The following is a 71,337-nucleotide window of genomic DNA, read 5'->3' as shown; positions in this document are numbered from 1 at the left end:
CGGTGACAATAAAACTATAACGTAAGTGACGTGTTTATAGTTCGCAAATTCATATATTGTTCTGGGAACATTTTAGCCCCGGTGAAAGCGTTACTAGTTTGACGTGCGAGGACACGTGAACCGTATAGCGCGTAGGTCGTACATTCTTGGCTTATCGATTAATAATTGCGACCGTAATATAACTTACAATGTATGCTGTAAAATGTTGGAGCTCCAACGATCAGGTAGCAAGTGAACGTGTGGTACGGGCGCTTTTATTTGCAGCTGATAACTTTGATATTAATCGAGGCGTGATCTATTTCATTTTAGGAGCGTTAATTCTTTGCGTTTTTTTCATGTATAGAAGCCCAGCTTTGTTGGCGTTCTGGCCGTCGTTCTACATATATGACATTGATTGGTCCATGCCACACCCCTCGGTTGTCCGTAATTTTAGATTAAAACGTCTCACTGCTTACATGACCTCCATCATGCGCTACATATTACCGCAGCAGCGCTCCAGACAACAGGGTCCGTCCATCCATCACCGAACCGACCCTCGATGACGTGAAGTTTGACATATGTGTAAACACGGTCCCCGGTGGCCGCAGCACCCATTAGGGCGAGTCCAGAGCCTCCACCACCAGCGGCGACATAATGGCCAGCGGACCGTCCGCACAGCGCGCCCTCGGCAAACAGCGCGCCCTGTGCCGGCGGAATGTAGACCGCGGCCGTGTCAGTGTGGGCGGTCCGGTCCGGGACGGGTCCGGGACCAGACCGGGTCGGTCCGGAGCGCGCCGGCGCCGGTGCCGCGGCCCCCCGCCGGCCGCCCGGCCACGATCAGCCGCCCCCTGACGAGGTGTGGCCGCCAGCTCTTTGTACTGGGCGTTAATTTGTGGCCGCGCCGCTCCGCCGGAGACCGGCGCAGGAATGTGCCGTGGTTTAAGGTGTAATTAAGCAGGGGCGTCTCGCGGCGGCCGGCGGCGGCGGATGTAGGCCGACCCGTGGGGCCGTGTCTGCGGGGCGGGGGCGGGGCGGGGCGGTTCGGCTCCCGTGGCGCTCGCCACGGGCGGCTGTTGACATGTGGCCACCATTAGAGGCGGCTTACCTGCCAGCGATGACGGCCGCTGTCCGCCGTCAACACACGACTCAATCGGCGCGACCCCGCCCCTAATGAGCCGACCGGGACAGCCGCACGGCTGGGGGGCGCCCGCCGGCCGCCGGCGCCCAGCCAGTCCGCCAGGTAACCAAAGCCGCGATTGGCATCGGCTAATAATCACCCGGGTCTTGTCCACGAGCCGCCGCCGCCGCCGCTGCCGTCTCTGTCTCTGTGTCCGCCGGGGTCGGAGTGGCGCCTGCCGCGGCGCGACGCGCTGCCGTTCCCATGCGGCGTCGGCGCCGTCGGGCCATATGACCGCCGCCGATCCCCAGCAGGCGCGGCGGCGCGTGGCGGCGCTTCGCTCGCGGCGCTTTGATCACGGCCGTGCGCCGCGCGCCGTCCTTAGTCGGCCGTGGCGCCCGTGCCAGCGTTACCGCTGCTAGGGAAATTTCCCTTTTCTATGGAAATCAGCGAAGGTCTAGGGATATATGGATTTCACACGAAATCTAGGGAAATGCCAAAAACCCGAAAATTTGTTGTTTTTCAACAATCGAAATCATTGTTGTCATGAATTTAGTCTTCCGCATGTGATATCAAATAAATATGAGAACATTTTTTCACAAAATTCAGGTTTGATAGGTACTCTCGTTTTAAAGATATAAAGGGCATTACATATGCATGTATGTAGGTATATATATATTTCTTGCTATTATTTCAAAAGAAACTGCTTCCATGCTTTGTACCATTTCGGGTGCGGCTAATTTATTACATCAAAGTTTTTGTTTTGGCGCGATTTTTACAATTTCTAGCGCATTTCACTTCTTTACGGTCAAACTGACGGCATGCAAAATAATGCATCGACTCGTCTCTTATCGCCAGCACTACCGCTACCCATGGCCCTGTTTGACGGCGGAGCGCTGCAGTGCGCTGCGCGCGCCGGCGCGTTGGGTTTCCATGGCAATATCAACAAACTTCCCTCTGACGCTACGCTATGACGTCATCGCAAAACGCTAGCACCCAAGCGCCAGCACCATCAGCACGCTAGCAGCATTCGCACTTAAACCTCTGTTCTCTTTGTACTCGGTTCTTTAGGACCTCTGTTCCAAACGCGATTCATCATAAGCTAACGGATTGCACGCAACGTCATTCGAGTGACGTCAGGGGTACGCCTCAGCTCCCAGCGCGCTGCATACGATAGCTATTTCCCGCGTCCAGCAGGCCGCAACACACCACAATTTGCGATATACCACGCACTTATTTTATACTACATACAGTAATTTGCTATATGCCAGCAATTTCATTAGAATCTCTTACGTTAACGTTACAGAATGTAGTTAATTGCTGATTTAGGACGCAGCGACTATAACATGAATGGAGGGAAGTACGTCAAATTCCATGAAAATAACCGCATCTAGGGAAATCAATTTTAAGATAGGGAAATTTTCGTGAGATTCTGGGGAAACCAGCGAGACGCCAGCGGTAACGCTGGCCCGTGCAGGCTCCGCCGTCCCCGGGTACACGCAGTGTGTCGACCCGGACCGGCCGCGTGACCGGACCGCTGCCGGTCGGCGCTCCTCGCTACATCCCCGCGGCCAAATACTCAACGACAGCAGTTTGTAAACGTGCCGGAGTGCAGTCAAACACGGACACGGCCGGTGGCCTGCCGAGCGGCCGACCGCAGCGACCGCCGCCGACAGTCGCTGTTCGGAGATTGCAGGCGGCGTGCCGGCCATAGGACAGGACCGTCTGCACGAGAGGTTTCTCGGTATCAACCGAGAGATATGTCATTGGCGAATCTCATATAGCAGCTGATCGTGCGGACATCCTTAGTTTTGGCTCACCAAGCCGTCTTTGCTAACGAGAGGCTTTTTTTGCAAGGTTTTTTCCCATAAACATCGTGCATTGCAATTGTTACAGCATATTTAAAGTTTTGGGAATGCTTAACACGAAAATCTGCATGGTTAGCTTCTACAAAAATAAACGAACATCGCCGCATTTTGTTTACGTTTGGGTAACAGGAAAAGGACATCGTTTACAAACTTGTGCCACAAGCATCATCGAGCCCAATTAAAGCTATCGCATCCCCTTCTGAAATAATACTGTTTCCCATTTCTAATGAATCCTACACCAATAAGAAGACCATAGACCAGTATCGTCCAGAGTTTCCAAACACAAAGCTGAGAACAAGTGTCCTCGCGTGTTTGGCCTCGGCCGGTCTGCTGCCCCTTAGTGAGAGACTCGCGTCATCCGCTCTGGGTCACTGGTCACGGGTGCAGAATGGCTGCAAGTCAGCCCTATAGGGCTAACTGTACCTATAGGTACATGGTGTGGTGTGGCTTCCTTCTGAAAACACAATATCATAACTGGTCATTAGGAATGGCGAAATATAGCATTAAAACAATGTGTAGTATATCATATGTTTTCCAACAAAATGGGTAAAAAAGATAATAGGTAATGATGAGTTTCGAGGTAAGCAGCCTAAACGTGGGAATGAATTGGCCAAATAAGACTGTTTGAAAATCCTTGAAATTAAATGGAATGTTGTGCAACTGCTCAGGCCACATGTTTACAGTACGATATAAAAATAGCGGCATACCACGCGGGCTGCCTAATATTTTCTCAGAAACTGCTAAAATAGTATTTGGCACCAGTGGCTCGCGGGGGCGCGTGTGTACCGCATGTGACCCGACACTTCTCAGAAATCCACCTGGTTCAAAGCGGCAATCGCTTTCATGTTACGCTGTCGGTCGTGCCAGCCGGCCGACGGGGCACCGCCGGCGGGGCCCAGTCACCACTCGTGACTGCACAGCGCGGCAAGAAAGCTTATCCATGTTCCACCCTCCCCTTCTACCTGGTGGGGCTGGGATAATCAGCAGATCTGTCCGTCGTCCCCTCCCATCCCTCCTCTGCTGTCGGTGCGTGACCAGGATGTGCGTGGCGCCGCCGCCGCCGCCGCGCCGCCGCCGACGGCGCCAGAGTCTCCACCGAGCCGCCCGCGTCGACGGCGGCCCTTCAGAAGATGCGCCAATTTGCAGCGTAGCGATGCACAGCGCCCGGGGCAATTAGCGCTTCGACCGGCGCGCCGTTCACGTCCGGCGGTGACGGCGGCGACGCGGCCGGCGCGGCCGCCGCGCGCCGCGCCGCGACCAGACCGATGTTTGATGTCGACGCCGACGGTCTTCAAAGCGGGGGGGCCTTTGAAGTGGCGGCCGGCGGGCCGGGTCAGAGGTCGCGCGGCCGCGTCGCGCTGCCGCGGGCCGGACACGGCCGGCGGCGCGGCTATGGCCCGTGCCGGCGGCGGCGCCTCTCATCGCGTCACAGTCGGCGCCCGCTGCAGAGCGCCCCCCGTGTGTGGCGCCCGGGGGGGGGGGGCTCTGCACAGTCGGCTCGGGGGAGGTGGTAGCCAAGAGGGTGTCGTCTGCATGCTGCAGTGCCTGGTAGCTGGATGCAGATTGCAGACGGAGGCGCTGAATCGACACGATTGTCGAGAAAGCAATGCGTGGGGTGAGCTTCAAGGAATGCGAAGACAAAGCGAACTCTACAAATGCCGATGTCCTTTCATGAGAGCAACGGGGGTCGGGGATATGATGAGATAGTGATGTTTGCCCTGCGTCACAATAAATGATTCTAGCAAAAACCTTCAAGCTTTTGTCGGCTATGCTAAGCCCTGACTTCCTGAACATAGCCTACTTACCCACTACTGCCGTCCGAATTGCGTATAACTTGGCCGCATTTCGTGTTTGCGACCTCAGACATCCTCAGAATTATGTAATAAGGTTTCGGACTCCGATTGAGTCCATGTTGCACTTGTCGAACTGAGGATTACGTCGTTTCTAGAACATCTCTCGGCTCGTTAGGAAGTTGATCAAGTTTGTACAGATTGAACATAGTTTGTACTTTGTAGATTGTTGGTGTTAGTGTTACGATATCGTGATACATTTGTTAAGTTGAACTTTGTTTCATTCCTCAGCATTTCGTTATCGTTTCTAAAGTCCACTAGTAAGTGTCAGCTGTTCTGGGAACAACACTTTGCCTGCTTGCACTATTCACAAGTTATGTTCCGCATTGTATTATACACCTTCCGCATTGTATCGCCATTTAAAACCTATCATTGGTTCCAAGCGCGGCAAACCAACCAATCCTCAAAATCTCATACCAGAGGAGCTCAATCAGTATTTCACGGCCATCGGGACGGCCACGCGAGACGAGGCGGCGGCTGAGTTCCGGCAGTCCGGCCGGGAGCCGCTGAATGTGCGACTGCCGCGCGTCCACACCGGCGCACTGACTATTACTCCAGTGACACTGGATCAGCTGAAGCGAGTCCTCTTCTCTCTCCCCAATAAGACCTCTCAAATTGAAGGTGACATTCCAGTCAAAATTTTAAAAATAGGGTTCCCTCTTATTGGCCGATATTTGCTTCGAATTATTAACGCTAGTTTTGTTTCCGAGTGTGTCCCCCGATGCTGGAAACAGGCAATAGTTATACCACTCTATAAGAAGGATGATCCTTCTGTAGCATCTAACTTTCGTCCCATTACTTTAGTTCCGGTCATTAGCAAAATTGTTGAGAGACTCGTTCACGAACAGCTCACGACGTACCTGAGAGATTATCACATTTTTAGCGAAGACCAGCACGGATTTTTAGCAAAGCACTCAACATCAACAGCCCTCTTAACTGTTACTGACGAAATTTTAAACAGCATGGATCGTTCGGAAGTCTCACTTTTAACTCTAATCGATTTGAGTCGCTGTTTTGACGTGATTAGTCACGACATGCTACTGACTAAACTGGAACTACTCCGTATATCAACTGGCTGGTTTCGTAACTATTTAAGCGAACATGAGCAAAGAGTTCGAATTGGTAATACGTTATCTGAGTCTCTTCCGATACAAATAGGCACTTTCCAGGGCACATGTTTGGGACCCCTTCTCTATTCTATCGCATCGAACGATTTATCATGCTACATTCCCCGCGAAATTAACGGATTCCGAATCATGACAGTTAGATACGCGGATGACACTCAGCTGGCGATATCAGGGCCTAGGAATAGACTTGCCGAGATGGAACAGTGTTTAGAACAAGTATTAGATAGCATGTGTACGTGGTTTATGCAAAACAACATGAAAATCAATGTGTCGAAAACCGAGCTGATAATGTGTGGTGACCGTAGACAGCTAGCTCGAATCGATCGTCCAGTGTATGTTACGTTTTTAGGGAAGCGCTTGGAATGTACAGATGAGGTAAAAAACCTAGGCGTTGTGATGGATAAACATTTAACTTGGGACAGTCATGTCAAAAGGCTTACTGATCGATGTTTCGGTACTCTCATAGGCTTAGCCAACGCAAAACATGTGCTCCCACGCGAAGTGCTACCGATGTTAATTGACTCATTAGTTATGTCCCATGTAAGATACTGTGTCCAGGTGTACGGTAGCGCAGGTTCTACGACTATTGCGAAACTTCAAAAGGTGTTCAACTTCTCGGCTAGGATTCTGTTTAATCGACGCAAATATGATCACATATCAGACGCGCTGGCCGAGCTGGACTGGTTAAACGCACGGCAATTTGTTGAGTACTCCGATCTGTGTATGCTTCACAAAGTCATATCATCAGGATGTCCCGAAGTATTGGCATCGCGATTCCGTTTCAACCATGAAGTGGTCAGCCGAGTGACGCGCCAGTCGAACCATTTAACCTTAGACAAACCACGTACAAATCATGGGAAACGGACATTCACCTACAGGTCTAGTCAGTTGTATAATGGTGCGCGAGAACACACTGATTTTGATGTGAGAGAGTTTACAGTTAGGGCTTTCAAACGGGTCGCAAGAGAAGTAGTGAAAACTGGCTAGTCTATAGCTTTTCTATGTGGCTCGCTTTTACTTTTAATCCTAACTTTTCTCGATTGTCTGATAGTGAGATTATTCGCTTTGATGGTTACCGATCCGCTTTTACTGTCTATATGTACGTGTCCACTTTTGGATCTTTTGATCACGTTTTACACGTCTTATTTGTTTATCAATGCTTGTATGACGAAGACCTAGAATAGCCTCAACTTGAGGATTGGTCAGATATTGTGACAATAAACAATAAATGTCCAGCCTCATAACTTAGCAAAGTGCTCTGAACCCTGCGGCTCCACGAAGGACGTTATTTCTTCATGCATGGCGACATTAGCTTGCTTGAGCTGATGTGCAGCGGGCATAATGTATCACATTTTCTCAGCATTTCTCCGCGAGATACGCCAAACCGGCGCCCGACAAACTTCCCACACTCGACGTTTTTCTCAGATATGATGAACTTTAGTGGCACCGCCGAGTGAGTGGGTGGGTTGGGCCGCGGAGGGGACGGGTGGCTGGGAGGCTCCTCTGTGCAGGCCCGTCCGCACCGTCCCCGGCCGGAGCTCGTTAGGGCCTCACTGGGCCGCGGCGCGCACCCCGCCGCCGCCGCCGCGGGCGCCGCTCGTTACCGACGCTTCCGTGCGTCGCATCGCCACGACGTCGGCCGCGACGAGCGCCGCCGCCGCCGCCGACCCTCCCCGGCGGCGGCTGCTCTCATGTGGCGGCGGCCCGCCCGCTACACAAACGTTATGTTTAGAAGACTAATTGCAGCGAAATGAGCGAGGCACGCCGCCGGGAGCCGGGCCAGGGGGGGGGGGGAGAGCGGGGAGGGGTACGGCAGAGGCGTCACAAGGAAACCGAAATGTCGTCGGCGCTTTTGGCGGCTGCACGGTAGTGCGCTAATGACCGGCACTGTTTACGCCCCGAGAGCAGCATGCTACCGAGTTTCGTTTCGATAAAGCTGGTTTATCAGATAGTTGGAGGTTGTGTTTGCCACGGAAATATGAGAGGAGAGCGGTAAAACGATTCATCTAGTGATGAAACCATTAATCATTTCGAAAAGTGACAAATGTATCTTCTGGAAATTGTAAATTGAAAATATTGCATAGAAACTTATGCAACATTTGAACTTTTTTCGAAATAAAGTGAACGTTGTCGATGTGAATAAAACAATCATGATAGATAATGCCTTTCATGATCTGCTCAAATAATTCTTTAGAAGGAAGATCGTACTTTTTGTTGCAAAATAGCAAACCAACAACCGTGTAAGTACCTACGCACTGAATGGTAGGTACGATCCGTGCTACTTGAGTTATATACATATCATATTAATGTATAATATAACATGCATTTATAAACTTGAAAAAAGAATAAGTCCTTTTGCTTCAAATTTCACTTATTTTCAGGCGGCTGACTATCGGCAGACCAATAGATAAGGCAAGCTACCCCACCAACCATTCGTGAGGCACGCTTGGTTTGTAATGTGTGATTCGTGTGGTTTTTAATGAATGAGTTGCCTGCAAAATCTCCAATATCGTCCAAGCCTATGATTGCATGCCTAGCTGTGTAACTTGCTTTGCCACAAATTCATGAGCACGGTATGATTTGTTCAGCTGTTTCATGGACTATTTTACACTTTAATGGACATGAGCGAGCAATACTTAATGCCTTCTTTAAAAGGTGCCCCGATTGAAGTCAAATAGTTTTCCCTTGAAACCTATCATTAATATGTTGTTAATTCCTTGCAGTTTTCATCATCTGTCTTCATCTAAAGCTCAGAAATAATTAGCAGCAAGACGCAAATTATGAAATAATATGTTTTGCTAGTCAAACCGAGCCGTTATTTTGTTTGTATTACACGAAAAAGTTATGTTCAGCTTAGTAAAAAGTCATTACAGGACAGTTACATTTAATATTTATCAACAATCATAATGACAAACGGCCGTTTAGAAAACCTGTGTTCTTTTGCCGTGTAATTGCATTCTAGGCAAACTATAAATCACGCATGACGAGGGAAATTACTGCGTTGCAATTATTTGGTCATTACCTTGAAAATCAAAACCTAGCCTAAGCAAACCAATATGATTTGGAAAGCACTTCTTCGCCAATTTTTTTTTTCTCGAATTGAAGAATGAATGTTTTCCGAAGGAATACGATTATGATTCGTCTTTGGTCCTAAAGCCATGGCCCATGTGGCTGTCTTGGTGGCAGGTTAGCTCGTCTTTCAAGGTGTGTGCCATGAAACCATGTAATTGGTCGTTGGCTATCTCCGTAAGCTTCCATCATCAACACTTTGTAATGAAACCGGTGCAGTGAAGTGAAAGGATCATCCCATAAAGCAATATCGGAAGAAAATGGAAGACTCTGGTCATAACTGATTCTTCCATACTTTGGAAGACTGTTCCTAAAGTCTCCTTTTTTGTGTCAGCGTTGGTATTTCTTCAACTAACGAAGGTTAACATTGGTTTTATTGGAAGTCATGTATGCATTCCTCTATTTATTCTAAACTTTTTAACTGATGTGTACTCATATACATAGTACCTCAAAAGACGTAAACTATTATGTCGACACGATGCATTTCTCGCATCTTGGAGGGACAAGTTACCTCAACAGTTAAACACATTTTTATTCCCTGGCAAATGAAAGTGTCAGTAGGTACCTATATTCTGCATGTTTTTGTATTTTAACAATTACTTGAAAATCCGTTAATCTGAATCTTTAATCGTCCACGCTGACGTCATGAAAGCCCTGCAATTCTAAAAAAACTCAATTGAACGCCTGCAAGTAGTTGAAGCAAAGCGGCAACAAATTCTTTTCGCCGTGTGAGAGCGACATAGAACAATAGCGTGGCCGCGACTGAATGGATTCCTAACAAGACCTGAACACGATACGGGTGAGCTGTTCACTCGGCTCGCCAATCGCGCCTGCCTACTGATCGTGTTCGTCAGAGTAAACGGCTCCCCAAAGCCGCTAAATACGAGCGATAAGATCTCGCAGCGCTGGGTGGGCTTTCTCACGTATATGTGCTCCAGTGGTACGGATTGATAATTCTGCAGGGCCGTGATTGCCCAGTTGGGGCTGCGGAGCTCCTTTGGGGGAAGTGGGACAAGGTCGAACTGCAGCCACACGGGTTACACCAAGGCTGCTCAGTGGTCTCACATTGGTGTCACAAGCTGAATCAGTAGCTGTGTCCCGGGATTGTGGTGATAATGGATAAAACGGATTCAATTAGTGTCGATGATAGCGATTACGGCAGTATTCAACATTTCACGTCACTATACTGACACAGATACAAGACCCATGCTCAGGACTGCAGGAAACATTTACGGTACCTCAAGCTGGCACTGTTGAGGTTTAGTTTGGGATACTAAATCAGCGCAGGAAACTTAAAATAATAATGACGGGGAAAACAATCATTTCTTGGGTGAGTAACGCCAGTCACCATTACTGCAAGCTGTCCAACACACACAAATGTTTATAGACCGCCTTAGACTAGGTACTGTATTACATAGATCCAGAGTAGTCTATGTTACTGTATCGTGTTATGTAGTTGCGAGCATGCATGATAGAGGAACAATGAAACAATGTATGTAGTGAGTCTTGTGCCTGGGATTGGCTCCTAATTAAAAAATATTTTTTCACTTGCCATTGCTAATAATTGACAGCTGCAAATAATTTACGGATTGTGACATTTAATTAAAGCCTCATTACAGGCGCATAACTAAGCTACTGGGCTAAAATTTCTATCCTTGCCCCAGATTACTATCCACTTATGCTGACTTCCCTCCAATTTGTTCCCAGTAACTGAAGCGTGAAACTCGCGCTTAGAAACAAAGAAACCCAGCGGAACCACGAAGGGCGCTGCTACAAAACACTTTGTCGTATGCGTGAGACATGGTCGTGGTCACGAAGCGTGCACTCTGCCCCCAGACCGGGCTCGCCGTATCTCGTGGCACAAAGGAGTGACCTTTGAACACGCTGTGACAGGGGCGGTGACTATGCACGCTCCGTGAAGGGCAGCGTCAGCCAGGGCTCGAAGAATGTCACCAACCGCATCAGCTGGGCGAGGGACGGGATGACCGGGGACCCTATAACATGGTTGACCTAGCCTAGGACGAATCAAGATATAAATAGACAAGCAGGCGAGGTTGGGCAATAGGACTGGAAGCCAGTGGCAGCGATATTAGTAGCAATTTTAAGTTTCCAATGCAGGAAAAAAATGAAAATTGTTTTTACAGCTAACAGTGTTGCTAAACAAGCCATTGTTGCTCGTTTCCTACGCCATGGTAACCGTCTGAATTTCACTTTTATTATATTGTCTAGGAAGCTCACTAGGCATCTCTGAACGAATGCGGTTTAGATGAACTTTCCTGCTATTTGAAAATCCTGTTGCATGGCCCAGGCTTTATGCCCCACAAAAATAGTATCATTTAGATGTGCATTTTAAGAACAGACATCCAACTCTAAAACTCTACCAACTTGAACTCGATTCGCCAATCAATTACCGAGGAACGATTAAAAACGAACTGCAGCAACGCTGTACGAAGGAAAGGTTGATACCTCATTTAAAGAAACATAGCTGGACTTAGCTTGCTGTTGCTCCATATATTTGTGTGATTTCTGAGTAGGAATATTGCTTATTGTTTAATATGAACCAGACTATAATGGCTTCATATGGATTACCGTAATCACAGCAATCCAAATATGTGCATGGATCCGGGAAAATGGATCTGGGATCTGATCCCACAGATCCTGATCTCGGATCCGTCGGAATCATAGATCCAACTATTCAATTTATCGAGAGATCCGTAGGGATCATAGATCCGAGTCTAGTATTTTTACTTGAGATCCAGTGGGATCATAGATCCTCATTTATTTTCGGTCAACACAGAAATCCCAAAATATCACTCGCTGCAATTCACAAACGTTTTTATTCAGTGATTTTATGTGATAACACGTCATAATCCATAGTTTTATGGCACTTATTGACATAGAAACACTTGGAAACCTGGTTACAAATGTTGTGCATGGTGGGATCCACTCAGATCATAGATCCATGTTCTTGTTTTATCGTCAGATCCTGTCAGATCATAGATCCAGGAAAAATTTTTCATACCGGATTCGGTGAGATCATAGATCCGAGCCTGCAATGTCCCTCGAGATCCACTGAGATCATAGATCCATCACTCGGATCCATGCACATGTTTGGCACCAACAGTTTTTTTTACGACGGGCTGAGCTGAGTATCTACCCACGACGTTGAATTACTTCCCTGTGAAATTACTGGTCTTTCCGTCACCAGCAGCTTCGGCCACTGGGGGCATCGTTTGCCGTTCGCTTGAACGATGTTCTGAATAGACGACCGTGTGACCGACGGCGGCGTCGGCTCCCCGGTGCGGACCCCCGCCCACCCGCCGCCCAGAAAGGGCTCCCAGCTCCAGACACCGCCGACCATCCGCTTATATGGACGTCATCCATTTCTGTAAATTACAATTATCAACATGGCCTGGATAGCCGGTCAGTTCAGAGCGAATTAACGAGTGACGGGAGCGGACGGCTGAGCGGCACGTGATGGACGGCCGGCCGGCGCTGCCGCCTGCAAGGTGGCGCCCTGCTGCGCCGCAGTGTCGCGGTGACTGCGTCGGCGGCACACGCGCCTATCTCGGACGGCCGTGACGGCGCACTCGGCCGCCGCGGAGACAAAGCCACCGGCGGCGGCGGAGCTCCTGATCAATAGCACCGTCCGACAGACAGAGCGCCGCTAATGGAGAGCAGACGCCGCCGACGCCGACGGAGACGACACCAAAGCCGAGCGCGGTGGCGGTGGTGCGTGGGCACGGGAGGAGGCTCAGCGGCGGCGGCGAACCTAAATCACCGGCTGAGCTGCCGACCCGGACAGCTCAGAAGCCCGCCGGGCAGCCCAGGCAGCCGCCGCTCCGAGCGTAGCCGGCTTATCCGCGCCGCATCGGCCGCGACGCGGCAAATCCGCCGCTTCCGTTGTCGGCGGCAGAATCGGCGCGGCGCCCGTGTGGCCCGGCGCGCGGCAATCAATGCGTGTCGGCGGCGGCGCGGCTCCCACCGAGAGGTGGCGCTGCCAGCGCGAGAATGGCCGCGCTAGGCCCCGCCCCCCGGCGCCGACGCGCCACTGAGCGGCGCCGGCGCCGCCCCTCCCCGCGCCGCCCCGCGCCCGGCGCCACCACGGTCACCGCCAGGTCAACACCCAGCCAACAATGCACCCACCACCGTCACACACTCGGATTTCGGCCAGGTCGCGAATTTCAGCGCCCCGGGCGGTGACCGGTATTTCGAGCGCGCCCGCGGGCGGTGTCCGGGTAGCCTGCGGCGGCGGTGGCAGTGCCTGGGGCGGGAGGGGGGAGTGGGGCGGGGTGGGTCGGCGGCCGGCCGCCACCTGCCGGCTCCCGAGGCGGTGACACTGACACGGCCGTGTCACGTCCCGGACAGCGACGGCAGCGCGGCGCGGCGCGGCGCGGCGCGGCGCGCTCCCTGCCGGCAGTCGGCGGGCAGCGCGCGGCAGCCGCATGGCGCAGCGGCCGGCCGCCAGTCGGACACCTCCAGCGCGGCGCGGCCCACGCCTCGGCGCGCTCCCATTGGTCGACGGGTGTTACCTCGACCAATCGCGGCGAGTGTCAGCTGATTAGCGCTGCGGCGAGGCCGGCGCACGGCTTTTGACACTCGCTAGTGACTGGAGTGCTGCCTCTGAGGAGGGACGTGTCCGCGCGCTCCGCTGTCGGCGCCGCTCAGTGCTGTGACCGCGCCCCGGACTGGGACTCTGCCGCCGGAGGAGGACTCTACTGGACTCTGCCGCCGCACCACGACCCTGGCCGACCAGCGCACGGCGCCCGGCGCTCACCAGCGGCTCACTGCTCTAGCTGATGGTTCCCGCTTGCGGGCGGCCGAGGCTTCCATGAGATTCGATCAGTCGGACATCCGCGCTCCCGAGATGGCCTACCCGCCGTTCATGCGCCACCCGGACTTTTCAGCCGGCTCGTTCCTGACGCCGGGCCAGTACTTCCCGGCGCTGCCGCCGCACGTGCCGTACCCGCAGTCGCTGCTGCCCAAGATGCCGCCCGGTCTGGGCGGTCACCCGTTCGGCGCGGACGACGTGCTGGGTCACCAGGGCAGCCTGCGGCCGCCGCGCTGCCTCCAGCCCGAGGACGACGGTGTGGTGGACGACCCCAAGGTGACGCTGGAGTCCAAGGAGCTGTGGGCGCAGTTCCACAAGCTCGGCACCGAGATGGTCATCACTAAAAGCGGCAGGTGAGTGCCTACCGGGGTGTCAGCGCGCAGCGATACTAGAGTGGAAAGACAACTAGGATTTTTAAGATAGCTCACACTTGTAGATTGATGCCGTTCTAGCCTAGGTATATGTAAAAAATCTTAAACAAAAATAAAAAAGAAATGTCTCATTGAGTGAAGTTAAGAAGTGAGAACGCAAAATTGTATTGCGGGTATATAATATTTTCTAGGTAACTTATAATATAGGATACCTAATATTATTATCAGACTAGATCCCATATTTTACCTTGCTTAGTGAGGGTTACCACGGTATATCGGAATTAATTTGTACTTTATTTGAAAAGGAATTTCAACCCTTCAGTAATAAACACCTAACGTCCAAATTTCGTGAAAATTAAAATGCCGTTTTAATGGCAAAATATAATCTGATTGCGCGGGCCACAGACACCACACGAGGAGGCGAACTCTGAATAATTTTCGAATTTTTATCAACTTTTGCTCGTAGAATTAGCCGCAGCGTTCGAAGCTGCTAGCTTTGTGGGCCCGTTAATGATTTTGATAGGCATCAGAATTTAAAAACGCATGGCTCACGATGTGAACCGATAAACCACCAAAGCTTCAACCTATAAATGGCAGACCGGTAATGCCTACTAAGGAGGTAACTGGTACGCTGAAATGTTTCAGAACTCTTGGTCAGGGAAATAATGTTGCAAAACTTCAATGCAAAAGAATATAAACGTTTATCCACAGCGGTGGCATCTTACACTGTTATTTATAGTTCGCATTTTTATAAATGCAACTTATTACTGGGGTAAAATATTAATTTAACAATTTCATTTTGTTGCTGGTAAACTTGAAATGCTAAGAGGTTAGATATAAATAATTGTATACAGCTTTTCACAAAGTGTTACGTCTATTATTATTGTTTTCCAAGGAGCATAACATTTCCAAGCCTCCTTGTTTCTTCCCTGCATTTAAAATCGATAAAATTTGGAACGGTCAGAAATTTCAAATATTGTGCCAGCCGTCTGCGTGATGGTCCGCTCAGGAAATGTGGACACGGTCAAGGAACATAACAACAATGAACTGCAACATCAGTCAGTTTATCATCCGCTTTCTTGCAACTTCTTTTAGGCTTAGTACATTTTATACTTGTGCGCAGTGTGCACATAATTTGTTTTATGGCTTTGGCCTTTGGCATGCTGTCAAAATCACACATCAAGCAGAACACTTTTAAGATCACACCATTGTACTTTTAAGGAAACGACACAGCCCGGCGAGACTCGTGTGCCTGATATTGGAAAGATAGCCGATATCTTGTTTGGACCAAATTGACCGGGTATTACGGCATGCATCACTCTATCAATATTGAATCTGCATGCAAGCCATGTCAACCGCAATGATAGCCAATAGCCATCGCGCAATAGCCGAGACATAAAGAAACACCGGAGCGCTGTGGAGGCGTCGCTGTCGTGTCGTGGACCGATCCAGCGCCCTGTCTCGCTCCGTGAATGGGGCGGCCGGCCCGTGTCCGTGAGTCCCGTGAGGCGCCGGGCCGGGATCCCCGCTCGGCCGCCGTGACCTGTGTCGGCCGGCGGCGGCGGCGGCGGCGGCGGCCCACGAGCCGCGATTGCCGACGGTCACCGCCGTCCGCCAATTACGGGGGCGATCTTATCGCCGGTCTCAGTGTCGCCGCTGTGGGCTGACCCGGCGCCGGGTGTCGGGACGTCGGCGGGGGGCGCCCCCACCCGGCCAGGGGCCAGTGCGCCCCTCACAGGGGCCGCCGGACCCGCAGACAGGCGCCAGGTAGTCGCCGCCCGGCCCGGCCGGCCCCGATCGGCCCGACCCTCTCACTCCCCGACCGCTGCGCTGGGACAGTGGGACAGTCTTCCTGTGGCCGTTGGGACAGCTATCATATCGCAGCTGGGACAGACACCCTTGGTCACTGAGGCAGTCTGATGTCTCCTTAGCCCACTGGGACAGTTCCCCTATGGTCACTAAGTCTCCGTACGAGTACAGTGGATGCTGGGACAAAGTGCCAAGGCCTTACTGCCGTGTTGGCGCCGCCGCCTCACTACTGCCGCGCTACTGTCCCTTTTTACACGGCTGTCCCTTTTTGTCCCCGACTGTCTCCTCCCGGGAAGCTGTCCAGAGCTCGCCCTGTCCCCGCGGAATCGACTCTGGTTGTCACCGGGTGGCGGCGGCCGTCCCGTGGACCGTATTTATGTACCCCTGGAAATGAGCCAGTGGCTAGCCCACCATGGGCGCATAATTTTACGAGCCTAGAAGTCGTTTGGGTTTAGTTCGGACTGGTTTAACAGCGCCGTCAAGTGAACTTGTTTGCTGGCGATTTTGTGGAGTCGAGTCGACCCTGCCAAGTGCTGGGCCGCGGAGGGTCCTCTGATGGTTTTCGCAGACGTGGAACGAATATTATATTATGCCTAATGCACGTTGTCGTATGGCGTTTTATGGGTTAATTCTGCAGCCCTGTCTTCGGTTAGCTTAGCTGGTGTATTGCTGCAGTGCACATCCACCTTTGGAGGTTTCATTTTCATTGTGATTTATTAATTTTGTATGGAGCCGTTTCATGTTTTAGTGTTGACTTTATCGGTCCTGTCATGCTTACACTCGCTGTGTGCTAATGGCATTAAATGGCAAAAACATGACCTAAAGCATTAGACGCAACGAGGCGGCGAATGCAATAAACACAGCACGGCCCGTAACCTTTCCTCGTAGCTCGGTAGCCGGTTGGTATAATTCAGGTAGCCGAATGTCACTCTCGGCCTGGGAAAATGCCTCTTGGAGCGGCGGGAAATGTTGTCTGTACCAGCCGCAGCTGTGCCGGACAGTCGTTCCGTGCCGGGCCCGGCCGTGACAATGATGTCACCCTGTCTGCCGCGGCGCAGTGCTACACGACACACTACGGGCACCGGTAATTGAGAATAATCCACCACTTAGCGACCAGCTCAGTCGATATATGTACAGAGAAACCGGTCTCATAGAGCTGAACGTTGTCGAATTTCCTGCTGATGGCCACCTCCTCGACAGCCACAGGGAACAAGCTGCGGTCTTAGTCAGACTCGTATAATCCGCAGTCGCAGTATAATGGCAATCACTGACTGTCCCAGACAGTGACAGTAGCAGTCGCAGTGGCAGCTACATTCTCAGGCAACGACAGTGACAATGTGTCACAAATGCAGCCGCAGGTATTGTCTCAGACAGTGACTGTCCTGCTTCAACAATAACAGGTGACCACCAGCCGTGTTCAGCGATTCGCTCCTTCTTTAATTCGGGCACAGTTTCGCTGGCGTGCGGCTCGCGGCCGCAGTCCCATAGCGCTCCAATTGTTTTGCAGCGAACATGAGGTGCCAGTCACGAGCGGTCGGTTGGCCAGCCGGACCTGCGGCTGGCCCGGCCGGGACCCGGCGCGGCGACACGCCAGCAGACAAACATGCACCGGCGCCCGCGCCGCGCACCGGCCGATTGACTCACATTTAATTAGCACGTGCCCGCCGCGTCTGCGGTGCGCTGGAAAATTATTTACACGGCCTGCAGCTTCAATTACTTTGTGCTCGCTTTGTGTCACGTTGAATACTTTGTGGTGGAGTTGCCTTGTTTCAGTCTAATTTGTACGTCTGTGGTAGTCAACATGTTTTCGTTATGTGCATTATGTGAACATATCTGTCTGGGGTCGACTCCACAATGGGCCTAAATGGCTTATTTGTTGTGAAGCATGTTGTTGATATCAGAATCTGATGTAGGACAATGGAGGAGCTGAATCATGACAAATGATGTACTATGTAACGACTGACGTCACTTGCTCATAAAGTGGAGCCATTAAAACATTTAGGCCACTCGTCTGTGTCTGTAAGAATAGGAAAAGAAGTGTTAATGTTTATGCATCAGTAAACCAGTATCAATTTGATTGTTCTCCTTCATTGTTTTCCCCATTTGACATAGAATTAATACCACATGGAGTGACGGAACTCTGAAGCATTATGCGTAATGCAGTTGCTATTGCTTCCGCCAACGGAAAGCAAAGCTCATAATTGATACAAATTCAAATCCACACTTTCTTCACTAGGTCCCAGGTCTCTGAGGGCGTCACGCCGCCGCTCGCGGACCGTTTGTGGGCGGTCGTCGCCGGCGACACGGCACCGGCCGCCACCGTTTGTTCTGGGGTTTCGCGACGCCTCCGCCGCGCCGTCGGAAGCCGTAAAATCGACCGAGCACCGCCGGCCGCGTCGGCTGCGACGGCTCGTAAAGTCGAGCCCGACGCCCGCCAGACGGTCGGCCGTCGGCACAGGGGCGCTGTCCTGCGGCCGCGGACGTGTATCGGACGCCATCAATTGTGGAAAGAAACACCGCGGGGCACCGGCATGTCTTGGGTCAACCGGTGCGTCGGCAATAGCTCTTTGTGCATACGTCATTGACACTGATCAATAGGCTCACTGTAATTTGTTAAAGATCACCATTGTATAGAAATTGCATCACTAGATGTCTCCTACCAGCTAACATACATATCATTACCTTGTCCTGTAGCCTTGCTGTATTACAAGGGACCCTGTCCGTCCGTCTAGACTGGCGTCAGACCCAGACGGTGGCACAGTCCCGTCTGTCTGTCTGTCTGTCTGTCTGTCTGTCTGTCTGTCTGGGTGGCGGATAGGGGTGGCAGGCCGGCACCTGACCGCGCCCCGGGCCCGGCCACGCGCTCTAAACCCACCAGAAAGCCTCGAAAACACTCATTTACATTTGCTGTGGTGGCCGGGCGGTGGCCGGGCGGTGGCCGGGCGGTGGTCGGACGGTGGACGGGCGGTGGACGGGTGGTGGTCGGACGGTGGGCGGATGGTGGGCGGATGGTGGCCGGGCGGTGGCCGGGCGGTGGCCGGGCGGTGGCCGGGCGGTGGCCGGGCGGTGGCCGGGCGGTGGACGGGCGGTGGACGGGTGGTGGTCGGACGGTGGGCGGATGGTGGCCGGGCGGTGGGAGGTCGGTGGCTGGGCGGTGGCCGGGCGGTGGGAGGTCGGTGGTGTGGTTTCAGGGGCGGTGGGGTGGTGATAGGGCTGCGATCGGGCAGCTATTGGGCGGTGGTCGGGCGGTGGTCGGGTGCTGGATAGGGCGATGGTCATTAGGTGGTATCGGGTCAGTGTAAAACCGCGATAGGCTGTGATCGGACGCTGCTCGGGCGGTGGTCGGGATATGATAAGGTGGTGCTCGGACGGTGACACGGCGGTGATCCGGCGGTGGTCGGTGTCCACGCCGCCCGGGCAGTCCCTCTGGGTACCGGACAGACGGAGGCGCCGGCTCGCCGACGGACACCTCTCATTACGGCCGATCCATCATCGACTAATCACGACATTGTCACAACGGCGGCGTCGTGTCGCGGTCGCGTCCAAACACCGCTCTCGAGCTGATCGGCATTTAGTGGGGCCGCCGGCCGGCCGCTCGGCTGCCGCGGCCGCGCGCGCTCCGACGCTCAGCCTTGTTAGCATACCGCGCCTCCTCGCCCGCGTCCCCACCGCATTTGTAGGCCCGGCCCGGCCGGTAATGTGTATTTTAGCCGCAGCTAATGCGCACTTCGAGCCCGTGTAACCACCTAAAACACGCGGCCGGTGCGGTTACCGCAATTGCTCGTCGGCCAGCCGTATTATTTCCACGCCAAGCCGTCAATTGACAACACCTTTAGGCCGGCGGCCGCCGCGGGGCCGGGACGAGGTGGCGGCCGCGCTGATAATTCATTGAGCCGTATAATCTGGTCACCTCGCGCCTACTGCGCCGGCGGTCGGCCGGACGGCGCGCCGGCCGACATGGTTTAGGTGTGCCGCAGCGCTGGCTCGTCTGACTTATGGCCACCCGGCACAGCTCAGGCGCGCTATTTACAGCCGGCGAGGTGTTCACGCGGTCAGCCGGCGCGCTGGGCCGGCCGGCAGACCGACCACCGGCGATGAATCATAATTGATGCAACACCGGCCATGGCAATATCGCCGAGAACGATTTGTTCTCTCATTTGGGGATGGCCGCCGGAGGGGAGCGCTCGGGCCGGCCGGCGGACCACCCGAGTCGCTGCAGCGGCCGACACGCGAAAACGTCGGCCGCAGCGGCCAGCCTTCCCACCATTCCCTCAGCTAATGGGCTCGCCAAGGCCTGGTGTTGCCAGCTTGTTAACACTCGAGCAGGGTGCACGCTGGGAGGTGCAGTCAGCGCAATTCATTACCGCTCGTTGGGAGAGTTAGACCTTGTGATTATAAATCTGGCGATTTTGACGAGCTCGGCGCCGCGGCTGTCCGTCAGGCCCGGGGCGCCGCGGCCTTATCGATAGCCGTGTTGGTGTTTGGCTGGACGCTGACGGTGCGCCTCTGCCAGGTGGGCGCTCATGTCGCCGCACTGACAGCAGCGCGCTGCCGGCGGCGTAAACAGAGCCACAATCGGCCGGCAGCCGGAGCAGCCCGATAAAAAGATGACAGTCACATATACAGACGAGCGCGTCATGTGTGGCCGCCGCCGGCCAGTTGGTCTGCTGCCGGCTTCCCGGTACCGCCTGGCTCTCCAGACGACCGGCGCACTGTTATGACACGGCCGTGGCTACTCGCCGTCCAATAATGACCTCCGGCGGGCCGCGGTAGCGCCGCGAGCCATCGGCCGCCGCGCGAGCCGCGCACTGCTCGATCAGGGACCAAGCCAGAGAGGCAAACATTTGTGCAGCGGGCGACGTGGCGCGCGGCGGCGCCAGCAGCGGTGTCGCTACACGTCCCCCCAGATTAGCGCCGGCGGCTCAAAGGTCTGATGGCCGGCCAGAGCCAGGCCAGCGGCCGGATATGTGGCATCGTGTGCCGGCGACCAGCCTTTGACGCTCGCCGCTTGCATCGGCCGTGTCATGTTCGTAATCTCAGCCAGACAGCTGCTTGACCAGATGTTACAAATATACACGATTTGCGAGATTATTTAACGGTGGTTTGGTATGTATCGGCGACTCGCAGCAGCGCTCCGCTGAGCACCCGACGCCTATGCGGAACGGGAATGCTCACGAGCCTGCACGAGAACATGATGGTGTCACATCGTTTGCCCCGTCGTGGTTTCCTGCGAAAGGTTTTTTTAGCTTCGAGTCTTTTTCAACATGGCAGCCTTTGCAGTTTGCAGCTCCTGAAGTGGTAAACTATTTCGCTTGTATATCAGAAGGACTGGGAGGGACCTTGGAACACTGAAAATCGGTCCCGATCTGCATGTTTGTTCCACATGGCTACTGAGTAGCGGATGTTTGGGTCAGTGTGAGTTGTAAACGCCGGGTGCCGCGGCGCCGACCGGCTCCCCGCCGCCGCCTCCGCGCCTCCCTGTTTACCCAGCTAGCCGGCGTGTTAATGCTAATGCTGCCGGGCGCCGTTTAATGATAGCTTGTCCGCCTCTGAATCTCAGCGCGCGTCAGATATGAGAATGAGCCGTCGTCGCGTCTACGGGTGGCGGTGGCGGTGGCGACGGCGGGGCGGCGGCGGGGTGGGCGCCGCGGACAAACATGGCTCGCAGTCGGGCCGCCTTTTTGCCCTGTCTGGCGAGGGTCGCCGAGTTTGTCCTGGCCCTGTGGCGGTGGCGGCCCGCACGCGCCGCCCGCCAGTGGCGCCGACAGAGTTTGTGCGTGGATTATCAGCTCAAATAAACAGCTCTCCGTGTTATTGCCTGCTCGCGTGTCGCGTATCCGAGTTCTCTTTTTATTTTCCAAGCTGGATAAACAAGAGAAATGTTGTCCAAGACTGCTGAAACTTGTAAGATTAGACGCCGGCTGGTGGGTCTGCACTCGGTTCGGGCCGCGCTCACTCGAGTGTGGTCGGCTCGCGCTGCAGCTGAGCGACAGCTCGCCGTGTAAATGCCGGCCACAGTCGGCGTCACTGGAAGCACCGTGAGTCCAGAGCTCTGATCGTGGGCTTTATCTAACCGGTAGCATGCATCCATGAAGCACCAAGTCGAGTATAAAGTCAGTTTTAGTGACATCAAAGGAAGCATGCTGCCCAAATCGCCCACCCGGATTCTAGCAGGCGCCATCGCCAGGACAGCTTTAAAGCAGTGTAAGCCGTTTAGTCGGCTGATACTGCAGCTCACGGCAGCTCAGCGCTGGGAGCGAGAACATGTTCCATCCAATCGGTTAATCGTTCATACTCTAACGGTGACGAAGCCCCTTTGTCCACAAACGAAGCTCTTTGTATAACCATCTGCTGCATTTCCAATTATTCCTCTGTGAGTCAGCGAGCATTCGTTGTGTTTCACTGAACGCTGTCGCTATGTTTTATCATGCTCACATTTGTGTGCACAGACGGCAGCTGAACGGTTGCGTAAAAAACGCGCCACTATTCGTCCGTTTAGCGCAGCTCCTGTTGGAGCGACCTCACTTTCCTCACGCCGCCGGAAAACACGTCGGCGAACAGTAGTCAGTCGAGAGGAGAACAAGCTACCGAAAAGCGTCGGCCCCATCACCGTGTTGACAGTGTGTAGGTAAAATGTTAATTTTGCAACGCTTCCCGGCGCCCGGTGCTAATGAGGCGGCGGTCGCCGGTGCGTGGCGCGTTTCCATTGTTTGGCTGGGAGCTGATAGCGCCCCATTCAGCGGCGCTGTCCGACGCCCGAACCACTCTGCTGCTGGACATTTTACCTGCCACCGTCGCCGTGTCCGCCGGCCGGCGACACGCCGATACAGCGCTGATGCGCTGATGTGCCGATGTGCCGACTCGCCCCCGCCGCCCGGCCTCTCCCCGTGTTCAGAGACCGGTGTGGGGCGCGGCGAGGGCTGGTATCAGCGCACGACCAAGCGCACTCCAACAATGGGTGGTTCACTCAGATTTCCAATATGCCTAATGGGTGGTGCTGAACGGCTGCTTTCGTGTCGACTTGATAGGTTTTGCGGCATTTGACTGGCGTTAGCACCAGCGAAAGCGATTGATTTTATGCAAGGAGTCTTGAGTTTTTTGGCTTATGGTAGGTAATTCCTTTGCATCTTTGGTCCCTGTATGTTAATTCGACATTTTGGAAAGGCTAACTGAATAAATTGAATGTTTTGCTAAATTATGAGTCAAATATTCTACTTTTTCATCGCACCCTCTGACGGCATCGGTAGGATCGGTCGGGGCCTGCCGCTCTCCACCCCTGAAGCTGGCCAGTAACTCTCTCTTCTCCTCCCCTTCCGCCGGCGCCGACACCGTTCGGAAGCCATGTTGTGATTTCTCAGCTGTCAGGCACCGGTTTATTTGTCGATCCGGGCGATATTCCTATTCAAATGGATGCGTGTCGGTGCTCTCTCGCCGCCATCCATTAGGTGGTGGCTGCCCGGCCGCCCGGCCGCACTGTATTATGCATGCCCGACTGGCCACCGGCGACTAGTCGCACACACGTTCGCTATGAAGATATTTCGGCGTGTGCTCAGAGTATGAAGATATTTCCGGGCTGATGGAGTCTCTGGTGATGGCCCATCCGTTCTGGGGTGAGAGGAAGTCATCAGTACGTCGCCCAATCACTCACCGGGTCAACCGACGGCTCACTCGCCGGTCCTTCTCACCGTCCGCTCCGGTCCGTCCGTCCCACAGTCCGTCCAGGATTTGGTCCGTTTGGTCCGCTCCGAATCGGACCAAGCCCTGGATAAAAGCGCGCCGGCCATAAAAATAGATGGATCGTTTTAACAGAGCGAGCCTCGAACAAAACAACAGCCGAGGCGCTGCTTACACGTCCAACAAAGCGCCGGAGGCTCTCGGGCCATGATTTACTTTGGTTCAAAAGGACACAACGGAATTAACTGTTTGCGCCGGGCGCATTCACGTCCGGTTTTATGAAATTACGACTGGAATATGGCACGGGCTTGCATTGAGCGCACTCTATGAAAGGCACACAGTCTTAGCCATTAGGGCGCAATATCAGAGCGGCTATTGTAACCAATTGGGCCAGGCTGATCGCCCCGAATGCAACGAGCGAGCGGCTGAAGACTGTACTGCGGTCTACATTCAACATTCCCCTCCAAATAAGCCGATCGCCACACCTTGGGCTTCATTTGGCGTTTTGAGTCGCCGGCGGCGGCGGCGGCGGCAGGGCGCCCACCGGCCGGGCGGGGGCGGAGGCGGGGGCGGCGATGGCGGCCGTCGCGGCTGACTGCGCCGACAGCTGCGAGCGCCGGTCAGCGCCGCCGACAAATGACGTGTTTTCCGGCGCGTCGCGCGGCCATGCCTCCGCGATTAGAATCGTGCGGGCGGCGCAGCTCATTAACGCGTGACCGCCACCGCCGCTTCCGACCGCAGTGCGGCGCGTTCTCACGTCAGCCGCGCCGCGTTTGACGCCGCCGCGCCACCGCCGCCGCCGCCGCGCCGCACTCACCGCCGCCGCGCTGTCCGGCAGCCATTACACAAACAAACAACACATAACACACTAATCAATACGGCGGGCACAGGGAGCCGCGGCCGACCAGCTTCATCAATCCACCGCGCGAGCTCCCCCGGCCGCGGAAGCCCCGGCCGCCGGTCCCTGGCCGCACCCGCCCTCCCTCGCGGCCGCCGCCATCACCGCCGCCCGTTCCCCTGCGGACCTGGGAGCACGCAGTGCGCACCTTTGATGCCCCACGCTGCCACCAGTCAGCTCCATCGGCTTATGGCCGGGGCTCCATCGCGACGCGCCTCCGCTCGCCGCAATCACGCCGCTTCCGTCTCTGTACCGAGGTGCGCCCTGACTGCCTGCCCTCCCCTCTATGTAGACATACCGCTCCGCCGTTCCAACCACGTCATCGCGTTAGCCCGCCCGCGGTTGGACGCTTCCTGGCGCCCCTGGGTGCTTCTGACACCAGCAGAAACGCTTCCCGTAGTTAGGCCGTCATTAAATTCAATTAGGCTAAGTATCGGAGGCGATGTCCAGTGAGCCGCGTGGCGACCGCGGCCGCGCGAAACGAACCCTCCCGCCGCCACTGACGCCATCGGCGGCGCCGGGCGCGGGGACAATGGATGACGTCGCGGTGACTGCGCCGGCTGATGGCCGCTGATGGCCGCTGGTCAGCCGCTGTGACCCGGCCGGCGGCCGCTGGGCACATCAGCGCCGGCTGCGGCTGATGGTCTGACCGGAGCATCCCCTGACCACCGGGACGTTCTGTTAGAACGATAGGGAAACTCAGGAAAACTGCAGAGATATCGTACCTCTGCTCGCATTACATGCGGTGGAGCGCTCAGTCAGCTTCACAGAAATAGGAGGCAGTTCCGCAGTCCGTCGGAAGTCGCGCGTACTCAGTTCGTCGAAAGTGCCCGTGAACGGGCCCTATTTAGCGCCTCGACCGGAAGCCGGTCGTCGGGCCGGGCGGCCCGGGTCGGCGCGCCCGCCTCGTTTGCAGGCCGCAGTTTTACACGGCGCGGCCAGTATCGCCCGCCGGCCGATTGGAGTGTGACATGCGAGTGGTGAGCGCGGCGAGCTGACCGTCCGTCTGCCCTGAGGCCGCCGGAGGACGGGCCCAGCAGCGAGCCGCCGCCGCCGCCGCCGCCGCTGCCGCCCGCCGAGCGACGCCATGCTGGCGTTTTTGTTCGCGCTCAACGGCGATTTTTCGGTGATATTGAAAGAACGCCCGTCCAATCGTGCCCGCCTCCCCAAACATAAACACAAAGGCGCCCGGACTGGGCTGTCAGGCCGAATCGCTCCTCGCCACTCGCCGCTTTTGTCGAGGAATAAAACAAGACCGCCTAATTCTATTAATTTGAGTGCGCCGCATAAAAAGGGCCTGGGCGGCGCAGGTGGCGGCGCGGCGCCGCAGATGCCGCCAAAATGGACTCCAATGGCGGCGGCGGCGGTGGCGGTGCGTGTGCAAATCCCCAGGAGGGGCGCGTCACGCGTCACGCGATCTTGGTGCAGGCTCTGGAGACCGTGACGGCGCGGAGGCCGTGGCCGCGCGGTGTCTCCGGGCGGACCGGCGCGGCTGCTGCGGCGGTCTCCGTCCCATCTGTCTCTGAGGAGGAGCGGGATTTCACGGACAGCCGCGGGAGGTCCTGCGGCAGCTGCCCCGTCGGCCACCTCTCCGCGCGCGGCGCCGCGCTCACAGAGACCATTGTTTCTGGGGCCGCGGCGCTGGCACTGGCCCCTGTGCCGACCCAGCCGTGTGCCGGCCCCGATTGGTGGCCGGCGCCGGCGTGTCCCTCATTATCTCCATTCTGGGTGGATTAATCTGGGAAGAGTTGCGCACAATGGGGTCCGCCTGAGCCCTTTGTGCGCCGGCCACCGACAAAGTGGGCCGCGGAGGTGTGCGCATTAGCGCCGCCAGTGATACCCGAAATACGGCGGCCGGCGGCGGCCAGCCGTGTGATGCGCGCACACAGGGATGACACCGGGCCGGCCGGATCGCAGCCGGCCCGGCTGATTCTGTTTGTCACCGATCTCAGGCGCCGCCGCCGCCCCGCGGTGGGAGGACGAGGGCGGGAGCCGCCGGGAGCAGCCGGGAGCCGCCTGATCCCGCGCGGAGGATGGGAGCGCGGCGCGCGCCCCACCGCCGGCAAAGGGGTGCAAATAGGTCCGTCCGAGTGGACAAACAGGCGCCGAGTGCTCTCCAGTGCCGGTAGCTCCATCACGTGTGCAGGCCATTGTTCGCACTGTTTTATGGCTGGCTCGAGCAGATCAACCGCCGCCCCGGCCCAAGGACCCTGTTCCAGTGAAAGCGAAATGTCACTTCAATTTTTGCACTTGGTTTGCGTGGGGCCGAAGAGGTCTATCATTGTTTGACGCTGATTTCGTATGGGTGAACGGACCGATATCGCCGCGAACATACGGCGCTGAGTGGGAGTGAAACAACGACTAATCCCCCCGTCCACCTCGAGCATTGATAGCGTTTGTGCCGAGACAATGCCCACTTTAAGTAGGTACACGCTCAGGTACTTCAAAGTATAGGCTATCAATATTTCTTTAAAAATATCTATGCAATAATAACCGGGAGTAATTAAATTACAACAGTGGTGCACAATTATTCAAATGCACAAAAGCATTAAGTACTTGCTATTAGGTATTTCATTCGTTAACTCATATGCCAAATGGGCTCAAAATGGTGTTTGCTGTTCACATTTACCGCGACATTTACCCACTATTGAACGTTTGGCGATGCCCCTGCCTCCCAGGTCACCACTTGCGACCTCTCCCGGGGACACCCATTATCGACAGCCAGCATGGCGCACAGGATGCGTGAAACGTTTACTCTAATGGACCGTCGAGTGGGCACTTTTTGCCGGCGTTTTTCCGCGCCGCGTAACTGCCGCACGGCGGCGTTTTCGGCGCATTCCGGCCTGGCGCGCGGCAATGGCGGCGCGGCGATTTACTGCGCCACTGCGGCGCGCGGCGCACCCCGATTTACGGTGGCGTTTGTGGTGCAGCGTCACAGAAGCTGGCGCAGCCTGACGCGCTACGATGGTCGTAGCTCCGCCGCCGCCGCCGCCGAAAAACGCCCCCGCAATGCGTTGACCGCGGTGAAGCGACACGCAGGTCCAGAGCAGTGGGTGTATCGGGGAGAGATATGACGCGTGGGGAGCCGCCACGCTGCACGAGAGACTGGAGGCACGCCATGAGTCATGCAGCGTCGACAGGTCTTGTGCATCGGCCCGGGTCCATCTTGTGGTCATGGTGCGGTGTGTCTCCTCTTTGTTCTTAGCAGATCTTTGACCACGTTGATGCTTGTCAAACTTTCATAAGACTTTCAAGAAACTTTCATTCTTCGCAAGTGCCCTCAGCCCTGAACTATATCTGAGGTGCCCTGATCATGTCACATTTACGTTTTGCCCCCTCACCCTGCATCTTTATTAGTTCATTGTCCTTCCCCTCGCCCTCCATGTCCTTGCCCATCCATCGAGCTCTGCGGTGCTCTCCGCCCTCTCCCATCCAATCTCCGGCGCGTCCCGGCTCTTCCATCGGTCCCAGCTGTCCCTCCCGGTGGCGTGCCGGCCGCGCGTCCATCGGCCGCGCCTCGGGACGCGCACGGTAGCATGGTCGTCCGCGCGGCACGCCATCTAAACGGCATCCGAACGCCGCCGACCGAGTGACGGCGCCGCTATCCGGCCATCGAGTCCTCGCTCTCCCCTGCCACCTCCAGCGTCACCGATGCCGTCACCGCGCCGCCGCCGCGGCTGCTACCATCAGCCGCTGTCGCCGCTCCGAGCGGGCAGCTTTACGAGCGCCGATTAGATGATACGAGCGGGCAGCGGCCGAGCGGACCGGCACTGACCAGCGCCCCTGCGCTCCGTTCCAGGCAAATGTTCCCGCAGATGAAGTTCCGCATGTCGGGCCTGGACCCCAAGTCCAAGTACATCCTGCTGCTGGACATTGTGGCCGCCGACGACTGCCGCTACAAGTTCCACAACAGGTGAGTTGGCCGCTGGGCGGTCGGCTGGCGCAGCGTGCCGGCTGCTGCAGCTCCGTGGGCTGCTGCAGCTCGCGCCGAGGTGACGCCGCGGCCGCTATCGAGCCGCGGCGATCTGCCGGGGGTGGCCGCTAAAAGTGCCGGCCGATCCTCCCAGACAGTGTCCTAATCCGGCGGGCGCATCTGACGCCGACCCTTACTCAGGTTTATTACTTTTATCATAACGTGATAAGTCCTATTAGCTATTTTACAGCTAATTAAGCGAACTAGTCTGCTAAAGGGTTAGCTCCATCAACGTAAATTGACGATTGCTGGCACCACAGATGCTATCTCGCCAACGAGTCTGTTTTCTTTTAGGAAATCATGTTGGAGATGTTAATGGGCATTCTTGAAACCTCCTCAGGCACGGAAACACGTTGCAATAAATTGCATGACCTCTAGCAAAACGTGCTGCTATCAACTGCCATCAATATCTTATGTAGGTATGCCCACGTATTACGTGTCAGCAAATATCTCCATAATGAAGTGGAACTTTCACTGTGGCGTGAAACGTGATATCTTTTTCTCAATGTTACACGGCTACCTGCCGATGCCAGTCATTAAGCTCCACCAATCTGGCACATGCATATTCAGCGGCTCGCGGCTGGCGCGGCCATCCGTTCTCGCGGCGTCCGTTCGCCTGTGACCGGTGATAAATCCGCCGCCGTCCACAGCCGCTGGATGGTGGCCGGCAAGGCGGACCCGGAGATGCCGAAGCGGATGTACATCCACCCGGACAGTCCGGCCACCGGCGAGCAGTGGATGCAGAAGGTGGTCTCCTTCCACAAACTCAAGCTGACCAACAACATCAGCGACAAGCACGGATTCGTAAGTAGACCGCGCTCGGAGACGAAGCGCTGCACTTCTGGCTTTTCTCCCCTGAATGTCGTATACCATGTTATGTACGATAACGTCCTGCTTACCAGGCGACGTGACCGCTTGCAGGCGCCGCGGCTGACTGCGGCGATACCGGGATGCACCGATGCACCGCAGTCCGTGCCGGGGCGGCCCGCTTTCCCATATGCCCCGATGCCTGGACGTTCAGATACGGAGCCTGAGGAGACGGCCGGCCAGGCGGCCCGCACCCCAACCCCCAAACATTCCGCCCCCGCGCCGCATGGAATGTCGCTGCGGCCGACTGCCGTGACCTCGGGGTGGCACCCTCGCCAGTAGCGCGTCTGGCGCCCGCGCCGCCCGCCCGCCCGGACCGTCTCTGCCGCGCCGTTATCGCCCCCGGTAGCGCCGTGACGCGCCGTGATACGCCGCAGAAGGCCGCGGCGCGGCGCAATCGCCCACATTGCAGCCGCCGTCGATTTGGGCCAGAAATTCAGACGTCCCCCGCTATCAGGCCGGCTCAAGTTGCAGGCGTCATACCGTGCACGGTCACTGGATATGTGCTGATGAGGGCCCCGGGGAGTGGGAGCCGACCGGGGGCGGGGGCGGCGGCGGGGGCGGCGGTGTCTGGCGGCTTTGCGCGGCCGTCTGGTCAATTAGTGCAGCTCGGGCGGTCCGACGCTCAGTGCAGAAACATCGCCGTCCGGCAGCGCGGGTGCAGCCGCCGAGCCGAGTAAACACCTCCTTTGAGCGCGGCCGCCGCCGCCGCCCGCTTGCCCGGCTGATGCGTTTTACATGTTGTCAGCCGTGTCGCGTCGTGGGGCGCGCGGCGGCTTAGCGTGCGCGAGGGCTTTCTCTTTCGCAGGCACGCAGCCGGCGATAGGTGACGGTCGTGATGCGGCGGCGGGCCGAGAGGTGACCGAGTCCGGGCCTCCGAGCGTGACGCTGCCCGGCCGTCACTGACACCGTCCGGGCCCGTAAAACGCGCCGGCGCTGTCAGCGGCGCCGGGAGCGGGCCGATCGGTGCCGCGCCGCGCCGCCGGATCGGGCTCATCTTATCGAGCCATCTCGGCGCCGGGCTATCTCCCCGATCGGCCCCCGTCCGAGCGCCGAGCCGCCTTTGGAGTGAATTAGTTTGTAAAGTCCGCGCCGGGACAATTTGACACCGGTCGCCGGCAGCCGACAAAGCAGTGCCCCCGGCGGCGGCGGTCGAGTGGACCTGCTCCTCTCCGCGCCGCCGCCGCCGCGGTCGGCGTGGCGGCGCACGCGAGAGGTCGTTTATTACACGGCCGACGGCCGGCGCTAAGTCAAACAGATAAATCTGCAGCGCCGCCGCGCGTTGGCGGCCGGCTGCGATGGCGGCCTCCGCCCGATGCCACGGTCTCTCCGTGTCGATATTTCATAAACCCACTGCCGGTGCCCCCGCGCCGGGCACCCCGCCACCGCAGGGCCGACCGTGTGGGCCGTCCCGCGCCCGGCCCTGACGGGGCGGCCAGTCACCCACCCGAGATAATCTCTGTGGCGACGTTCGTCTTGCGGGCCGGGGGACGGGAGCGACAGGGACGCAGACGTGACGCGCTCTAATGCCACCTGGAGAAACTGATACGGTTCGCCGTGATGAGAGGCGCCGCCGCCGAACGTGTCTGCGATGGCGGCCGGATACGGCCGGTTTGGGATGCCGCGACGGTCCGAGAGCGCGCCGGCGAGGTTTTTATGGGCCCGAAATCGGAGGAGGCATCTGAACAAAATTGTGGCGAGGAAAAAGTATGTAACAGGCCGTATCGATGGAAGATATTCGTTATTAGTAACTGTAATTGTCAGACAACTACTAATTTACTGATGGTTGTCTCACAAGCTGGCCGTTTTATCGGAAGGAATGCCGGTTGACGCGGGCAGTTGGCAACTGTGGCGTCCGGCCGGGGCGACCTTCGGTCACATACATCTCTCTGTGTGCAGAGACGCCGGGACTCGGGCGGCATCCGTCGCTCTGCACACGTCGCTGCTCCTCACTGCACGGCCGGCGGTGCCGTCCGGCGCGCGGCCCGCCGCCCCACTCCGTTCCCGCGTGCAAGACATCGCTCAGCGTTAGCCACGGCTGCCCCCGCCGCCCGGCGCCGGGGCGGGACGCGACAGCGCCAGATTTGCCACGGTCCGGCCCGCTCGTCAGAGTTTCACGCCGAATTAGGGCGGCCCAGTTGGTTTTTGACCTCGTATATCTGCCGGGCTGGCGGCCGGTGGCCGTCGCAGGCTTACCTGCTCGTAAAAAGGCGCCGCTGAGCGGCCGTCGGGCGCCTCCAGCCGGCGCGCTGGGGACTTCATTAGGTTGGGCGCGGTGTCGCCGGCCGCGGCGCGCCTCTGTTTGCGCCGCCGGAGAGCGGAGGCGCACATCTGAGGCGCCGCCGCCGGCCCACAATAGCCCGCTCTCGGGAGCACAATGGCGGACCGGGCGGACGGCCCAGAGGCGCGCGCGGACGCCCCTGTGGGCGGCCCAGACGCGCACAATGCGCCGATGAGTGGGCGGATTGTCACCGCTCGAGTGTCGCACCCTTTGTCGGGCCACCTACCGCACCGGCCGGCCGCCTCCTCGGCAGCCAGCGGGCGGAGTTTCTGCGAGCTGTGCGGGTAGTGAAGAGAGCTGGTTAGCGCTGCGGCGGCGGCTGCCGAGTCCCGAGCGCCATTAGCCACCCACACGAGAGGTCACGTTCGGCTGCGTCTGAATGCGGCCAGTCGACGCTCCCCCGAGTGGCTAATTAGTGAATTACTTATGCCGCCGGCTCGAGCTGCTGACGGCCAGCTGACACGTGTAATTGGCCACTCCTCGGCCCTCTCGCAGAGTCGAGAGTGAAAAACGGCCCGCTCTAGAAGCTGCCGCGACTAGGCGGCGCGTATGAATTAGCTTCGCTCTCAAAGACGCAGAGGTAAGCGGAAGTTTTACACTCGGCGCAACGATGTTGAAATGAATGTTCATGCAGGCGTTCCAACTCGCCTTTATAACGGCACCTCAAGTGTTTGCCTCACTGGTAGGCCTTCTAAAGTAGGTAACAGCCACTTACCTGAGTTCGCTCGTGTAATATTTCGGCGGTGCGCCGCGCCAGATGGGCGCTGCTGCGCGGCTCCGGTCGGTGAGTCGTGACCGCTGGCCGGGTATTGGAGTCAGCAGCCGCTCTGATGCGCTGCGCTGATGACTATCGGCGCGGCGAGACGGTCCCCGTCCGGCCCCGTCCTGCCGGTGACGTGCGGGCGAGCATGGCGCCGCGGCTCTCCGACCCGCCGGTGTCATGGGCCGAGTGGGCGGGACGGCAGCCCACTGGAAGCTCTGAAACAAAGCCGCCGTCGCCCCGCCCGCCGCGTATCGCCGCATCGCCGCCCTTTGTGAGCGCGGTGCGGGCGCCCGCGCCCTACGTGCCGCAAACACGGCGGTCGTGGCGCGGCCGGCGCGCCGCTTTTGTCGCTGCCGGCGCGGCCAAACAAGGAGCGCCACCCATCGCGGCGCGGCGCGCCGAATTGAGACGTGGCCCGTTTTCGCCGTCTCTATTGTGACGCGATGTATGGAAGAGGATTTCGAGGAGATAGTCGAGGGTCGGTCGTTAGCAGTACCTAAGCTGGCCTTTGTTAATCATGTTTACACAATTTATGCTCCACCCGCACAGTGAGCGGCTCGTCTATTTGCGTCTGGTCTGCCATTACGGCTGATTAATTTCGCCGTTGAGCAGTTCAGCTGCGGGAGGTGCATCACGACCCAGTGTTCACGGCGCGCCGCTGGCCCCGCACGGCCATTGTGAGAAATTGAGCGGCCCAGGGGCCTCCCCGGGCCACGAGAGGCTGTCAGCGGGCCGCACCACCGCCGGCCGCCATATTGGTGCCCCACGAAAAAAGGCGACACGGCCAGCTTCCCTGCACCCATTTCCCGTCTTAATTTCACTTGAGCCGTGAAAAATCGCCCCTCCATCCATTTAACTCGGCGTGCCCGGCGCCGCCGTCTACGCCTGGAATAAAAATGAAGCCAGATAATTGCCACATATGTTATAAAAAGCTGACCGGTGTTTACACAGCGAGGTGGAGGGTCGGCGGTGCCCGACAAAAAACCCAGGTGCTGTTTTTAAATTGATTCTTTCCATATATCTGCGCGCCTAATGAAATGCTGCCGGCGGCCGCGGCGCCCCGGCGGCGTCCGTTCCTATTAGCGGAGCGGACGCAGGAATGCCGGGCAGGCGGCGCCGATCCTCGCCTCTGCTCTGCGCGCCCGGCGGAGAGCCGGCGGCCGGCCGCGCACCGCGCCGTGCATTAATACAATGACGGCGCATACCGAGACGGGCGCCGGCACGGGCGCCGGCCGGCCTGTTTACAAGCGCCGAATCAATCGGCCGGCCCGGTAATCGATGGCCAGAGGTTCCGGCGCCGGCGGACGGACTCGTTTCGCGCGCGGCGCCGCACCGACGGCGCCGCCGACAGACACGCGACCGCGAGCGCCCCGGGCGCCGCCGGCGCGGCGGCCAGAGCTCGGCGCTCAACTCAACTCAGCTCACACGGAAACACGGGACAAAAACTTTGCCATACCCACTCTTATACCTAAACGTCCGGGCGTCGCCTCTGAGCTCAGGACTAATATTGAGACACGATTACTGAGTGATTTCTGGGACGTTATTACGTTTAAATTGAAATTACCTTCCCGCGTTCCGAGTATCGTTCAACCCAAATAGGGTTCAACCGACTCTATTAGGCAGCGCCCGGTCCCAGTGGCACTGTTCCCAATGCCGATCACGAGGCTGGGAGCAGTCGGTCGGCGCGGCCTCAGGTCGCCTGTCAGTGACGGCCCGTGTCTGACCAATGGTCCCAGGCAGCGGTCCGTGTCCACCGGCCCCAGATCCGTCCACAGACCCGCGCCGACCCAATCCAGATCCGCAGGATAGCGGCGCCTCGGAGCCAGACGTGAGAGCCATACGGCGCCGGTCGGCCGCCGGCCCGTCCAGCGGCCCTGTAAAACCAACACGGCACCAGCGGGGGGCGGCCGGCCAACACTTCTTCCACTTGTTCATTGTTTTAGTAATAAGCCGCTCGCTGCGCGCGCCGGCGCCAGCCGCCCCACCCCGCCAATTACCCCGACACCTTGGCAAATCACCTGACCGTACCGGCGATCGGCGCCCGGCACAAGGTGAAAACTGACCCTTAGCGACGGGCGCTGGTCGGCGATGACCAGTGGTTGGCATTCCTCGAAATTACACGGCTCTCGAGACGCGTCACTCAGCGCGCGGCGGCGCGGCGCCGCCGGATCAGAGTGTTGATACAGACGGCGTTTTTGCGGGCCGCTCTCCCGTTGCCGCTGCCCGCTGTGGACCGCTCACCCGCTGCCGCCGTCGCCGCTGTACGGTCTCCGCCGCCGCCGTGTGTCGCACGAAGACAGGTGGCTGGTCTGCTCGCGCCGGCTCGGCCCAGCTCTAACACGATCGGGCTGGCTAATCCTCCGCCACAAGGCCAGCTCTCTCAGAGGCGGCGGCGGCGGCGGCGGCGGCTGTGACGGTGTCGCTGCGGCCGCCGCTGTCGTGTTGCATCTGTCAATGATGCGGCGGCGGCGGCGCGGCCTTAGTGCCGGTAGCTGACATCGACACGGACAGATAAAATCTGCGCCGCGCTCCGGCAGCGCTGGCGTTAGTGGCGGTAGCCGGGGAAGGTGGCTGGGAGACAGGTTCGAGTCAAAGCTGAGTGGCCGGGCGGCTAGCTGCTGGCTGGCGGCGCGATATTGTCGTACAGCCGGAAGAGAGTGGTCGGCTGAGCGGCCCGGCTGAGGTCGCGAACTGGACAGGCTCGTTTGCCGGGTGCTGGACGGGTGTCGGTGGTGAGAGTCGGCGGAGGTGCCACCGGACGGTGACCGGTGCGGGGTGCCGCGCCGGATCACCGTGTGATTAGGACGGCGCCCGTGTGTGCGGTCGCTGACGATCGCCGCCGACCTGCTGAGCTCGTCTCGGCCGCCCCCGCCCCCGCCCCCGCCCCCGCCCCCGCCCGGGGAGCTCCTCAGGCAGCCTCACGCCGGCCGGCTATTTGGTGACGTCACAGCATCACGCTCAATCATTAGCGCCGAGAAAAAGATCCGATAAAAAGATTAGCTAATGGCTTGAAGTGGGCAAATAAACCGGGCGCGGGCGCGCTTTGTTTTCGCTGTCGTCGCCAGTCATTGCCTGGTCAGCGAGGGTCATCCATCACCGCGTAATCGCCTGTTGGGCCACGTCACGTGGGCGAGAGCTGTCGGCTGACCTGACCTGGCCGGGGTCACGGCTGGCTCGATAGCGGAGAGATCGAGGCGTGTGGTCGTTACCGGTTCGGTGGGGAGGGAGGGGAACCGTCAGCATGGGATACCTTCTGAGAGGAGCTGGCGCCGCCTCCGCCGCGCCGTACCGCCCCAGCTCCCGGCCAGATTAATCGTCTCTGTGTGGCCGGCTGACTTGCACCTCGGCCGGGCGTGCTGTGGGCAGCTGGGTGATGATCTGAAGATAACATGCCGGCCGCGCCTGCCGCGCCGGACCACCCGGCCGCGCCGCCGCCGCCCTCGCCGCCGCTGCAGCCGGCCAGTTGATGGCTTCTGTTGCCGCAACAACGCGACATCGATTACGTTCGGGTGTCGCCCACGGCGGGCTTTAATGGCACCGTGTATGGCCGCTCCCCGTGACCCAGTGGCCACCCGGCGACCCCCTCCCCTCCACAGAGGCTCCGCCTCCGTCATCGACACCCCAGTCGGGCCCAATCGGACTCCCGGCCGCCGCCACCCGCCGCCCGGCCGGCCGCTGCTCCTCCGCGTCCCAGGTGCCGCAGTGGGCGCCGGGCCGCTGCAGAGCCGTCCCGCTACGAGTCCCGCGAACGGCCCGGCGTGCAGCCAGCTCGTAGAGAAACAATTGGCCCGGTGTGTTTTACTAATGACCGTCGAGCCGGCGGGCCGGGCCGCGCGCGGCGCTTCACCGCTCTCTAAATCACCCCGCCCATCTATAGGCTATAATAAGCACGTAATTGATGTAATGGTAAGTATTGGAGCGCATGCTGGCGGTCGGTAAACGATTATCGACCACCCAGAGAGGTGCATCATCTGGTTGCACGATATTATGCCGATAGTGGCAGATAACTTTTCATACCCCATCGTGGGCGATTAGGCGTGCAGGCGCGGCGGCGGGCTCCGCCGGTGGGCCATCGGCCGGCAGAGCGCCTGCAAGAACACAGCCGAGAAACATCAACAAGTTTCAATTATATTTAAACAGTCAGAAGATTGGATTGCTCCGCCCCGGCACGGCTTTTAACGAGCTATCATGTCTGCTCGGGTGCTGTGCTGCTTGCGTGCCGTCGGCAGTATGTGGGGTCCTGGCTGGCACAGGCTCGATACCTATAATTATGGGTTTTCAATCAGTGCTGGAATGCAACGGTGCGCCGGCGGCGGCGGCGGCGGCGGCCGAGAGTGGCCGCCCCCCGCCGCGCTCGGCAAACGGCCGCGGGCGCCACACGCCGCGCCACGCTGATTTGTGGCGCCCATTGAGAGCGGCGCCTGTCCTGCAGCCGACAACAACGGGACTCGGGCGGTCGGCCGGCGGCCGGACCCATTGAGATGTGTCCGGTCAGCGGACGCTCAGTGCGGGAGGAGACGCCGGGGATGTATGGATTTCTGACGGCTCCCACGCTGTGTCCCTGTACCATGGCCGTGAGCTGATGGTCAGTCCCTGGTCCGTCCGCGATGGGCCGGCGATGAGAGATGGGCGGTGAGCGGAACTAACTACCCCCTCACGGCCGGGCCGGCCACGTTAACTGGGCTCCGACCGCCGACTGTGCTGCATCCGATAGGTGTCGACGCTTGGGCACCGGGCAAGAAGCACCCGCAAAAACGCAACGAAAAACCGCCATAATTATATGGATAAGAATGATTAAACAAACAATGGCGTCAGTCTATGCGAGCATTAGGGTTTTTGCGTTTTGGGCGGTAATAATTCGCCGGCGGTGGGCGGGGGTAATGTCCGCGGCTCAGCGGCGGGGCGTGCGCCGCTCGGTCGCGCGTCACTGCCGCCGCTGACGGTGATGACGTGCTGATGACGCGTCAGCTGACGCCGGCGCCGTCTGGGAGCCGGCCGGCGGTTCCCAGGCGGCCACCGCCAACGAGCTCGTTTGTGGCCGGCCCGGCGCGATCGGTGGCGCGGCCGGCACCTGGTGGCGCTAACCGTCCGGCCCGCCGCAGCGGCCGGCCGGCCGGTGACGGCTCCGGCGCCGGCGCAGGGTGTCGGTTATTGACAACTGCACGCCGCGATGCACGGCCGCCTCCCGCCGCGCGAATTAATTTACATACAGCCTTCACATGGTTAATGGTCGATAACGGGCTCATAAATCGGAGGAGGTGGCTCGCTTCCCGGGACGCTCGGCATGTGAAGCGGCCGGCGCGCCGGTAGTCTGCGGCGCGGCGGGCGGCGTGCCGGTCCGCCGGGCGGTGGCCGGCCGTGGTATGTGTGTTTAGCGCGCGTGTGACGGTGCCGAGCGTTGCAGCGGGTTCGGCGGTACCCCCTGCCGAGAGCAGGCGCCACTGCCGAGGGTCGGCCACCGCCCGTCTGGCCCGGCTGGGGGCCAGACCATGAGTGCACCTCCGGCCAGCCGCAGCCGCTCCCTCGTCCCGCCGCTCCGCTCGTCCCGCGCTCAGTTTCATCGCAGCCACTCCGCTGCAGCTCCGGGGCCGGCTGAATGTCATCGCCGGTTTAATTTGTCGTGCCCGGCTCGTTAATTAGAAATCCTCCCATTCGGTGTCGAGCCACTTTTTGGGTCGAGGTGTGCCCTTTAACGGGACCCGGCGCCCGGCGCCGGCAACGATTATGTAAATCGTCGCGACGGCGGCGATGGTGGCGCGGCAGTTGCGCCGTGACTCGTCTCATCTGCGCCACAGCCGCCGCCGCTGGTCGGCAGCCTCCCTCGAGAGAGCTGATAGCCACCGAGAATAATTGAGCCGCTATCAGTCCGGACGGGCATTTAAATGGAAATGAATTCCCCGGATAACAGAGAAAATCCACCCGAAAACGGCGCCGCTGTCGTCTCAATCGACCGCCGCCGATTGGCGAGATCGCGTCGGACTCGACGCTCAGCTTTGTCACCCTGCTGCTGGTGGCCGCCCAGCGGCGAGTCGAGGTGAGTCAGTGAGTCAGTGCGAGTCGGATGAGTCGGCAGTGACTCGACACACCAATCTGGCCCGTTATAAAAGCTGCATTAGTGCGACTCGGCTGATTTATTCCGGACGCTGCCGCTGCGTCGAATTGAATCGACGCTGTCCAAGCTGCCCTCCACCCCAGCAATTTGTCGGCATCGTATTGTGGTTGTCACAGCACATAAAGATAGCACTGGGTAAAAAATGGTAGCACAAATCAAGGGGAACGATAGGGGATTAATTATTGATTTTTCCGTCGGTCGCCTCCGATAGCCGTCGACGACAATGGGCCTTGATTTGCGGAGATGAAACTGTGTTTATACGAACGATCGATGCAAATTAGCTTTGGCCGGCCGGCGGCGGCGGCGGCGGCGGCGGCGAGTCGTCGATCTCCTTTGTTTGAGGGGCAGGCGGCCAGGCGCCGGAGCGCCGTCGCTACACGCCGCCGTCCGTGCTCTGGGCTGTGTGCCGGCCCTGTTTGCTCCACACACGGCGCAGATCAGACGCGGCTCACGTTACCCGTCGCGTCGACCACTTAGATTGGGCCAACAGTGGCGGATGGCCGCCGCCGCGCCGCCGCGCTCACCCCTCCCTGGCGCCGTGACCTGTTTGAGCTACTGATTCAGCTGTTTGGTCAGCGGCTGCATGAAAGCCGGCCGAGTAAATTGCCGGTAATTAAAAGTCATTGTTTCGGGTCGGCGGCGGCGGCGGCCAGGTGGCGGGCGCCGATGACATGAGCTTCTGCCGGTCGGCCGCTGTCGGCTGCGCCGCGCCCGACGCGCAAACAGATTGATGGATTACGGGGAGCGGTGAGAGCGCCGGGAGAGGAGGAGAGAGAGAGATGTCCTCCGCGGCGGGAGCGGCCGCGGGCCGACATCCATCAGTCGTGTCGCTGTCGGCGGCGTCCGACACTGAGCGGCGCGGCGCGACCCGGCCGCGCCGGCAGTGGAACCGTGCTGTCACGACGAAATGCACCGCACGCCCCCACCGGCGCTCTGTGTGACCTGTCCGCAGGATTTTTGAATAGTGTCCAGTGACTCAGTGTTGCCCAGTGTCGTCTAGCTGATCAAAAAAAAAAAACTATAAAAATGAAGCACTGCAAAAAATGTGCTGGAAAATGCATATCAATTCAATATTTATCGTATGTGACGTTTACCGTGCCGACTGGCCACATTGACCCCTCGTCCAAGCCACGCCACCCAGGGTCTTCTCCGGGTCAACAGATTCCCCAACGCGCGCCTCTCATTGTTTGCAATGCGCTTTCGGTGGGCGTCGGGCCTGGGGTGTGCGGGTAATCCGACCATCAGCGCTCGCCGCGCGCCGTGCGCCGCCCGCCGCTGTCTCGGTCAATATTTTGTAAGAAAGTGTTGAGTTTCTGTTGTGCGGGCGCGGCTGGAGGCTGCCTCGCGCGCCTCGGGGCGCGCTGACGGGAATTGTTTGGCCGAATGCCACTCTGTTGACGGAGGTGCTCCGTGACTTCTCGGCGACCAACCGCGTCGGACTCGCCTACCGTGTCCACTGCCGCGCCAGCAGTGTCGCGCTGTGCCAACTGTCGCGCCAAGAGTGTCTCTGGGCGGCGCCAGAAGCCCCTTGTTGTTCACACGGCCTGAAACGGCTGGCGCAGACGACCTGAGCCGCATTAAATATCGCTCACTTTGAAGTCGGCCTGTTCAAAGTGTCTGCTGACACATCGTGACATTCTTTTGTCTCATTCTCACTCCCTATAGAACTAAACTTGCCCTTACTGTACCGGTGTGATCACATGGTGCCAAGTGAGTGACCACTGCCTGGTGCAGCAGCTCAATACTGAGCCCCCTGGTGCCGCAGCTCGATGTCGAACTGTCTGGGGATCGGCCGGCCGGCAGCCCGGCTCCCCGGCGTCCCATTACCACCGCCGAGCCGATCCGACCATCTACGAACAATTGGCCAAATTCCCGGCGACATATTGCACCATCGAGCCGGCGACAGGGCCGGCGCCTGATCAGCGCCCGCCGCCCCAGTCGCCCCACGCTAACTGCAGATTAAAGATGACCGCCGGCGCCCGCCGCCAGGCCAGACCGACAGTAAAGCGTCCCTATCTGCGCTCATCCGGCCGGCGACGCGACGCACCAACATAAAGATAAACGCAGATACAGCGGTAATAGAGCGCGGCGCCGCGCCGGAGCGCTAATGGACGCGGCGGCCGGCGCGGGCGCCCTTCGACGCTACCGCCGCGCCGACCCCGGCCGGCCGCTGCCGCCTGCTGTCGGCTGCCGCTGTTGTCGCCGCTTCTCGTGTCGAAGGATCGACCTGCGGCCGGGCGCGGTGTCGGCGCGTGCGACTCACCTTGCGTGATCGCGCCAGAGGCGACGAAGACAGAGGTATCAGGGGCGCGTGCGGGGACGCCGGAGCTCATTATGGACGGGTCGCGGCCAACACGCCAGGCGCCGCTGCGTCGGTCGGCGCCGCCCGTCCGCAGTCCCGGGCGACCGCGACCTATGATAACACGGCCCGGGCTGTGACCGAGCACGCGCCTGCACGCCGTGTCACGCGCTGTCATCCAGGTCACGTGGTGCGGCGCGGTGTCACGAACTGGGTCACATGACCAGTCACACTTGCACATCATGTTGTCACATAAAGCAATGATGATTTGACGGGGCACATGTAGGTATGCTCAAAGAAATAATGTACAGAACGAAACTCGATACTCGAAGACAGTACCTTATATAACACTCCGAATGGCGACCAGCCCTCATTGTGCAAAGTAGCTAAGATCATGGTCGTTCTGAACGGCACTGGAACCTTCTCTGAAGCAATAACGTCCCTTTGGGGAGACTGGCGCGGCTGGCTCTACGACACCTTGGTGTCCGACCGGCGCGGTCCAACTTGGCCCCGGAGCAGACCGGAGCGGCTCGGAGCGGCTCCGACCAGCCATCGACCGGTCCGAGACGACCAGTAACTGGTGCAGACGTAATTAGAGTGACAGCACTGGCGCCCCGACGGAGCACCGGCTCAACTCCGGCGCCGCCGCGTACTTCCGCCACAGTTGATGTGTCGAAGTTAGCACGGGCTATTTCGTATATTTATAAATAAAAACGACCAGGAATCTATAATCATGCTGGTGTGCGATGTCGGCGGGTATGTCTTGAGGGATACTTTCTTGTGGTGGAAGGTTAGCTAGTAATTACGTTACTTGATACCGAGCAATGCAGCACTAAGCTAAAAGTTCGGTCCTATCGTCCAATTACGGTGCCGGGTATCGCCGGGCCGGCCGGCCGGCGGCGGTTTTTTAGCGGCGTGTCTGAGGCGAGCGCCGCTGACGCAGCGCCCGCGCCGCCGCGTCGGTCAGTGATTTCCACCGGCCAGACACGGTGAAATTGAGCTGAAGCCGGCGTGAGCTGGTTACAGACGCTCCCCTTTGCCGGCCGGCGGAGGGGACAGTTGGTTCGACTCGGTTCGACCGATCGCCACCAACCGACCGGGTCGTTAGGGCCGTACTGTGGACACTGCGGTCCGCCGACGGTCCGCTAACGACCCGTCACCGGTCCGTCAACGACCCGTCAACGGCCGCCGGACGGCGTGGCGACGGCTGTCATTGGCGAGTCCCATTGGGCCCGGCCGATATCGCGGCGCGTCGGGCCCCAATGACCGTCGGTATGCATAGCTCAGGCGGCCGAGCGCCGTCCGAGCGTGTCCGAGCGTCGCGGCGCCGACCGCACGTCGACGCCGCGCCATTTCTGTCGACACGGCCGGCCGCCGGTAAACACGTAATGAGTGAATTATAGAGTGCAGCTCGCGAGCTTCATCAGACGACCGCTCCATAACGCAGCGCGTCGTCATCGATGCAAGGTCGCGCGCGTCAAATCCGGCCCGGACCTTCGATTTCGGACGGGAATGTAATGTTTCTTCGATTTAAGTTGTACTTACTGCTGTTGAGTGCTGAGGACACTGGAGCTGACCTTTGGCCTTATCATGCTCGTGGTGTAGGGTAGGAGTGGTGTCTATGTGATGCGTGATCTGTCGCCGGAAATAATTGGCTTCCGATCCGGAAGTCATGCATTGAGAATCGAGCGACGTCTAAAAGGCACTACGCAGTCGTTTCGCCTCAACCAAAATCATGTATACCTATGAAGTTACACATTGTGAGAATTTCCCTGCAGGGTCTCATGGTCTAAATGTCAGAAATGTTTGCATGTTTGTCACAGCCATGCTTTCCGTAGTTGACTGAGTTTGCATCAGCATTCGGCGCTCTGGGTGTCGCCGCTGGCTGCACGCTGTCGCCGGCGCCGGGCCGAGTTCACCTCTCCCGGAACATCAACACTGTGTCTGTGGTGACGGGAATGCAGCGGCGGCGCGCTGATCCGGCATTGTTCCCTGTGCGTTCACAGCAGACCATCCTGAACTCGATGCACAAGTACCAGCCGCGCTTCCACCTGGTGCGCGCCAACGACATCCTCAAGCTGCCCTACTCGACGTTCCGCACCTACGTCTTCAAGGAGACGCAGTTCATCGGCGTCACCGCCTACCAAAACGAAAAGGTACGTTCATTTCTCGAGTAGATATTGTAGTCTCGTACTATTACTTTGTTTGTCGAATGCATTGGGTACTGTTGTGGAACTATGCGATAATGTAGGGGGTCAGGCCTGCTGGATTAGATTCGTAGGCCTTAGTGATTCAAGCGGAGCACGCCGCGCCGAACTTATGAAACGGTGCCGCACGGCCGATCGGCATGCCAATCTGTGAATGTGAAATCGGATATCGCATCTCATGTGCATATGTCGCCGTGTACTGTATGGAAATATGCGTACATCGGTCAATCGTTATACAAATCGGCGTCTAAAATCCCCGACCTGCTGGGACGGTGGCTGTATCCTGGTCGGTAGAGGCTGTTACCGCACCCCGCCGCGCCAGGGGGTGCTACCGCCCGACACAGCACGCGCATACGCATTATACGCGCACCAGCACCGGCGCGGTCTGAGGCTGACCGGCCCTCCGCACCTCCCGGCATACAATACCGATACAAAGGCACCCCACAGCTATCCGGCGGCGTCACACAGTGGCGGCATCACACAGTGCATCTCCGACACACCTGGCGATGTCCCGGCGAGGAGCCGGCTGATGGTGGTCAACCAAACCTCCAAAGCGGGGCTCCGGCGGCGGCCGGCGGTGCTGAGCCCCCGCCGGCTGGCCGCTGGGACTTTCGCGGTGATGGCCATCTCACTCGCGTGCCATCAAAGACGCTCAGGTGCCGTTAGACGAGCCCCGGCGCGCCGCTGAGCTCGCGATGCGAACACGACGCACGCGATTCGCGCCGCGCCGCCTCTGCCGCGCCGCCGCCGGATTAGCTGTATTATTTGGCTGTGACGGACAGGTGCCGGTGCGCGCTCGGCCGACCGGTCAGCCAGGCGTTAAAGTCACGAAGCAGGGTGCACGGCGTCCGTTGTGGCGCGGCGGCGGCGTGGGCGGCGCGGCGCACGACTCGCTGCGGGACGCCCTCGGAAGCGGTGTCAGCTCACCGCTGGTGATAGACCGGTGATAGACCGGTGATAGCGGCCGATGGCGGCGCGATGGCGCGATAGGCGGCGCGTTTCCGGCCGGAGCTCCTCTGCGACGGGAGGGCGGACGGTGCGGCGGCGTCCGATCGCGCGGATCGTGCGCGCCCGGCCGCAATTCACACGCGCACGGCTGGCAGAGAGGGGTGGTTTCCGGGAGAGCTTCCGGCCCGGTAATTAATTTGACGCGGCGACCCTGTTTGCGTTGTGCTCGCTGCGGTCTAACCGAGCACCACGACCACCGTCCGTGTATTGCACTATGACCAGTCGGGAGTTCAGCGAACGGGTGCAGCCGTGCCGCGGTAGGACAGATGTATGACCAGACAGACGTTTGTCGGGGCTCTCCCGGTCACGACAATGACCCCGCCCGGCCGCTCGACCGGTGTCCATTCCCCAGCGCAGCTCGCCAGACAGTCGAGATATTTCTCCGCACGCCAGGCTATAATTATGCAAATTTACAGTCGGAATTATTCGCACGACGCTACAACTTTATAAATAGTATACTGCCGGCGAAAGGGCGCCAGTTTGCGCTCGACTCGAATTAAGTGTTAATTTTTGGCGTCACGATAATCGTCGCAGAGTGTGGGGCCGGGCCGCAAATTACACCCCGACACCGCAAATTTTACACGGCGTTTCCTCGGCGGCCGTGATTACGGCGCCGCCAGGGGATGACGGCCCGGCCGACGGGCCGACGCCGCTAAATCAATTGTGTAACAAGGCAATTGGTGGGCCGCGCCACTGCCGGCCGGCAGGTCTTCTCACCCGGCCGCGGCGGGCGGTGGTAGGCGCTGCGGCTGTGACCGCGGCGCCGTCCGGCGGGCCGTCCCGCCGCTGCACTCTGCACTGTGCACTGGACAGTGCACTGTGCACGAATGTGTCACGACGCGCAGGCGGAGCGGCCGGCGCGGCGGCCAGATGCAGCGGCGCGGCACGGCCCGCGACGACCGGCCGGTGGCTACCGGCGGCCTCACAAACGGCCGCGATGACACAAACGGCGGCGGGAAGCTGAAACATGTTTCAATAGTCGTCACATTTCAAACATGTATGCCTATCGTGACACATGAAAGGTAAACGAAGTGATAGAAGATACGTTATAAATTGCGAATGTAGGTATTGGTGTAAGACCTAGGCTTTATTTTCTGATTTTGTTTTTGCGTATGACGAAATAATCATTTGGCTAATTTTCTATTGTCCTATCGCGATCACTTTCTGAGCGGCTCGCACCACACGGCTTAGTGCAGTGCTCAGCATACCCTGTCGTTGTGCTGGCGCTGCACCGCTCTGAGCCCGTCTGTATCGGCGGCGCGCCCGTCAGCTATCGGCACTTACCGAGTTACGCGGAGCGCGCGGCGCCGCAGCGCGGGAGCCGCACAGACGCCCGCTGCAGCGTACTTCGTGTCCGATCGACCGGATTAAAGCTGCATTGAAGGGATTACTTTCATCTTTGATTGCAGAGCAAACACTATCACCTCACCCGCTGACATTTCACATCGGCCCTTTTAACAGGCGATTAAGAAGACGCCGCCTTCAGCTTTTATTTGCATAAATCTGATTAAGACGCCGCTTAATGGTCGCCAAAATAACGGCCACGCCAGTTGGGGCGATAAAAGGGAATACTTTATGGCGGCGCCGCGCCATTGTACACCTTGTTGCGCTATAAAGCGGCCCTTAGGTAGCTACCTGCGACGGCTCGTATATTTTTCGGTGTGGCGCACCTCCCGACGGACGCGCCGCTGTCTCTGCGGCGCCACTAATGTGTTGTTTTCCCACACGCCGGCCGGCCCTATATCGACGCCCCACGCCCGGCTGTCCGGCGGCGGCGGCGGCCGCAGCTCAAAGCCGATCAGGTGCGCCAGTCGACATGAATTAATCAGACAGGTACAGGGGCGCCGGCCGTCGACGGGGGGCCGGACGGGCCGGTGCCGCGGCCGGATCGACTGTATTCCGACCCCGCTTATGAGCGGTCGACACTGCGCGCGTTGGAATAGCTCTCCTGGCATGATCCGGTGCGCTTTACTCGCCTTGTTAGCCGGTGACGGATGGCCGGCTGACACGCGAGCGCTGTGTACTCGGCGGCGGCTGCAGCGCCGGCCGCCGGCCGCCCTGTCACGCCGCCCGCTATCTGGGCCTCGGCAGAGGGGGTGCGGTCGGGGCTCGGTCGGACCGGCCAGCACCCTGTGGTCGCCGCGGCCGGGGCCGATGACGTGGCGGTCCACTGGCGGCCGCAGAGGGCGCACTTTGTGGCGCCACGCAGCGCCGCAAACGCCGCGCACCACGGCCGACTGCGTCGCTATCGCCGCCGCTGCCGAACGCGGCGCACTTTGATCGCCGCTCGCCTCACTGACCCGTCGTCTTGTTTCAGATCACCCAGCTCAAGATTGACCACAACCCGTTCGCCAAGGGCTTCCGGGACTCTGGCGCCGGAAAACGAGAGAAAAAGTGAGTATCATTTTTTTGTGCTCCGGCATCTCCTCTGCCTCAGTGCCACCACAAAAGCCCTCCTCACTCTAATCCCTCATCTGCTCGATTATGGAGTAGCACCGTGCGGCGCGAACTCTCGCGCCTTGGAGTGCCTCTCGACGCGGCCTTTGTCACCGAGCAGGGGTGTTGTATGACGCCCTTCGACGCCCAGTGTGCTAATAGCCGCGAACGCTGATACAGATTCGCTACAGCGCCGCGCTCTGTCTGACCGAAAGGGGTGTGATGACGACGGGCGCCGCGCGCCGCGGCCGCACAATGCACGCCACAATCGGCACAAAGCCCCGTTTGGACACGGTGTAATCGGGGCGAATGCCGCCCCGAGATCAAGCGGGCGGAAGGGCCCGATAGGAGCTGAAGAGGAGCCAGGGGTGCGTGGTAGCCGGAGGGGTGCGTACCGCCGCCGGCGGCTGGCAGCCTGCAGACTGTGTGCTCCTGCTGTGCTGGCTCGGTTCAATTTCATATCGGCCTCCACCCAACATCTTTGCTATGGCTCTCAGTCCGGTTAATCCAAAGCCGTTCGTCCTGTCCGCCTCTGTCCGGTGGGGTCCACTGTTCAGACGGGCTCTGTCCAGTGTGGTCCACTGTTCAGACGGGCTCTGTCCGGTTTCGTGAGCCCCAGTCGGCAGTTGTTCCACTGTCCTCGGTTTCGGCACTTCGTCACAATCCGCATGTCAAACTGCAAACGACAAACCCGCGATGTTTTCACCGCCCTCCCAACCGAAGCTGCAAAGCCTTGTAAATGTAAATGCAGATAAAAGTCGTCGTCCTGTCGGCTTCCAAGCATCGACAACAAGCTTGGAATGGACCGCAGTAAAAGTCGTCACACTCGGGCGTCCAAATGACACGGCCGCACGTCACTGTTTGGTGACAGCGTTGTCACATAGGAACAAACAGCACATCATCACCGGTCTGGGCAGCAGGATTTCCACTGCCTTGGAGAGGTAACGCCTAAACCAGACAGCTCCTGTAGCTCTGCCGCGATTTCTGCTGCAAATTCAGGCCTGGGGGTGTTGATTTCCTACGGGAGGGGTTCTTTCTTTATCTGGACGGCCGAACCGGTCACTATTGAGGCCCCGCTGGACGAGGAGGAACCAGCCGGCGTGTCAGCCCTCTCGATGTGTGTCCTTACGCCCCAGTGCCGATGGGGTGCGGCGACCACCTCCACAATGGCCCCGTCCCGCGGCCGCGCCAGCTCTATGTCGTGTCGAGAATTAGCCGACACAATGGCCGCCGTGCTAATCCTCGGCGGTGACTTTGAAGGCGGTCATCGCGGGGCGGTCTTTCCTGCCGCCGCGCCGCTCCAGAAGGCCTCGCCGCCGCCCGGCAACGCCTCGCTGGTTCGCCGGCAACGCCTCGGCGCCCGGCGCTGCGCCGGCCGGGTGACTCGCTGATGACCGACCGTCGCAGCCCGGTGACTCGTCACCGACCAGGTCACGACCCGGTCGGCCTATTGTCACCTGACGACAATCGCTGGGCCGCCGAGCTGTCTGCCGGCCGGCCCGCCCGAGCCGTCCGCTCGTCTGTCCTGCCCGTCTCGCCGGCCGCCGGGATGTGATTCCGATTAGCTGGCCGTGTGTTTGGAGTAACTCCACGTAAAAACGAGTCGCTCGGCGCGGCTATTGTCTGGCGACGCTCAGAGGCCGACCGACGTATAACTGTCGCCGCTGAGTGATTGACGACGCCCGCTGACGGCCGCCTGTCATGGCTCCTAATCGACACAAAAAACGCGGCCGTCGCGGCGCGGCCACCGTGCAGCCGCCGACCTCGACGCGCGGATCAAAGCGCGCCGCCGATACACCTCGCCGCCGTCACCGGCACCGGCCAGTGACGTCATAATCGGATGACGCCACGCGCGCCGGCAAGGTGGCCGGCAGTGACGGCGGTGACGGCAGGGCGACGGTAGCTGTCGAGCGGGTGAAACGGGTCACTGCCGGGTCGGACTCCAGAGGGAGACGCCCCTGGCAGAGGCTCGTCACGAGCTGTGACGTGTGACGAACCGAGGGCTTGGTTTGATGTGACGCGGATGTGACGACGTTACTGGGCGGAGACCGCCACCCGCTGATGGAAAACTCCTCGAGCGCCGACTTCAAAGTCCTGGACGGCTCGGTATTCACCGGGGCGCGAGGTGCATCTGACCCCGGAGAGCACCCTCCCCCGCACCCCCCCCCCCCCCGCGGCCGCTGCACCCCGCGGATGGGGATTTTCACCGTGCAACGCGATATATTCGGCTTCCAGCAGGACAAAATCGGATTGTCGGCGGCGGCGGTGTGTTTTCAAAGGGCGCCGCGCACTGTCGGTATCCGGCAGCGGCGTCTGATGTCGGCTGAGAGAGCTCTTCGGTCGCGAGCCGCCGTCGCTGGCTCCGAGCTGGGAGCTCTGAGCTCTGAGCTCTGAGCCAGAGCTGAGGGTTCAAGGTCACAAAGTGCTGAAGCTTCTGGTTGTAAGAATGTGAGATGCATCTAGTTTAGGCGTGCGATTATCCAGGGGCAGCTCGGGGCTTGTCACGAGATGTATTCGACAAGGTGCTAAAACTTCGAGGAAAAGACAATAACACATATGACATAACCATAATCTATTGTCTGGTGCAGCTTGAATCGAGAAGAAAGCGCATTTCTATGTGCTTCGGGTCGACACCTGTCAGTGTCAAGCTGGATGTGAAGGTTTTGCAGTTAAGACATTGAGCTGGGATTCGGAGTTTGTCGACTTTGAGTCCTGTTGACTCAGTCTGGGCGGCAGCCCACCCACGAGTCGGGAGTGAGTCGGGAGGCCGCCTCTGTGAGACCGCCGGGACCTCCGCTCTGTGACCACCTTGTCGAGCCCGTCTCGGACTGATAAAATGGTCCACGGAATGTCGGCAATTACTCTGTCTCGGTGACGGATGTCCACCGCATTATCTGGCGCAAAGTGGGGCCGATATCACCGGATAATGACAGCGCCGAGGGGCGCCGGTGTACCGAGCACCTTTCACCACCGAATTGCCCCTGTCGCGTTACCGAGATTGATATAATTCAATTGAGCGTCACACGAATGTGTTCAAATTGCCACCCAGTGGTAGTTTGTTTGTGTTGAGCCCGTGACGTGTCAGTAAATGTGTTGGCGTAGCCTTGAGCGTTATGAGAATCATATATTCGTAAATGTCAAGACCTCACTTTTTCATGTCACCTTTACATTACAGTTGGCTGTACGAGAAAATCACTATGTTTAGCTTTATGGTGGTTCAGCATGTATGGACCGTGACGAAAGCTGAGTACACAGGCGTTACTTGAGTGGTGATGGATTGTGCTGTGATACCACCTGTGTGATTGTGTGGCATATACTAACTCGGCGGTCTTTCCCGCAGAAGCCAGCGGCCCAACGCCCTGACGGCCGCCTCCCCGGGCGGGGGCGGCGGCGGCGGCGGGGGCGGGGGCGGCGCGGACGACTCTGGCCAGCTGCACTCGGACCAGGCGCGCTCCTCGGACGAGCGGGACGAGGACGAGGACGAGCGCCTGCTGGACGTGGTGGGCGACCGCGGCTCGCCGATGCCGCCGACCACCACCACGCTGCCGCCGCAGCTGCCGCAGCTGGGCCCGCTGGGCCAGCTGAGCCAGCTGCCCCAGCTCGGACAGCTCGGACAGCTGCCGCAGCTGCCGCTGCCGCCGGCCGCCGCAGACAGCCCGCCGCGCTCCGTCTCTCCACCCATCAAACCAGGTAGGCAGTGCAGAAACTGCTCATCTAGTGTCACAGTCACACCGTGGCGGCAGCGCACTGTGGACCGAAACGCCAGCTGTGTCGGTCATTTTATCAGGGCCGCAGAGGGAAACAAAGGCGGCACGACACAGGGCACCGTGTAACCATTTGCTGCTGTTTTTGTTCGAGGTGTGATATTAACACGAAACTTGTTTTCACTCATATTCTGGATGTTGATGGATTCCAGTCCATTTATCTGCCGTGTTATCTTGCTCTATCACCAGCGCCGAATTAATTGCCATTAATTACGAAACATGCTAATTTGTGTATGTCGTACAAAAAAGGAACTGGCGCCGAGCTAAGAGTGTTTCGCTGCCTGGCGTGTGTTATCGTCTCTCATCTCAGCCGGATCGTCAGATAAAATTAGCCATTAGCGCTGTGGTCGAGAGTTGGTCTAACAGCAATATGTCGCTGTCATTAGTCGCGAAGAGATGTGTCGGCGCCACTGACACGGTCGGTGTGTGGTCCGCTCATGAGAGCACCTGTATCCTAAAAACGGCGCCGCCGCCGCTCCCAGGCTGCGGCTGCGTGGGGCCCGAAAACCAGTTTGGCGGCCACCTCGGAGCCATGAGATTCGCCGGCCAGCCCGCCGGAGCAGCCGTCCTGTGCGATCCGCGCCGCCCCATCTAGTGCTCTAATTAACGGCAAAATATGACGCCTTCCACGCGGCGCTCCAGTGGGTGCTAAGGTGTAATCTTTTTTAATAAGCCACATGTTGGCCTGGGATTATGGCCGGTGGTATCACACGTCATCTGGACACTTATACTGCGGTGCGGCTCGGCCGGACCGTCTGCCTGGCTGCCTGCAAAAGACTCGACACGACAGGCCGCCAAAATACCTCCCCGCGCCACCGTCAACAACGCTCGACAGCCAGCAGCGGCGGGACGCTCGACCGAAGCGTCCCTGCTGCCACGCCCACCCAATAGCTGGAGCGATTGAAATATGCCAAACAGTCCCAGTATCGGAAAATAAGGAGTGCCATATCTCAAGTTATTGATCCAAAATTATTTTGAGCAGCAGCAATGAATAGCCACCTATCCCAACATAAGCCAGATCCTTGCATTCTACCATCGCTTCGTCGTTGTTTTCCACTGGAGTAGCCGTCAGTTGCTGACCCACCCTGTCCCTGTGTTGCAGAGTCCAAGGAGGAGTCGCGCCAGGCGCCGGCGCCGCCGCCGCTCTCCTTCCGCCCGTACGACGACAGCCCGAGCAAGAAGCGGCCGGCCACCGCCGAGCCAGAGCCCGAGCGGGAGCACGCGGACGCCGAGCGGGAGCAGCGCTCGGGCGGCGAGCAGGAGTCGGAGCCGGAGCCGGAGCGGCGCCGGCCCGACAGCGAGCGCAGCAGCGGCGACGCCAGCGACCGCGACGGCAGTGACGCCGAGTGCGGCAGCGCCTTCCGCAGCGTGCGCTCCGACGACGAGCGGGTCGGCGGCGCCACGCGGCCCAACGTGTCCGTGGGACCGCCGATGCAGCCGCCGCACCTGCTGCCGTACCTGTACAACCCGGGCCTGTACCCGCACCCGGGCATGGGCCTGCCGGGCCTCGGCCACCTGCTGCAGCAGAATGCGGCCGCCGCAGCCGCAGCCGCCGCCGCCGCCGCCGCGCAGACCTCGCTGCCGCTGAATCTGCTGAGCCAGACGTCGTCCCCGCTGACCTCGACGGCCGGTTCGCCGTACCTGGGCGCCGCCCAGCTCAACCCCAGCATGCTGTTCAACGCGCACCTGGCGCTGGCCGCCTCCGGCCACTCGCTGTTCGGCTCGCCCGGGTACGCGGGCCTGGCCGGCCTGGGCGCCGGCTCGCCGCCGGGCGCCGTGCACGCCGAGCGGCTCAAGGCGGCGCGCTTCTCGCCGTACAGCGCGCCGCTGACGACCACCACCAGCACGGCCAGCTCGCCGCTGGCGGCCGCCAGCCAGCTGCTGGCCGCCGGCGGGCCGTCCGCCTTCGAGACGGTGACGCGGCCGCGCGCCGGCTCAGCCTCGCCGGTGGCCGCGCCGCCCGCGCACGCCGCCTCGGTCGCCTCCCAGCTCAAGAATATCGAGAACATGGTGAACGGTCTGCACCGGCGACCGTCGACCGAGAAGTGAGCGACGGCCCCTGCCGCCGTCCGCCCGCCCGCTGCAATATAGATAGAATTTCCATCGAGTGTTACAGGGTACGTTATGTTCATCTCATATGCGCTGTCGCGAGCCGCGCCGGCCCGGGCCGCGAGCTGCCGCTCCGGCTCAGAGGCGCCCCGCGTGCGAACGTGGGTGTGTTCGAGTCCGAATGGGAGACTGTAAGGGGTAGTATCCTTGCGAGCGCTCCGCATGTGACCGCCGTGGATGGCTAGGCGCATGCGGAGCGTTCGTGTTTCTGTATGCGTGTCAGTGTTCACCTGAATGTGCCAGATTGTGCGGCGATGCGTATCCATACGGAAAGACAGCGAATATCTGCACGGGTCGTCCCCAGCGCTCGGCCCTTCCCGGCCGAGACGGGGCGGCCCGGAGTGTGGATGGCATGTGCACTCCATAGTCTACTTAATCGGGCTGCTATTTATTGGAATGTGTTACCGCATTGCTTGCGACGGCGGCCCGCGAGTCTGGCGGCTGGGGTGCGCGCCGTGGCGAGCTCGTCCCCGCGGCGGGCTGTCAGCCTCTTGTTCCGAGAAGTCAGTCATCTTTGGGTTTAGCGGTCCGCTCAGTATCGGTTCTGCTTCATGTGCATGCATTGGATAAGCGCGATGTTCTGTATTCCAGAGGAGGCTTATTTTATTCTGGGATCGCGTTCATAAGCAGGAATAATCAAATTCTATATGGATCTTTGGACGTGTAAGCTATTTTTGTTTTCTCTCTCTAGCCTTCCGTAGAAATCGTGTTTAGTAAAATGTGTAAATATGCACAATGTCTCACTGTTGGATGTTCTTGTAGAAACCAAAGATATATATTGTCAATACCACGTGGCCATTATACTTCGTGCTGATATAAATGTATTTCCTGTTTTGGCACACATCCCTTATGGTAAGGGAACCTTGCCACCGGCCGCGGCCCCCTGGCCGTTGATGTGTGTGTATTTGTGATCGGGGAAGGCTTGTTTTTGTGTCGACTGACGCCAGGTCGGTCTCCGCTTGGGCACAGAGACGGTAAAGCGACGAAATGATTAGATGGTAAATTGACTAACTTCTTATTTTGTTATCACGCGCATTTTTATTATATTAAATGCGAGCAGAAAGCTATTTACTTTGTAATGTTGCAAACAGAAATATATTTATTTTGTTTATCTGTAAATTATATATTTACAGCTCCTTGGTCTGTAGTTCGTCATTTTCTCGTCTCTGTGCCCGGGCTCATTTTCGGGAGCTACGTGTTGACCTCACCCACACTAACGTGTAACGCTAGAGTGTTCAAATGTGATACGGTTCCTGAAAGCTCGAGACAAATAAAGGTTTAAATAGACTCGGCGTTTGGCTGCATTTCGGTGAACCGTGAACGGCGCTGGACCGTGAATGACTGAAGCCGAGAGTTGCTTGATATGAAGAGTCAAAAGGGGTCGAAAACAGGGGGCGAGAGTCTGAAGAGCCCGGAATGATATGCGACTATGCTATGAAGTAGTCAGGCTTGCATAGCCGCCACAACCGTTTTATATTATCGGGGAACTATTCTGCTTTCAACTTCAAACAAATTGTGTGACAAGAAAACGGATGAATTGTTTTGATGAAGGCATGCATTCAATTAACCTAGGTAAGGATATTCCAAAAACATAAACCTAAATCCAGTTTAGTTGAAAATCAGTGTTTTATGAGACATCACAAGCTTGTTCGCCCATGATGAGTACGCATTGTTGCCAGCTATCAGCAGCGCCATTTAAAATACAGTTACCCAAGGCAGTTGTAGGCGGTGACGGCTATTCGCTGCGGGTCCAGTGTCCACATTACCCTTGGACCACTTATATTACGAGTAGCTTAGTTTGAAGAAAAACAACATTTTTTTTCAATACCTAAAAATCCATGCACTCTGGCCTGGTCCCATGAGCCAAAGGTGGTCATCAGCGTGAAGGAAAACAAAGGTAGTTTGGTGCATAAAGCAACAGATAACAGCAGTGGTTCAGCCGGGAAGGCTGGTCAGGTCCGTCTTGCCCCACTTACCCTACCTTCTCCTACCACCTATCGGCGAAATTTAATTATAAAAATTGTGTCAGCAATAAAAAATGCGATTACTCTCTGACGAAATTAACGACTGTGTGACACCAATTTTGCAAGGAAGCGTTTGTGTGACCGAACGCACTTCACAACGCACTGTTTAGGCTGAAAGGGCGCAGGTAGCACGAATGCTACATACCGTCCTAGCAAGCTATATCGTTACAGTTTGCTTGGTGGCAACTGGCATCCCGTATATCGGATGTGTTTTCTCAGAGCCTAAAGAATGAGCAGAAAGGAACTGTCCTTCATAAGTGTGGTGGTTCATCCATCATTAGAAGGAAGCCGAATTATTTTAAACGGCAGCTACGTAGCGATAGCTGGGTCCGGATGTAGCCTTCTACTTCAACTTCGGAGGCACTTAATTCATTTCTTCCAAAGTACCTTTAACCCGCGCCTCGTAGGGGAGGGGGCGATTTCGCCCCCCCCCCCTCCCTGTCCTTTTCCGTAGATATCTTCTAAACGGCTATACCTAGATATCGTCACTAAACTTTCAGGACCCCTCCGAGCATCAACTTTACACATTGTGACCAAAATTTTCCAGAAGCTGTGATAGGTTGGCCGCAAATGACGTCAGAATGACGTCATGTTCTGCCATTTTTGACCCAAAAAGAGGTTTCGCGGGAAGAGCTGTCAGCCCTACAGCTTTGAAAATACCGAAAAAAATTGAAGTGCTAAAGGGTGTAGAATGATCTGGGCTACAAAACTGTTACCCCGTTTTTTTAATTTTGGGTTTTTGATCCCCTAGAATCAAAAAAGGAATTTTTTGGATATATTACCCAAAAAAACTAAAAAGTTTTTCGGATATAAAAAAACGGAATATATGTGATAGTCCATGCCGTGTTTTATCTACATACTAAATTTGAGGTCGATACCTACCACTTTTTTGGCGAAGTCATAGCGAAAAAAAACTTCAAAATTGATGACGTCAAATTTTTAAACTTAATGTTTAGCAATTCTAGACCACGTAGCGCAGAACAAAGACCTTCATTAGACTCCCCGTGACGAGCTGCATCGAATCGATACCCATTTTATGCAAATATATCAAGTTTGAAATTTGACCTAATTTGACCTGACCTTGACCTGACCTTCACCAAAATATAGCCTTAACTGGCCCTAAAGGTTGCCTGACCCACATAATGGATCATAAATGGATCATAAAACATTTATCACACTACATTTTCGTATTGTGACCCCCAGTGAACTGACCTCTGTGACCTGACCTGATATTAGTGACCTCAACTAGCAAGATAGGTATGTGTTTGACGGACAATTCCACATCAATGATTTTCAATGGCATTCCCTTTTACTCGATTTTACAATACATTTCTTGAAATGCCAGCAAACGGTGAAAATTCCACCTGTGACCTGACCTGTGACGTCATCAGTTAGGCCGAAGTCAATGAAATTAGGTCTCAAGGTAGTTACGTGGTCGAGCTATCCAACGCCGTTTGAATTTCGAAAATCGGCCTGTACCTCTCCGAGATCTCAGGGGAGGCCGAACCCCCCCCCCCCCTACGGGTGGTAGGGTCCGCCGATAGCCCTACGGGGCGCGGGTTAAGGCAGTGGAATGCCTCAAATACCAAAATATATCTCTCATTCAAAGGTTACAGCGTTAAGCGTGAAACAGGCGATATTTTCATTAGACGACTGGCTTTGGGATAGTAAAACCAGTATACCGCCTTTTGGGGCGACTAACGGAGCGAGCGAGAGGGTGGGCCTTGCACGTGCGAAATTGCGAGTGGGTACCTCGAACTGACTTGCGCACGGCACCCTACTAACCGGTCTCTAGCGTTGTACCAAATTTGAGCGCAATCGGCCCAGCCGTTCTCGAGATCTGGAAGCGACACCCTGCACGTGCGCACGTGGTCCCGACTGACTTTTGCACGGCACCCTACTAACCGGTTCCTAGCTGTGCACCAAATTTGAGCGCAATCGGTCGAGCCGTTCTCCAGATCTGGAAACGACCCCTGCACGTGCGCACGTGCATCAGCACCCCAACTCTGGCAAATGGATCTGCATTGCCTAGTGGTTGCCTACCTGCATGCCAACTTTGAGCGCAGTTGGCCCAGTTGTTACCGAGATATTGCAACAATTACAAAACTGACACCTCTTCGTTTTGCACGTGGCACGTGCATAAGGGGTCACCCACATGCATCGGGAATAGTCCAATACTTGGTAGAAGGAATGAAGCTACCCTACAAAAATTACCGCATGTAAATCGGTCAAGTTGTTGCTGAGATATAAGCCTCGCAAAAGCGTCCGCACGGCCGGCCGGCCGGCCGGCCGGCCGCTCATACATACTCAGAAATTTCCGTTAAAGGGACTATCCCACCTTTAACATGGGATTTGAGTTGAGATAGCCAAGTTCGCGGCGAGGTTCAGAAACCACTATCTATCTAGGTTGCATCCCCCGCGGCCTCTTGGTGTTGAAGAAATTCGTTCCCTTCATTTGAAAATGGGCCTTGTACAAGGCCCTATCTTCAACATGGAGCGACCGTTAGTGTGACGTCACCTCGTTTAGTCATTCTGATTTAAATGGGTTTGTTCGTTGAAAAATCACTTAAAACTTGGTCTGAACTTTGTTGTGGTGCCTACAGAGTAAAAAGAATCAGCTTTATGACAGCAATTTGGCCTGAGGAAGGAGGTAATTTTGGGCTGTGACGTCACATATTTGAAAGTTTGTGTTTGGAATATGGGAAGCCTAAGATGTTTAATGAAAAATAAATGCCAGAACCGTGTTCCTGGTCATCCAATCTATAAAGTCGGGCACAATTTAACTGGTTTTAACAACATTTTAGAAGGTGGGATAGTCCCTTTAATCTAAGGAAAGACTCCGCTCGCTTCGCTCGCTCCGTAAAAAATATTCTGGATGGGCATGACATACCTAATGTCACTCACTTGAGTCTTCTGTTCGTAGGTACTTGTTCTGTGCAGTCTGTGTCATACATTCAATATTTATCTAAAATAAACCTTTCAAGTAATTTTATCTGCCCAACTTAACTATTAAGATGAATGTCGATGCCTCTGGCACCGGTTTGGGCATGCTGGCAGAGGCATGCACAGCACGCACATTACATTGGGAAAACGAGAGGAATGAAAGCATACACAATATTAGATATAATGATTGAATGAGGACTTTACTCCACAAGAAGTCGTTCGGGTCGGAGCTTTCGAATTGTTTTACAAAGCTTCGTCAGCGTATCGTAATCGGGTTCGGGGGTATCGGTCGAAAAATTGAGGGCGATTCGCCCACAATAGCCGTGTTTACATAGGGTTCCCTTAATCTTCCCCTATTTCTCCCCTATTTTCAGATCGAATTTTAGGCATCATAGCGATCGCGTGTAACGTTGCTATGGGCGCTATTGTTGTTAGAAGCATACAAAGCATCGTTTATGCTGTAAACAATATAAATTGGGCTTATTTAATGCTCGAAATTCAACAATTCATATTTTGAAGTATTTTTATCCTGCCCTTCAATTCCCTCTTTAAGCGACAAATAGGGGAGGATTTGGTAGCGTAGCGCCTTTCCAAAAGCTGCTACGCTACCATATCCAGTGGTTCTCAAACTACCACATCACAAAAGCGGCGTGCTGATTGGCCGGCAATTCCGAATCGTCCGACTGGTGGTCCCCGACTCGACAAGCGCACGTGCGCCGACTGAGGATTTTTAAGTGGCATTAACGCATAAACGGCCGAAAGTCAAGGCAGAAATTCGACAGGTGCGGTGTTCTGATATTGCCGTGGATGTGATTACACCTACTTGAATAATAGCTCAGCCGTTTAAAGTATGTTAAATGCCAGATAGTTTTCTGATTTTTCTTGCTTTGAGCTTTCATGTGCTATCACTTTTACCTCAGTGTCTAGTCTGGAAGCTATTTGGGAGAGCCCTAAAGGTAAGTAAAAATTGCAAACTGCTTCTAGAATGACTTAGTTGCGCCATATTTGTAGTGAAGCGAGGTAAAGGAGACAGAGGATTCCTTTATAAGGGACATTTAAGAGACAAATAGGGGAAGATTAAGGGAACCCTATGTAAACACGGTTAATATCGCCCTCAATTTTGCGACCGATACCCCCGAACTAGAGATTGCAATCCCGGAACGTTTTACCAATCCCGGGATCCCGAAAGTTTTTATTTCGGGATCCCGGGATTCCGGGATCCCGGTTTTGTCACCATAGGTCGTAATAATGATTTCCTACTGACAGATTTTGCGTCTTTTAGCTTACCACAAACAAAGAGGCAACCAAAAGTCATCCTTAGCCCATGTCCTTTGCATTAAAAACGATTGAATTTGTGAAGAAAGCGTTTCAATTTAACTAGCATTTATTCCCAACTGGCCTTGATAAACTGTGCATCATAGGCGGCGGAACGGGGAGGGCACCGGGGCACCGTGCCCCCCTTTGATTTGGGAGTTTTAACATTAGCCCTATGGGCGTTGCATGGAAAGAATGGGACCAAAAGTCGGCAGTGCCCCCCCCCCCCTTAATTGAAGGTGTTCCGCCACTACTGCTGTGCATCGACCAGTGCGTTTACTGTCTCGCCATTGAGACAGGTTCCGACACCTATACGCCTCATTTACTCTGCGTCTACGCTATTTGGCATGACAGTTTTAAGCCATTGCTGGTAAGTCTGTCTATTGTAAAACTCGCGATCAGTGTAAGCCAAATTTGGCAGCTCCCTATTTCACAATATTTTCACGACGTCGCTTGGTCACTTCACCTCCTTCCGGTTCCGCTTTTATCACTAATGTCTCTCAGACTATGCTCCAAAGTCGCTTTGAGGGCAGAGTCACTGACAGGGAGAGCTCCACTCTGCCGTACTCAACGTCTGAATCAGTGAGCTCTGCCGTCACTTGCGTGGCATCTATGTATGCCATCTTTCTGCGACACGAGCTCAACGACTGCCTTGATGGCCTCTTTTCTTCAGGCCACGGACGGACAAGTCGGATCCGCTGAACGATCCGTGATCCTGATAAAGATGCTGCAGCACTGATGCTGCAATTTTTTGGCGTTCTGGTCCGGGGACCCTTTTTCGTACGTATTTAAGCGGCTTAACCACTGTGAGTGATCCCCAGGAGCTACAAACACGGTCGATTGTGGACGGCCGAGACAGGGTGCCAGCTAAATAGTTTCTCTGCTTTATGTCACGCAGTACTATGAACAGTTTGAACATGACTGGTGCAGCGGCTGCATTCATTTTTTTGGTGAAAAACATACTTTTTTCGGGATCCCGGGATTGGCGAAATTTCGGGATCGGGATCGGGATTGAAATCCCGCCGGAATCCCGGGATCCCGATCCCGGGATTGCAATCTCTACCCCGAACCCGATTACGATACACTGACGAAGCTTTGTAATACAATTCGAAAGCTCCGACCCGAACGATTTCTTGTGGAGTTAAGTCCTCATTCAATTATTACATTAGCAAACTCCACATCGTGTCCTTTAGTGTAATATAAGATAGGTGCTTCTACCGACCGTCGCTCCTTTATTTGTCGGACGGCGTCAGCCCATCTGAAGGTCGTGAAAAGGACAAACAGCGCAGATAAGCTATTGAAGGGTCTATTAGGACTACAGTAACCTTTCTATGCAGCAATGTCATTATCTGCGGATATCACACCCAAATAAAGCTTGTTTGTCCAAACATTTCACCAGCATTTTCAAATAGTTTTTTCATTTTCACCACAATATCCCGAACATGTACCGCTACCTTCCATGTGCTAACGGTCGCCACATGATTTCATGCATACATCGCCGTGACAGGCCGTAAAGCCCGCAGCTCACAGCTGCACGTCGGAAAAGGTGAGCAGACACCCCTCGGTGGTCACCCGACATCGCCCACATTTCCTCCCGCCGCCGAAACATCGCTGACCAATACACGCTGCAGGGAGTCCGGATTTTTCCTGCCGGCCCGGCTGGAGGCTGAGTTTCCTCTGAGCGCTGCTGGCTGTCCCGCAGTGGTTGTCAGGCGGTCCGCCGTCCGTCTGGGACGGACACGGGATACATTTCTGACCGTGCACGGGCGGAGAGCGGCGGCCGAGCGGCGCTGGGGCTGCGCTGACCTGGTGACAGGAGAGCCGGACGGCGGCGGCGGCGGCGGACAGGACGAGCGGCGCTGGGGCTGCGCTGACCTGGTGACAGGAGCGCCGGACGGCGGCGGCGGCGGAGGACAGGACGGCCGGCAGAGCCCGGTGATAAAGTGGTCTGCAATATCTGACCGACGGCGGAGCACGGCAGGGACGTGCCGGTGACCTGCGGTGGTTCGCTGACCGGTCACCGCGGACAGGCCATCGCTCCTGTCCATCACCGCGGTACGCCTCGGATACGGGGCCGGCACGACTGTGTCGGGAGCACACGATCCACAGCCGCCGTCCGTGCCGCGATCACGTCAGCTCGTACTATAACTGGGCACTGACGACATCCCTCACTAACAAGCTGTCGCTACCCTTTTGTCCCCATTCCAGGCAAACAACAGAAGAGGCAGTGTCTATGCCGTTTCTACAGCAGACACTGCTCAAAAGAATTCTCTTTACAGCCACATCATCGCTCGTGAAACACGAAACATGCACCGTACGATTTACCTGTCGAACGGCATATCGTGACTAATTAGGTGTACGCGGTGATCCTGATGTCTGTTCCCGTAGGTGAGCACCTTTCTGCGAAGGTGTGCGCCGCGCCTCCCGTTCTGACACACTGTGCGCGTCTTTCCGCCTCCGCCCGACGAGCCGTGTCGGAACGAGGACCATGTGCAGATGCAGCGACCACTCGGAAATTATCCCGGATGTTAGCCCAAAGGCTCAGCCACTTCTCACTGCAGGACTTTTTATTGCCAAGGTCATGCCCCGGCTGAGGAAACATCAGCCTGTGTCTACCTGAGAGTTTATCCGAACAAAAAGACTATTCTTCGTTTCCGCTCATTGCTGCTGTCTGCTTGTGATGCAGGTGGGGATACAGTGTAAGAGTGTGGCTACTTAGAGGCAAACCATCTACACGTAACATCTCTAGCACGGCTGGCCACTTTGACTGGGTAAGGACTGGGGTGATCGCAATGACATTTCAGCTTCATTGGGTGCTGACCAGCACAGCGGCAGCAGCTGTGGCCCGTGGTCCGTCCTCTGTTCCATGCGCCCAAACGGCCGGAGTGCTAGGCCGTCCTCAGCGATGGCCTGTTCCTCGGCCGGCTTACATGGTGGGGCGCCTCGTTTGGCGGTGAAGGTGTTTCTTTGTTGCCGGTTTGCGGTCGGGCCCGGCCCGGCTGCCATAACCTTAAACTGGGGGTGCTTCAGCATCGCGCAGCAGAAAGTAGCGAGCACATCGTAAAATGGTAACGAGTAACGGTAATGTGGCATTAGTAACTGCTTACTGATAATTCAAATTAATTACGGGGAAGATGACGCGCTGCATTTCGATCGGCCCTCGTAAAAGGTATGCAGCTGCAAGCACGCCGTCACGTGTTGGATGGCCGCGAATGTTTGTTGGTAATTTAGGCAACTTTTATTATACTTTTATGGTCTTGTTATTTTCCAAGTTAAATATAGCGGGAATGAAACACCTTTCCGATGACCGTGTATCATAATGATGTTGGATTAAGTATATTTCAGAACAAATGCAATTAGGCGGTGGCTGCGAATAAATTTGCTTCATTATGAGTTTATGTTGACAATAAAAAGGGAGGAGTTGCCTGTGTGACGTAACTTGTTGGTTTTCTCTTTCCCAGAGCAATACAATGTTGCAAAACAATAGATGTTGAGAAAACCAATGTTTTGTCGTTTAAGGTAGCACGCGTTTTCAATATTTGTCTAACGTATTAGAAGACAAACGTTTTATTTTGCTATTTTAATCCTTGTCAATCTTTGTCTAATTCGGGAGTTAAAAATCCAGTGACATCCACGCAGAAACGATATTTAGTCAAGTGCGAATGATGGAAAATGCTACACGACACATTTGTGAGACAGTTGTGTACGTCACCTCCATTCTGATGTGCATGCGCGCATACCAACAAGTGTCATGCGTCTGAAACAAAAATTTGCCATTTCATGCGTGTTGCATGTGTTTTTTTTTTTTTAAACACCTGTCACTAAATGAGACTGCCCCGGCTCCGGTCGGGGCTCGCCGTGGCCCCTGTCTGTGTCCGTCCCATTGCCAGGGTCGGTGTCCGCTCTGGCCGTGGTCCAACCCTGGCTGTGGCCCTTCCCAGCCCCAGCTGTGGTTCCCTGGTCCGTCCCTGTTCTGACTGCTGCCGCCCTCGACCACAGCTGCAGATGTGGTTCTTCACAGCCGTGGCTGTGGTCCATCCAGCTTCAAGTTGAAGTTCATGCATTGGAGAGCGTTCCGACAGTGACTGTGGTCCGTCCAGGCTGTGGTCTGGGATTCGTCCTGGCCCCGGTGGTGGTCCGTTGGTCCAGCTGAGCTCTAGTTGTGGTCCCTTGGTCCGTCCCGGCCCTGGTTGTCGTCCGTCCAGGCCCTGACTGCGGTCTGCCCCAGTCCTGACTGTGTTCGTTGGTCCGTCCGAACCATGACTGCTGTGGTCCGATGGTCCGTTCTGACACCGACTATATACTATCCCGGCCCCGGCTGTGGTCGGGTCGGTCCCTACGGACTCACTCCGGCTGTATAGTCTCTCCTGGCCCCGGCTGTAGTCTCTCCCGGCCCCGGCTGTAGTCTCTCCCGGCCCCGGCCCCGGCTATGGTCGGGTCGCTCCCTGCGGACTGTCCGCCGTCCCGGCCGGTTCATGGGACGCCTATCCCCAGAACTGGACCTGGGATAATCGTGCTGAGAAGCTTGTAAGTCACGCTACCGTGCTGGACTTCACGCGGAGGGGCCGGTGCATCAGTGGACACAAAGCCGCCAAAGCCTGCTCCTCAGCGGAACGTCTCTCCAAAACGCTCTGAATAAATCCAAGCAAAGACATATGCTCACATGTTTTTATTTTTGCTCACGAATTTTGATTTTGAATTGAGGAAGAAATATAAAGAAAACAGGGAGCTACCAAATACTTCCCAATTATGCATGCTGGTCTTTTTTGTTTAATTTGGCGCATATTTGTTTCTTACTATTTTATCATTCATTTCTATTCAATCTAGGTTCCCGCAAACGATATCGAACATTTTCATAACATTCTACGACGATGAGCGACGCAACGGGTACTCATGAAACGTTTAACCTAGTTTCTCTAAGATCCAATTACTTAGAAATGCTGCAAGAAATAAAGTGAGCAATGAACGTCGTAGCTGAATGCAGGGCTCTAAAATATGAAAAATCCATCCAATCATTATATTCACATCAAACTTAAAACTCAAAGCTCTTGTGCGTTTAGTTAAGAAGTCAATTAAGACACAAATCAGTGGCGAGGCTCTTGAGTCTTGATCAAGGTCTCCAAGACAGACATCTCTGTTTTTCATATCTGTTTAAGTCCCGGGGAAGAAAACGCGTGCACTGGATGAACTGACAATGCCTACTTTGACTTTTGAGCTAAGCTCATGCAATACTCGTACAGTCTCGTCAGACCTTTACACAAGTATTTATTCATCGGCATTGCCGGCATTATCGTTTTCATGCGTAGCTGGCCAGCAGCATCAAAAAAGTGCCAAGCTTCTCTTCCAAAAAGGTTTCCTAGTTCCCTAAAAGAGCTCCACAGCCGTGTGCCGGTCCCTCCTGCAGTGCCGCTGAGACGGAGTTGAAGCACCGCGGCGGCCGGAACGCGCCGCGCCGCCGCCGGACCGGCCCCACTGCAGTGTCACAGCACGGACAGACAGACAGACATCCCGGCGCATTGTTCTCATTTGGCGCGCTCAACATGTAACCTGTACGATTCGTTAACAGTTGACCATTAATCACCGCCGGACGGATGGCTCTGTACAAAACCGCCACCGCGCCGTCGGCCGCCGCTCGAATCGCCTTATCTTCGTTAAGCCGGGAAAAAGTGCGGCCGCCGTCCGGCAGGCCGGGAGCCGTGTTTGTGTGAGCGAGGCGGCGGCTGCTCGCCGGCGCCGGCACCCGCCTTTGATCTCGGCCCGACGTCAGTGACTCATAATAATGCAATGTCGCATGTGTCGCCGCCAGAGGAAAGCGGCACTCTTTATGGAGCATATCGAGGCCGTGCAGCTCGGCAGGGCAGCCATGACACCAGCATGGCGGGCGGGTCGCTCCAGGCCGGGGGCGGGCCTCCAGGACGGCCGTGAGCACGTGACGGCCCACTGAGCCGGACACAGCCCACACTGACCGGTGGACAGTGCACGCGCCGCGCGCGACCCGGCCCGCAGTGCACAGTCGGACGGCGCGGCGCGGCGTGTAATTCTAGGAGCCGCCACAGCTGAGAGCGCCGGCGAGCCGCGGCGAATGAGGTGGTCTGCGACAGTTCCGCCGACAATGACCCGTGAAAAGGGTTCTGTTTGTGCAGCTGCAGACACAACGCGGCCTAAACATGGCCCTGTAGGCAGGCCAGCCTAAACATGACCCATGACTGACCTCTAGAGCAAACTACGTAAAAAACTGCAATAGAATGTAGTTGCTGCATACCGCTCAAAAATGTAAACTGTAAATAAATTTTGGCCTGAGTATACTAGAGAAGGACACGTGCTGAAAAGCGATTTCCCACAGTGAATCCAGGTCACATAAAAAACGTACCAGCATAGAAAATGAAAAGGCCTTGAAGGCTAAGTGTATGTGTTGGCTTTGGTGCATGAAAGAGCAGAAGGATCCAAAGGGCATCACGATGCGCTGGCCCCGAGAAATTTGTCGTTATCATCAAGTTTATTTCTTTTAAAAAGTTAAGCAAGTTTATCATATTTAAAAAAAAAATGTTTTCCTTGCATAAAAAGCCATTATCTGGTTAAACTAACCTAACCATTTATTTTAAATCTGCGTAATCGGAAATAAGAAAGCGACTTTGGAGCTTCGGTTAGCTTTATAACTTTGGAAAACATTTTGGGACCGTCATGTTGACGCTGGCGGCAGTGGCGGCGGTGATAGTGGTAGGGTATGGTGTTGGTGTTAGTGTTGGTGTTGGTGGTGATAGCGATGACGCTGTCAGTAGCAGCGGTGGTGACGGTGGCAGGGTGTGGTGTCGGTGGTGACAGTGGCAGGGTGTGGTGTCGGTGGTGACGGTGGCAGGGTGTGGTGTCGGTGGTGACGGTGGCAGGGTGTGGTGACGGTGGCAGGGTGTGGTGTCGGTGGTGACGGTGGCAGGGTGTGGTGACGCTGGCAGAGTGTGGTGTCGGTGGTGACGGTGGCAGGGTGTGGTGTCGGTGGTGACGCTGGCAGGGTGTGGTGTCGGTGGTGACGGTGGCAGGGTGTGGTATCGGTGGTGACAGTAGCGCTGCGCCGGTCCCCACTAGTGCCGTGAGAACGCGCCTGCACTGGCCCGTCTCTCTGAATGAAGGACGGCGCTGGCCATTTCCTTTACAGTATCGCGACACCGTGTACATCAGCTACTGTTTGCTGCCGTAGTCCGGCTGGGCCCACTTTTCCTCGTCCGCTTTAAGACTGCTGTCATTTGCATTACCATACAATAGTCTGAACAGCGGCGGCGATGGCGGAAAACATTTCCTTCTCGTCATAATTTGGTGACGGAGCCTGCCTGGCCACACTGTCCGGCTTGTCGTTCATTCTTCACGATGCAATGTAGGGGAGGAGAGAGAGAGATAGAGAGAGAAAGAGAGAGAGAGAGAGAGAGAGAGAGAGAGAGAGAGAGAGAGAGAGAGAGAAGAAGAGAGGAAGAGAGAAAGACAATAGATGATAAAAATATAACATGGTTGAAATTTTATGTCAGGTGATTAGGCTGCCTGTAACATAAGCTGTCAATGTTTTTGACAAACGTGAAAAGAAAAAATACGCTATCGCGCTCCTATAAAGGGAACAATAATAGATGTGAGCCAGCAGAAGCATTTGCTGTTACGGTTTTCACATGACAATTGACATGTATCACCTACTTACATTGTGTTTATGAGATGCATTGCATAAGATTATTCACTCTTTCTGACTGAATGCAACAAAAGACAAAAATATTCACCCTATGAAAATCCTTTTTTCATGCACCCTTAACTCGCAAATAGATAACCGACACATACCTAGCATCTAACCCACAACTGTGGAGTTGCTTAACTTGTTTCTTTAGTTTTTTATCCGACAATTATAATGCATATTTATGGCCACCGGTTAAAATAAGAATAAAGACCCATTGACCATTTCTGTTTATAGCCTCAAGGCAAATTGATGTCACTTGTTGCAATGTTTGCGACCTCAATGCGTGTGTCCGATAATGTGTCATTGTGTAACTAGTCTGTGTTTCGTAACTCTCTTTAACTACACAGCTGACTTTGGTTATCAATTCACATCCCCTTGTGTGCTGCTCTGTACCGACATGACTCACCTATACCCTCTGTTTTATCACGAGCTCCTCTCCCCGTCACTCTGCCAGCCCCTCTCCCCGCGCGCCCTGCTGAGCTGAGCACATCTGTGTCAACAGGGCACGCGGCGGGGCACTGGTGGCAGGTAACACCAATGCTTACATTCGACATCGGTGGCGACCGCCGCGCTGCACGGAGATCGTTTGATAGGGAGCACCTGAGTCCGCGGGCCGCCATCTGACCTGATAATGGCTGTAAAACGGGGACCTCAGTTATCCGCTCGCTCTGGATACCCTCTACGACGCTGGGCGCGTTTATTGGCGGGATCTGCAAAGGGATTGAATTTTCAGCGCTCATGGATATCTGACGGAGGCCATGCGTTGGAATATATGAGTAGTAAGCTTTGAAATATTGTGACTTACATATAAAACATCACTGACAGAACTGCTGCGCCAGCTGCAATTAGCCTTTCATAAAAAATATGTGAGTAAAATAAAAAAAAATGTAGGCATGGTTAAAAAGCATGGATGGCGGCTAATGTTCCTCATTTCTTGAGCAAAATAAATTTTGTATTCTGTTAAGACAATGGGAACAATGCTGTTGCCGACAGCTGCATCAGTTTCGGGCCGTGTAGCGTACGGACCGGCCGCTGAGGCCACGTGGTGCCGGGGGCTATACGTTTGACCGGGCCCGGGCGGCGCCCCGCGTGATCGGGCGACCCGGCCATTACCTGCTGGTGGGCTGCGCCGCGGGCGCTGGCGAGGTCATGTCGAGTCGCCGCCGGACTGGCGGGCCAGTTGGGTCTGAGGTGGGATTTGGTGTGGAGCACGTATGGGTCTGTCTGGTATTGTGGTCGAACGATGTTGTGCTGTGCAGTGACACTCCACAATTAATCAAGTGCAATCGAGAAACAGTGCTGGCGGGGACAGGGAAGCAGTGGTTATGGAATCGAGGCGCAGCTTACAAGCAACGAGCGGCTGTGCACAATCATGCACATCCCGTCCGTCCTTACCTGGGAAGTCATCTTTTCTTCTGGGAAGTCATCCTTCTTCTTGGGGTGATTGAGGGAGGCGGCCGAGGGTCTCGCCATCGAGACACTCGGTTTGAACTCGCTTCCCGTGTCTCGCCCTCGAGACGCGGGTGTGGGACTCCTCTCATCCAAGGGGTGCGACCAGTCAGCTCCGGCTAACCTTGCCATCAAGGCGCCGAAGTATCACTGATCTGTCTGCATTTAGTGGCCTCGCCATCGAGGAGCCGAATCAGGCAGTGGCTGGCGCCTTCCTCACCATCCTTGTCTATTTCCATTACTCATTTTGGTCTGTACTGCCCAAACACTTCAATGCCGCCGGCGTATGTAAATGAAGCTAGAGGACATCGTGGAAAGAAATGCATTATTTTGATAATATGACATTCATATGCTAGCAATAACCTTAGGCATACTTATCTCCCACTGCCTGCTCTAAATTATTCTAATGATCTTGAATAAGTTAAGATAAACATTACGGAGCTCGACACCATTTTTTGCACCCTATCGCATCCAGATTGTCCATAATTGGCTCAATGTGCTATTCCAGCAAATGCACGAGCATATTTGCACATAATATTAAGTGACGTAATGAGATGTTCAGTTTGAGCGCATTTATCAACAATGAATAATAATTACAAGCTATCACTATACCGTTTAAGTGTTGACTACCTGGGACAGATGGGCAGAGGCCGGTTATTTTGTGTCATTTAAAAAACACCACTAATGTAGTAGGTGCGAGGAAACAAACTGTACGGCCGTGCAATAATGATATGCAAATACGTCTGTGCACAAATGTATTGTTACGCTCGGCTGCACAAAGTGATGTGCCTACCACCGATGGTTCCCACCGTGCTATTACGGCCAAATACGCATACCTCCCAGGAAGAAGCGGATGGTGCGTGTGCTAAACCATGTTAGCAGTAATAGCACGATATAATGCCGCATATGCATACGGTATGAGAGCGCCCGCGGCCAGCGAGTTAGTGCAGCACTCACGGGGCCGATCGCAGTGCGCGACAGGGAGCGTTTCCACCCAACCTTTCCTCGTTAGCCGATATTACTCACCGCAGAACATAATCCGTCTGCTCATTATCCTTGTTCGGCTCGCGCAAGCGAAAATACAATTGGCCGGCGACATGAGCCACTGTGCGGCGGCCGGTGTTGCGTGTGTCTGCCCTGTCCCCAGGAGGACAGCAGGGCGGCCGGAGGGACACAGGTGCCGGTCCGCGGCGAACAATGGCAGCTCCGACACCGGCAGAGGTGGTCGCCGATCGCCACAGGGTGCACTGGCGGGCGCCGCGGGCTCGACTTTCCTCGCCGTGTCCGGGAGGTGGTGGCGGCTGCCGGCTCGGCTCTGTCCGGCCGGCCCGGTATGCCGTCCGCCCGCCTGCACAGGGGGAGAGGCCACCGAAAAATGTCCCCAACTATGACAGCCATTTGCTTGGCATGATGGTGTTACTGTTAGCCGGCAAAGCTGGCGCGCGTGCTAAAAGAACGGGGAAACTCGCGAGATTCGGGTGTTCGCCGCGGTGTTTTTTTAATGCAACAGGAAAACAAAGATTGTCTGGTCGGGCGGAGCGCGGTCGATTCGTATCGGCTCGTGCCGTTAGCGCTGCCTCGTAAATCATGGCCGACACGGCCCTAACATCACTTTGGCCATGCCGATATCAAATATAGGGGCCAATGACCAAAAACTGAATACCTAATCAGTCCAACGCCTTATGTGTACGGCGTCGCCAGAACAAACTACATGGCCGTCTGAGCGCCAAAATAGTTTCGCAAAGCCCAAGGTATCATATAAATCACCTACCAAGTCCTTTTTTTGTTTTGGATCAGATGACGCCAGCACATTGACTTGCGAAATGTTTTCCCTAGCGAAATGTTGCTCATTATTTCAAGCGTTAGCTTCAATTTTCAGGTTGACTTGATTCACGATTTTTTCCTTAAACAAATAAACTTGAAACCTGTGTGACTAAATGCTTATGTATTTGAGGCTTGAATTCCTCTTGCCATCTCCCGGCTACACACAAGTTTCATTATAACACTAACAGTAAACTTTGTGTATGAAAGCAACAACTGATAGTTTTACCAGCTGCATCTTAAAGATTACACTTAGAAAATAACTGTCTCAGTCTCACGTTCCTTACCTACTTCCTATATCCATCTAGAGTCCTTCGTAAATTTTATTCTAAAGTAACGCAATAATAATGTTTAGCTGTTTCATTGCATTGAGAAATATTACAAATTTCTCCAGTGTAAAATGTGTCTCCATAAGACTTTTTGTGAAATTTCGCAAGATTTGTAAATTACGTGCATTATAAGAACAGCAGTTATGCCCCTTGCCAAGTGTTAGTCACACCCTCACGTGCGCCAACCAGATGTCCAGACCAGACGCTCATTCGTGTGACAATGGCGATTCTCTAGTGTGAAGCTTTTGGCACTTGTGGCGGTGGTCCTAATTGACATTTTTAGGCTGTAGCAGCTGTGAACGTATTTTTATTTGTATGTATTCTGACCGTGCTCCAGTAAAGACGTGAGCCCAAGTGCGGCTACAAGTCCAAGTGGTGGGTGTCTATTCTACTATAAAAAGTATCTACATATATGTACGAATCAAGAAGAAGCAGCCACGGAATATAGCTCTATAGAGTATAGCTAGTTTGAGCGGACAACCTAGCAAATTTGACTGGACCTGGACATTGAACAATGGACATGGTCTGCCTTAACCCGCGACCGCCTGGGGGGATGGGTCGGATCCGACCCCCCCCCCCCCCTCCGTTTTTCTTGAATAACTCTCAAGAACCGCTTACGCTATCAACTTGAAACTTGGCATACCTTCTCCCCCATCAATTTTACGACTCCTGTGTAATTTCTAAGAAAAAATTTCCAAAGTTTTTTTAGATATATCGATTTTAGTGATGTAACTACATGGCGTTTTTAGTCAAAAAGTGGTAAATGTTTAAAAAAATTGCCAAAACTCAGGGCTTAAAGCAAATTGCAAATTAAGGACATGAATAGACGCAGCTCAACGAGTTCTTTAAAATAGCTCTCTCGGATTTTCCATAAAATTCGTTTTTCACCCCTATAAAATTCAAAAAACTATATTTTTTAGAAAACAGCTAATAAAATCCAAAATTTTGAGAATTTCCAAAAAACGGAATATATGTTATAAAGCTCTATTAGAACATTAGATATTCCAAATTTCAACTTTCTATCTTGATTTTTGACCCCCAAATTGTAAAAAATAGCTCCAACATGCATAGGGCATGGTGACGTCATAAGCATTTTCGTGAATTAGAGGCACTTCTGAACATCGCATGTGAAAACAAATGGCACCACTAGATTCCTGGGACAAAGCTCGTCTAGAAAAGTGCATTTTTATGTCAAAAATAAAAAGTTGAAAAATTGACCTTTTTTCTCAGCCCTCGTTTAGTTATGTATGGTATAAACAATTTTTTATGCTTTCAATGCACACTTATCACCAGCACAGTGACTTGGGGTCACATATAACCATTACCATCGGATTCGG

The 71,337-nt window shown here is 56.1% G+C and overlaps 1 protein-coding gene across 2 annotated transcripts; it reads left to right on the top strand.

Annotated features, from left to right (window-relative positions):
* Positions 1 to 13,447: 13,447 nt before the first annotated feature.
* LOC122370381 (T-box protein 2-like) lies at positions 13,448 to 53,699 on the top strand. Of its 2 annotated transcripts, none has more exons than XM_043345932.1 (7): positions 13,448 to 14,194; positions 28,393 to 28,506; positions 29,217 to 29,370; positions 42,895 to 43,044; positions 46,421 to 46,497; positions 49,883 to 50,229; positions 51,406 to 53,699. In XM_043345932.1, exons 1-7 carry the CDS (start codon positions 13,842 to 13,844, stop codon positions 52,350 to 52,352), a joined length of 2,142 nt encoding a protein of 713 aa, XP_043201867.1. In that variant the 5' UTR covers positions 13,448 to 13,841; the 3' UTR covers positions 52,353 to 53,699. The 2 variants fall into 2 exon arrangements, with proteins under 2 accessions (XP_043201867.1, XP_043201866.1); XM_043345931.1 differs by having other exon boundaries at positions 49,880 to 50,229.
* The last annotated feature ends 17,638 nt before the right edge of the window (positions 53,700 to 71,337 follow it).

This window comes from Amphibalanus amphitrite, unplaced genomic scaffold, assembly GCF_019059575.1.
Source record: "Amphibalanus amphitrite isolate SeventyFive unplaced genomic scaffold, NRLGWU_Aamphi_draft 001128F_arrow, whole genome shotgun sequence".
Lineage (NCBI taxonomy): Eukaryota > Metazoa > Arthropoda > Thecostraca > Balanomorpha > Balanidae > Amphibalanus > Amphibalanus amphitrite.
This window is presented reverse-complemented; position numbering and strand designations above follow the sequence as displayed.

Coding starts and splice junctions, on each gene's coding strand:
- LOC122370381 (XM_043345931.1), top strand. CDS start 13,842: ATGAGATTCGATCAGTCGGACATCCGCGCTCCCGAGATGGCCTACCCG. Junction 28,507..29,216: donor CGCTACAAGTTCCACAACAG/GTGAGTTGGCCG, acceptor CGCCGTCCACAG/CCGCTGGATGGTGGCCGGCA. Junction 50,230..51,405: donor CTCTCCACCCATCAAACCAG/GTAGGCAGTGCA, acceptor CCTGTGTTGCAG/AGTCCAAGGAGGAGTCGCGC.